Genomic DNA, 68,929 nt, shown 5'->3' with positions numbered 1-68,929 from the left:
TTCACTGACTGGCTTTCTCGCCTGCATTGCGGGCCAGGCCAGCCTCTGGCTTCTACTCCTTTTTTTCCCCACAATGAACATACGAACATAAAACACAGGATAAACCCTCACACACCACGAGTAACATAGATGCAACACAACATCTTTACTTCTTCCTGTCAGTTCCTTTATAACAAGGAAGTCTCAGTGACAGTCCTGTTTGGCTTAGATGTTGCTGGTGCCACTGGTGCTATCGCCCTTGAGCCAGCGACATTATTCTCACCTGCTGTCATTTACAGTGGGGGACTGGACTGAGGTGGAAGGGGAGGAGGAGGCCTCGCTGGGGCACACTGCCATGTTGTGCAGAGGCCCCAGTGCCAGGAAGGGTGCACCTGAACACACCCACCTGTTAGAAATATTATTAAAAATGCATTATCAATAGCAGATTTAGAAAAAAAAACACAGCTGCTACCCCTCCTTGTCTCCTTAATGGGAGAGGGAAGGGGGGGGTTGGAAATTGAAGGGAAAAACACCAAAGGCCCTTTGTACTAAGGTATCACTCCCTCTCTGTTCTGCAAATTTACTATCTCTTTGTTACACTAAATCACACTTTCTTTCATGACCCCCACATTCTTAGGCTAAGATAAGAGCAAATGCCATTTTTGCCTTCAGGTTGAACCTTGAGTAACCTTGGGTCCCATCTACGCACGCGTGATAACCTAATGCATATTAAGCCTACCCGCCCCGCATACTTAAGTAGTTAATTATAATGCACATGGGACGTATGAAGCGACATGTTTACATATATGTTTGTATGAACCGGAAATGAGTTGTAAAAATTCCTCCTTCTGCACACGTGGTCAGGAGAGAGGGGATAAAAGCCTGCTAATGATTGTGCCGGGGGGCAGAGTGATTGATCTTTTGTCTCTCTCTCTGACCCTATTTGCAAATATATACCTTTTGTGTTGCTAATAAAGTGTGTCTGTAGCTGAAGTTTTTTTCCTCCTCCCGAGAAACGAACCACGATTTTTAATTCAACAATTGGCACCCAACGTGGGGCTTCTCGAGGACTACCCCGGAATTCAGTGACGGAGCACCTCCGGTACCAGGGGTTTGTGCACACCGAGCGGACTTTGGACTCGCCCTGGTATTTGAGGTTTAAGTCCAAATATCCGGGAAGTTAAAGGAAGTATCCTATGTAAATTCTGAGTTTCTGGAGAGGCAGACACACTTTGGAATTTGGATCGAGATCTCTGGGGTATCTGAGTGAGTATACGAATTCCCTTTGCCCAATCTGGTGTACGGATCTAAAACAAAGGATGTGTAAGTTTGCTGAGAAATTCTAGGCTTAGCTCTCATTGTAAATCATCTGTTGTTGAGATCTTTTTGGTATTTGGTGTGCATTGGGCGCATTTTTGTGGGCAAATGGGTACGAGTAGCTCTCGTGTAGAAAACAATATTGATACCCCTCTAAAAGTCTTATTACGTCATTTTAATAAATTTGCAAGGCCGGCCGATTATGGAATAAAAATGAAAAAAGGTGATTTAACTAAGTTTTGTCAACTCGAGTGGCCAACATTTGGGGTCCACTGGACCCCGAAAGGATCCTTTGTGCTAAAAGAAGTGATAGCTATCCATGAAATTGTTATGCAAAATGGGTATTGGAATCAGTTTCCTTATATTGATTGCTGGTTGTGGGTGGTTCAAAATCAGCCACCTTGGATTAAGAATTACTTAGCAAAGTCTCATGTGATGCTTGTTAAGAAAAAGGCTCGGGGGGGGCCGCCTGTACTTCCTGAGTCTAATGAGGGGGGGGATTCTGAATTGGCTAAGTACCGGACCCGTGCTCCGGTTGCCCTGTCGGGTAGCGAAGATGAGTCAGATGCCTCCTCGGGGTCCAGTCCTTCTGCACCACCGCCCCCTCCCTTAGAGAGACCACCACCGATGTACCAATGCATACCTAATGAGTTAGAGCGTGAGCCTCAGCCAAGTGCCTCATCTGAATCAGGAAATAAGGGTTATTATTTGCGCAAGCCTGTAGAGTCACAGCCGGTGTTGAACTGTCTGATGCGAGAGGTTATTGGGGAAGGAGGCACTGCAACTTTTGTCTACACCCCATTTAGCACTTCAGATTTATTTAACTGGAAGAATCAGAGCCCCTCTTTTCGTGAAGACCCTGAAAAGATGAGGGACCTGTTCCGATCTATTGGGCAGACTCATCAACCCACTTGGGCTGATGTCCAGATGATGCTCCAGACCCTCCTAACCCCGGAGGAGAGGAGATTAGTGTTAGGTACAGCAGAGCGTATTGCGGCAGCCAGAGTTGAGTCAGAGGGTGCTGCTGGTCGTACTCTGCGTGATACCTGCCCTGTAGAAGAGCCGAGATGGGACAATCATACTGCAGAGGGCAGAGAGCTGAGTGCATGGTATTTGGGAATTATAGTGGAAGCAATGGGAAAGGCAGTGCCTCGGATTACCAATCTGTCTAAATTGTATGAGGTGAGACAGGGAAGAGAGGAGGATCCCTCAGCTTTCCTTGGGAGGCTGTATGAGGCGTTTCGCAGGTTTTCGGATCTGGATCCAGAAGCCCCAGATAACCAGCGCATGGTAAATCTTATGTTTATTGGTCAATCTGCTGCTGATATCCGTAAGAAGTTACAGAAAACTGAGGGAGGTGCTGGGAAACCGATTTCAGAGCTGGTGGAAATTGCATATAAGGTGTATGGGAATCGTGAGCAAGTGCAGGAGCGCAAGGAGGATAAAAAGGCTCAGCGACAGATGGCAGCACTAGCAGCTGCTATAACTGGAGGGAACCCTGGAAAGGCTGGGATACAGAAGAGGAAGGGAGAAAGAGTGGGAGCAGATGTTTGTGCTTATTGCAAGGAGAAAGGACACTGGAAGAGGGAATGCCCGAGGTTGAAGGAGAAGAGAGAGGGGGAACCGAGAGGTCACCTCATGCGGGCAGAAGACAAGGGTGAGGATTCAGAATGAAGGGGACAGGGATCTAAGACCACTACCCTTCGGGTTGGAGCCCGAGAAGATCCCATGGTAACCATTAGGGTTGGTGGCAAAAACTTTGAAGCCTTGGTGGATACTGGGGCTACATTTTCAATGATTCCAGAAAACCCCCCTGTGCAGGAACTAGTGAACAGCATGTACTTGTAGAAGGGATTGAGGGAATGCAAACTCGACTCCCTGTTTGTAAACCACTCCTCACCAAGGTGGGAGACCATTTGCTCGAGCACTCCTTTGTGTATTCTCCAAGTTGCCCGGTTGCACTCCTTGGGCAGGACTTACTCACAAAATTGCAAGCTGAGATCTTTTTCAGAGACGATCAGATGGTGGTCCAGCTACCTGTCAAGCAGAGCTCGAACTATCAGATGGCTGTCCTGGAGGACCGACGCCCTGCAGTAAGTTCGGAAGATCACATGACTGGAGTAGACCCCTCGGTATGGGCTGATGGAACCCCTGCGCGAGCTAAGTTCGTCTCCCCGGTAAGGATCGTACTCAAGGATGGGGAGGGGCCCGTTCGGGTAAAGCAGTACCCACTCAGCCGAGCGGCCAGAGCTGGACTCAAGCCGTTAATAGAGAAATACAAGAGGTACGGATGGCTAGTGGAAGGGTCTTCACCCTATAACACCCCCATTCTTGGAGTGCCAAAGGCAGATGGGGTCTCATACAGACTGGTCCAAGACTTACGGGCAGTAAATAAGAAGGTCCTTTCAGACCATCCTGTAGTCCCGAACCCTCACACGATTTTGACACAAGTACCGGGGGAAGCTGAAATATTTTCAGTGCTAGATTTGAAAGATGCTTTCTTCTCTATTCCTCTTCACTGAGAGAGTCAAAAATTGTTTGCTTTTGAATGGGAGGATCCAGATACTTTCCATAAAGCCCAACTCATGTGGACAGTTCTTCCACAAGGATTTATAGCAGCCCCCCATATTTTCGGACTTGCCCTTCAGAAGGACTTGGGGGAATGGAAGGGATCACACCCCGCAGTGACTCTCCTCCAGTATGTGGATGACCTGCTAGTTGCAAGCCCAAACTTGCAGCTCTGCGAGGAAGCCACCAGGTCACTCCTAAACACTCTGGGAAAAAAAGGATATAAAGTCTCTAGAGAAAAAGCCCAAATATGTCAGCCTGAAGTCACATTTTTGGGATATAAGCTCTCAAAAGGAGTCAGAGCCCTGAGTGCAGATCGCATACAGGTGATTCAAGGTCTAACCCCACCTATGTCACCCAAGGAGCTGCGGGCATTCCTAGGGCTAACTGGGTTCTGTCGACTATGGATACCAGATTACGGTGGGAAGGCTAGACCACTGTATGACTCACTGACTAAGGAGAGTCTCACTAAATGGAAATGGAATAAAGAAATGCAGCATGCCTTTGATCTGCTGAAGGCAGCATTAACCCAGCCCCCAGCCTTAGCCATCCCAAACAGTAAAAAGCCATATCGACTGTATGTTCATGAGAATCGAGGGGTTGCATCAGGGGTGCTGACACAGCCATCGGGCCCGACCTGGAGACCCGTGGGATATTATTCAAAGGTTCTAGATCCAGTTGCACTCGGGTGGCCAGCCTGTCTTCGGGCTGTGGCAGCCACAGCAGTGGTTGTTGAAGAAGCCCAGAAGATAGTCATGGGTGCGGATATGGAAATACTCACTCCTCATGGAGTTCCCCAGATCCTAGGGACTGAGGGAGGGAAATTTCTTAACCCCTCCAGACAATCACGGTATGAGATATTTTTGCTCTCTAATCCAGGACTTACTTTCAAACATACTACAGCCTTAAACCCTGCAACCTTGCTGCCGGAGCCAGGGAAACCGATGCATGACTGCCTTGAGGTCCTGAATCAGACCACGCAGGTGCGACCTGATCTTGCTGAGGACCCAATTGAAGACCCAGATGTTGAATACTTTGTGGACGGCTCCAGCTCTGTCATCGATGGAAAAAGACGAACAAGATGTGCAGTGGTAACCTTGGATAAGGTAGTATGGAGGGAGTCATTGCCGAGCTCATGGTCGGCACAGGCCGCAGAACTCACTGCGCTCACCCGAGCATTACAGCTGGGGACAGACCAGCGAGTTAATATATACACTGACTCTCGCTATGCTTTTTCTACAGTCCATGCGCACGGACTATTGTGGAAAGAAAGGGGTTTCATTACTGCCTCTGGGAATAAGATTGCTAATGGCCCCCAGATTATCAAACTACTAGAGGCACTCCACCAGCCTAAAGAGGTAGCAGTCATTCATGTGCGGGCCCATGGGAAGGCTGCTGAGAAAAAGCATAAGCTTGGAAATGCAAAGGCTGATTCAGCAGCAAAGGAAGCTGCATTTATTGGGGGAGAAGCGGAAGAGGTATCCAAGCAGGCCATGTCCCATGCCATATGGCCATACGTTCAGGATTTAGTCCCACAGTATTCCCCTGAAGAAGATAAATTTGCACAGAAAGCTTGTGCAGAAAAGAACTCCCAGGGGTGGTGGATAGTACCAGGAGGGAAAGTCATGATACCCAGGCCATGGCTTCGGGAGGTGCTGCAACAGCTCCATGCAAGAACCCATATGGAAGGTTTGGCCATGGGTGATCTAGTGATCCGCCAAGCAGTAGCCCCAGGGCTATATGTAGAAGCTCAGCGCATTGCTACCAGGTGCATTACATGCCAGAAAGTAAACCCTCGAAGGAAACCCCCTGTGCCAATGGGAGGTAGACCCTGGGCAGCGTACCCTGGACAGGCATGGCAGATTGATTTTGCCGAGCTCCCACAGTCCGGACATCACGGGTTTTTACTTGTCATGGTAGACCAGCTCTCTGGTTGGGTCGAGGCCTGGCCCACCAGGACTGCCACTGCAGCTACAGTAGTGAAGTATTTGTTACAGGAGATCATTCCCCGGTATTCCCTGCCTGAGTCCATCGAGTCGGATCAAGGACAACACTTTGTGGGAAAAGTGGTTCAAGAAGTCGCACAAGCTCTCAAGGTTACTTGGAAACTACACACACCATGGAGACCACAGAGTTCAGGACAAGTGGAACGCATGAATAGAACTTTAAAGACTTTGCTCACCAAAATCTGTATTGAAACACGCCTTAAGTGGCCTCAAGCATTGCTGCTAGCTCTTACTTGCATTCGAAACACTCCCCGACGGGGCCTCAAATTGACCCCATATGAAATTATGTTTGGCAAGCTGCCTCGAGTCTTACCTCCTGGGATGCGAGAGAATGTAACTTTTGAATTAGGTAATAGTGAACTTCATACATATGTTATTGCCTTGCAGTCTGTCTTGTTTTCTCTTCACAGGTATGCAGCCTCCTTTCAGCATCTGCCTTTAGATGTACCGGTACATGACTTCTCCCCGGGAGACTGGGTCTTGGTGCAGCGGTGGAAAAAGGAGCCTTTGACTGAGAGGTGGAGTGGCCCTTTCCAGGTACTTCTAACAACCCACACCGCTGTAAAGATTACTGGCCATGATCGTTGGATACACCATACCCGTGTGAAACGACATCCACAAGCGTCAGAGGACAACATCTCCCAAGACGAACTCACTCCGGAAGCTGAGTCGTCTTTGGAACAAGAAGCCAGCAAGTGGAGCTGTGAACCTACTGGTGATCTCCAAGTGCACCTGAGACGGCTTAATCAAAGCTCAGAAAATTAGACAAGAAAGTAAAAGGGAAAATATGGTGGGAATCTTAATGTGCCTTGTTGTTATCTGCATAATGAAAGAAGCAGAACTGAGCAGCCTTAACCGCTGGCTCACACCCTCGCTTTCCCAAATTGCTCCCCCAGGGACAAATTTGTATGTTGATATGATGGAAAGAATTGCAGGTACTTTTAATCTTACCAACTGCTGGGCCTGTGGGGGGCTTCGGGAGGCCAGAGGCCAGTGGCCTTGGAGGGCTTTTCCTTTGGCCCCGAAATGGCTAGTAAGTAGTAAGGCAGATGTTAAAAGTACTAGTCAAAAATGGGATGAGAACCAGAGTTGGGAACTTTCCCAAGTGGCGTTAGGAGAGTATTGCATCAGTAATAATGGTACAGGAAAAAGGTAGGGTTTGTGCTTTTGTGTGCTCTAACTGGTTTGATTTTTATCCCTTGCCTTATTCCTTGTCTCACTAGATTGATAACCACCACGGTAGAAGGAATGCAGGTCGCAGCAGTCCCTCTAAAAGCACAGACTGCTGCAAAGGTCATGGTCCTCAGAAAAATTCCTTGTAATTATCTTGATATGCCCGAATGAAGTAAAGATCAGAAAGCATCTCGAGGGGGGATATTGTTAGAAATATTATTAAAAATGCATTATCAATAGCAGATTTAGAAAAAAAAACACAGCTGCTACCCCTCCTTGTCTCCTTAATGGGAGAGGGAAGGGGGGGGTTGGAAATTGAAGGGAAAAACACCAAAGGCCCTTTGTACTAAAGTATCACTCCCTCTCTGTTCTGCAAATTTACTATCTCTTTGTTACACTAAATCACACTTTCTTTCATGACCCCCACATTCTTAGGCTAAGATAAGAGCAAATGCCATTTTTGCCTTCAGGTTGAACCTTGAGTAACCTTGGGTCCCATCTACGCACGCGTGATAACCTAATGCATATTAAGCCTACCCGCCCCGCATACTTAAGTAGTTAATTATAATGCACATGGGACGTATGAAGCGACATGTTTACATATATGTTTGTATGAACCGGAAATGAGTTGTAAAAATTCCTCCTTCTGCACACGTGGTCAGGAGAGAGGGGATAAAAGCCTGCTAATGATTGTGCCCGGGGGCAGAGTGATTGATCTTTTGTCTCTCTCTCTGACCCTATTTGCAAATATATACCTTTTGTGTTGCTAATAAAGTGTGTCTGTAGCTGAAGTTTTTTTCCTCCTCCCGAGAAACGAACCACGATTTTTAATTCAACACACCCATGTCATGAGTTTTGCCTGTCAACAGTCAGAGGTGCAGGACCCCAGAACGCAGAGTCCCTCTGCACCTATCTTGTTGAGCTGGCAGGCTTTGTGACCACAGCAGGGGTAGGAGGCCTGCAGCTTTGACCTTCACACATACAAGTGACAGGAGTTTTGCTCTCAAGAGTCTGGGGTGAAGTTTCTCCAAACCCCCTGCAGTTATCTCCTTGAAACTTGTCAGGCTTCATGCCCTTATACGGGGCTACCATTCCTGAAAGTTTCATTGAAATCAGGCCAGAAAGGACAAAGGTATAGCCTGGATCATCCTTTCCCATTATATCATATGGGTGAAATGTTGAAACAAGTTCGAAACGCAAATGTGTTTCTACAGAAAGATACAAGACAGCCGTTTCAACTCATAACAGAAGTAGAAAAAAATGCCGGTCCATTAAACCGTTGAGACTTTGGTCGAAACACAACGCTTCCATTTTGCACAGCCCTGGTATACACCTACAGTTAGGTCTCTCATGGCGCTCCCCCTCCCCTGGGCAACTGCACTTGACCCAGAGGGTTTCAAGCTGCCCATTTTTGGAGCCGATGTTGGCCTCCAAGGAGGTGTGCTGCTCTTTCACGTAGAGAGTAACTCCTTCACCTTTCTTCCCCACCCAGCCCCTTCTATGCAGGGTGCAGCCCTCTTTGGCTACACTCCGGCCATGTGAGGAGTGCCACCAGGTCTCCGTAATCCCTAGTAGATCATAATGCCCACTGGAGAGTAGGAGGGTTAGCTCCTCCTGCTTGTTCCCCGTACTCCTGGTATTAGCATATTGGCACTTGAGTCCTCCTACTGAGGCCCTTGTCTTCTTGTTCCACTGATGAAGAGCTATGCCCTCAGCTCCCACAAAAGTGACTCTCCCAGTATCCCTATCTACAGGGCTTACTTGTATGTTGGTCCCTGGACATGGTTATTTGTGTATCTCCATCCCCCGGCAGTCTTAGTTTAAAGTCCTGTCCAGAAAATCAGCCATCCTGACTACAAACATGGACTTATCTTTCCTAATGAGGTGGATGCTGTCCGTTCCTAGGAGTTCTCTCTCCCTGCAGTGTGCGCCGTAGTTAAGGAATCCAAACTCTTCTTGGTAGCATAAAAAAATTTGTGCAAAAAATGCTCCCCAAAAAACTCTGCCTCCCCCATTAGGCCAGGCTGCCCAGAGCCCCTGGGTGGCTGTGGAGGACCAAGCAACATGGCCTCATGTCCATGCTCTGGCAGAAGAGCCGGGGGCTGCTAACCCCTGGGCTAGGATCTCCACTCCTGGGCCCCAGCCCAAGCCCACCTCTCTTGGCTTGTGCCCAGGCCTTGGCCCTCATGGCCTGAGTCTGAGTTGCTTCCGCTGGGTCCTTGGCAGGGTTTGACACCCAGAGCACCCAGATGCCTCAGTGTGTAGCCTCCAATCCAACAGGCCTATTTGGTAAACTGGTTCATGGGCTTTAGCCCACGAATTCACTGTGGGCCACCACTGTTGGCCAGCGATGGGAAAACCAAGAGACCAACTGATTCCACAAGACAAAAAATGACAGAAGGGAACACGTGTGCAGGTCAGAGGGTCAAAAGAAGTGCCCCCTCGGGGGATACCAATCAGAGAACCCCAGCTAGCACCCGCTGGCTCTCAAATGCAGCCAGAGAGCTGGTGACTAGTGCCCAGTGGTACTTTGCTCAGAGATGAGACTGGATCATGCCCAGGAAGATGGCTCCACAGGTGCTAGGGACCCTCCCAGCCAAACTTCCTTCCTGGTGACCCAAATTGCCCGTTTGGCAAGGGCGAGGAGGTGGTTGACCAGGAGGACCCAGGCCTTGGACTATTTGGTGACTAAAGGCTGTGGGGTTAGCCCACTACAAATTTCTGGCTGCTGCCTATGGGCAGTGATGAGACCTGAGGCCATCAACTGAATGCTGGAGACAACAAATAAAAAAACAGGGCATGCTCGTGAGGTCATAGGAACAAAACAAGTGCACCCTGGGGGGACACCAAGCAGAACACCCTGGCCAGTGCCCACCAGCCCTCAAAAGCAGCTAGACAGCCAGAGGTTACTGCCCAGTGGTACTCTGCCTGGATGCAGGAATGAAGGAGACCCAGGAAAAAGGCCCCACACCCCCAGGGACCCTCCCAGCTAGAGCCTCCCTCCTGGTCAGCCAGGTGGCCAACTTGGCCAGGGCCAGGAGGAGGTTGACCAAGAGGTCCTGGGACTTGGTCCGGCCATGCCTGGGGAGTACAAAAAGAAACAGGTGTGGAGAAAAGTTCAGCCAGAACCTCAGCAGGACGAGGTGCAAGGGCTGTAACCTGGCAACTCCAATCCACCAGTAGCGTGTGCCCTCTTCACTGGCCTGACAGGGAGCTGCGCTCCCGAGCCACGCTTGGGCAGGCAGAGAGCGGGGGGGAGATCTAGCAGGGGCCTTTCCCCCAAGTGGGGGGGCAGCCCCGGCCAGGCCCTTGGGGTGGTATTGCCTGCCACCCCGGGATCCCAGCAGGAGGGTCAGTAGGGGGCGGGGCCATCTGCACACACTTCCAGCCTAGCCGGAAGGCCTGATTGGCTGAGGGTCAACTGCGGGAATTTCAAACTCTTGGCTTTAAAAGGCCCACGGTTCGAAATTCCCCCAGCAGTTGGGGAGCAGGAGCAGAGGGAGCAGGGTGGACATGTGCCACACACACATAGTTTCCATAGTTTCATAGTTTCTAGGGTCAGAGGGAACCTAAGCAGATCATCTAGTCTGACCCGCTGCCATGGCAGGAAAGAGACTGGGGTCAAGTGACCCAGCAAGGTGTTCATCTAACCTCCTCTTAAACACCCCCAGGGTAGGAGCTGGCACCACTTCTCTTGGAAGTTGGTTCCAGATCCTAGCAGCCCTGACCGTGAAGTCGCGCCTCCTGATATCCAGCTTAAATCTCCCCTCTGCCAGCTTGTGACCGTTATTCCTAGTCACTCCTGGAAGTGCTCGGGGGAACAGGGACACCCCAGTGCCTGCTGACCCCCCCGACTAGTTTGCAACAGGCCACAAGATCCCCCTCGGCCTTCTCTTGTGGAGGCTGAACAGGTTCAGGTCCCATAGCCTTTTCTCATAGGGCCTGCCCTGTTCTCCCCTGATCATATGAGTGGCCCTCCTCTGGACCCTCTCCATGCTGTCCACATCCCTCTTGAAGTGCGACGTCCAGAACTGGACTCGGTACTCCAGCTGCGGCCTGACCAGTGCTGCAGAGGGGGAGGATCACCTCTTTGGACCTGCTCGAGATGCATCTGTGGATGCACAACAAGGTGCGGTTGGCCTTCCTGACCGCGTCCCCACACTGCCGGCCCATGTTCATCTTGACATCAATGATGACTCCAAGATCCTTTTCTGCCTCTGCATTGATGAGAAGGGACTTGCCCAGCCTGTAGGTATGGTGCTGGTTCTTCCTCCCCAGATGCATCACTTTGCACTTATTGGTGTTGAATCCCATCCTGTTCTCATCCGCCCACCCCTGTAACCTGTCTAGGTCCTTCCAGCATGCCCACATCCCCAAACATCTTAGTGTCATCGGCAATTTTGAACAAGGTGCTATTTACCCCCTTGTCCAAGTCACTGATGAAGATGTTGAACAGCACAGGCCCGAGGACCGAGCCCTGGGGGGCCCCACTGCCCACACCCCTCCAGGTTGAAAATGACCCGTCGACCACCGCTCTCTGGGTGCAGTCCTCCAGCCAGTTGGCAACACATCTGACTGTGTGGGTGTCGACACCACAGTCCCCCAGTTCCTTAATGAGAACGGGGTGAGAGACAGTGTCGAAGGCCTTCTGAAAGTCCAGGAAGACTATGTCCACTGCTACCCCTGCATCTAAGGATTTGGTGAGCTGGTCGTAGAAGTTCACCAGGTTGGTCTGAACCCATGTCGGTTGCCCCTAAGCATGATCTCCCCTGCTGGCCCCTCATGGACATGCGCCAGAATAATTTTCTCAAAAATCTTACCCAGGATCAAGGTAAGACTAACTGGCCTATAGTTCCCGGATCCTCCTTCCTCCCCTTTTTGAAGATGGGAACCACGTTGGCCTCTTCCCATCCTCTGGGCCCACACCAGAGCCCCATGAGTGCTTGTACAGCCATGCCAGGGGTCCCGCAATGACCGCAGCCAGTTCCCTCAGTACTCTAGGGTGGAGATCATCCGGACCAGCTGATTTGAATACATCCAGTCCTTCCAGAAGTTCCCTAACTAGTTCCTCACTAACCCTTGGCCTGGGTACACCTCCCCTAAGGCCTGAGGGGGGCCCAGTGGAGGGGTGACTGTTCCGGTCCCTGCTCAGGAAAATGGAGGCCAAGAAATCGTTAAATATGTTGGCTTTGTCATCTGGTGTGACGACCAAATTTCCTAGTGTGTCCTGCAGGGCCCCCACATTACCTGGAACCTTCTTTTTGCCCCCTATGTATTTAAAAGAGGACTTCTTATTGTCCTTAATCTGGGAAGCTAGTCCCAGTTCCATCTCTGCCTTGGCCTTCCTGACTGCCCCCCTGCATCCCCGAGCAACCACAGTATAGTCATCCCTGGTGATGGCCCCTGCCTGCCATTGGGTGTGCGCCTCCCTTTTAGCAAGGAGACATTCCCGGATGCTTTTGGTGAGCCATGGGGGCTTCTGTGCCCTCCTGCTCCACTTGATCCATGTTGGGATTATCTCCCTTTGGGCTTGGAGGATCATCTCCTTAAGGAGCGACCACTCTCCTTGGACACCTGGCTCCCCTCCCCCCGGGACCTCAGGGCTTCCCCAACTAGTCTCCTTAACTCATTGAAGTCCGCCCTCCTGAAATCTAGGGCTGCTGCCTTGCTGCAGGCCTTTGCCACCTTGCACTGGATGGTGAATCCCAGCAGGCGATGATCGCTGTCGCCTAGGTGGTCGGGCACCCGCAGCCCCCTCACTAGGTCGTCGCCCATAGCCAGCACCAGGTCCAACAAGGCGTCTCCCCGGTGCGGCTGTGCACCCCCTGGGTTCGATGGAGGTCCTGCACTCTGGCTAAGAACTTACGTGAGTGGTCAGACCTGGCTGACTGCTCTTCCCAGCAGATGTCTGGAAAGTTCAGGTCCCCCATGACGACCATGTCCTTTGACTTCACTACGTCTGTGAGCTGACCCAAGAATTCCTGGTTGAGCTCTTGTCCTTGGTTGGGAGGTCTGTAGTTGACCCCCACCGTTAAGTCTCATTCCCCACGACTGCCTTGTACTCTAACCCAAAGCACCTCAGAGTGCCCCTCCCCTGGCTCCTTGCTAATTGACGAGGATGTGTATTCCTCCTTAATGTAGAGCACCACGCTCCCACCTTTCCTTCCTATCCTGTCCCTCCTGCACAGCTTATAGCCCTTGACATTCACTGCCCAGTCATGCGTTGGGTCCTACCACGTTTTAGTGAGCCCCACTATGTCCGGGTTGGTGTCAGCTAGCAGGAGGGTAAGTTCCTCCTGCTTGTTTCCCATACTACGAGGGTTTGTGTAGAGGCATTTGAGGCCTCCTGTGGATGTGTGCACTGGCCTCCTACTTTCAGCATTACCTTAGACCCTGTTGCCTACCTGTGTATATGTGCTGCTCTTCAGTCTAAGCTGGGCTGTACTTGTGGGTGTTGCTTGGTCTGGCAGTCCTATGTTTCCTCTGCCCTCATCTTCCCCATCCCCCAATGAGCCTAGTTTAAAGCCCACCAGAGGAGATTTGCCAACCTAGAAGAAAACACACACTTACCTTTAGTGGAAAGGTGGAGCCCATCCCATCCGAGCATGTCTGTTGTTGTGATGTGCTGGTCATTGTCAAAGAAGCCAAAGCCTGCCTCGAGACACCATTCCCGAAGCTGCCAGATGGTCTCCACGATGCACGTTGCATGCTGTCTTCCACGTCCGCTCACTGGTAGGACATGAACCCCCTTACCTCGGCGGTGAAGGCAGCAGCTGCGGAGGAGGCAGTGGCGGAGGCAGCAGCAGCTGATTTCCCCCTAAGGTAAGTGGGGCAGAGGGTACAGCATAGCTGAGGTGGATTCAGAGAGGAAGCCCTTCGGAGCCCTCTTAGCTTGCCCGACAGGCAGACGAGCTCCTGAGCTGTGCTCCCAAGCCGCGCGCGGGCAGCGCACGCAAACAGGCGCACTCTGTAAGGGCGCGCCGGCATTTGCATTGGCTTTTGCATAAGGTGGGTGCAAGGTAGCTGCCCAAAGCGGCACCTCCAGTGAGCAAAAGTAGCAGGCACAGCTCTGCAGACATGGTGCAGATGCGGAACATGGCTGCCAGGGGCCCTGCCCTAGAGCTGCCACCTGCCATGGGCTCTTTTGAGGCCTCCACCAAGACAGAGCTCATGGTGGGGTCAGTGGCCCCTTGCCCCCTGTCTGTGAGGGGGTCTCAGTGGGGTCCTGGGGAGGGGGAGCCTGGTGGTCCCCTTGCCTGTCCCTCCTGTGCACAACTTAGGGCCCTGGAGGAACAGGTGAGGGAGCTCCAGGCTGAGGTGAGCAGGCTGAGGGGGATCAGGGATGCAGAGGAGGAAACCGATGCCTATTTCTGTTCTCTGCAGGCCCGGTCCCCCACTGTACAGCCCCCACAGGAGACACATCCACCGCAGGAGTGGCAGAAGGTGTCCAAATCCAGAGCTGCTAGGCCTAGAGTGGTGGAAGCTCCCTGGGTTCACCTGGGGAACAGGTTCGATGCCCTGGCAGCTGTGACAGAGAAAGACAGGGAAATTGCCTCCGGCGAGGACGATGCCACTCCCCACGTGGTAAAGAATGGGCAGAGAGTGAAAACCAGCAGGAAGAAATATCGGGTCCTTGTCATTGGAGACTCCATCCTACGAGGACTGGAAGGTCCCATCTGCCGGCCTGACCCCATGACACAAGAAGTATGCTTCATGCCTGGGGCTCGGGTTAGAGACATCACGGAGAGGATCCTGGCCTACATCCGACCTGCAGACCAGTACCCCATGGTTGTCGTCCACATGGGAATTAATGACATGGCCAGGGGCAACCCTGACTGCATTATGAAGGAATTCAAGGCCTTGGGAGTCAAGATGAAGGAAGCGGGGGTGCAGGTGGTATTCTCCTCTCTTCTTCTGGTAAGTAGGCGGGGACGGTGACACAAGGCCTGCATTGGCGAGGTCAACCAGTGCTTATGTAGTTGGTGCCGGCAGGCAGGCCTTGGGTTCCTAAATAATGACCCATGCTTTTGGGCAGGGGACTTGCTGGGGTGGGGTGGGCTTCACCTCTCTCCTAAAGGCAAGCGTGTCTTCTCTTCCAGGTTGGCAGATCTCGTACAGCGAGCTTTAAACTAGCCTCACTGGGGGAGGGGGCCGCAGGAAGACGAGGAGACACCACCCGAGCAAGACAGGTGACAAAGGCAAGGAGTGCCCAGGTAACAAGCAGGGGTCCAGACAGTTTCCCAAATCGGGGGGTGGCACACAGAGCTAGGCAGGGCCTTAAATGCCAATACACCAATGCTCGTAGTATGGGGAACAAACAGGAGGAACTCGCCCTCACAATAGCCAGTTCAGACCCAGACATAACAGGGCTTACAGAAACGTGGTGGGATTCATCCCAGGCCTGGGCAGTCAGCATTAGGGTCTGTAGGCTTTACAGGCGGGACAGAGAAGGAAGGAAAGGTGGGAGTGGGTGCTCCGTGTCAAGGAGCAATACACATCCTCTGCCAGCAGAAGGGGGTCAGAGGGGCAAGCTGAAGTGCTCTGGGTCAAGATACAAGGGGGCCGTAGGGTGAGGGATCTAACGATGGGGGTCTACTACAGACCCCCCAACCAAGGGGAGGAGCTGGACCGGGAATTTTCGGGCCAGCTTGCAGAGGCACTTAGGGCGAGGGATGTAGTTGTCATGGGTGATTTCAATTACCCAGACATCTGCTGGGGGGAACAGTCAGCCAAGTCAGACCGTTCCAGGAGGTTCCTGGCCGAGATACAGGACCTCCACTTAATTCAGGAGGTGCACAGGCCCACCAGAGGAAATGCCCTGTTGGACCTGGTCCTGGCCATAGGCAGTGACCTGATCAGGGGCCTCTGGGTCCTCGACCACCTGGGCGACAGCGACCATCGCTTGCTGAATTCACCATCCAGCGCGGGGTGTCGAGGGCCGGCAGCAAGGCGGTAGCCCTAGACTTCAAGAGGGCCGACTTCAACGAGTTGAGGAGATTAGTGGGAGAGGTGCTGGGGTTCGAGAGCAGGGGAGCTGAGTGCCCAAGATGAGTGGTCATTTCTTAATGAGATGATACTCAGGGCCCAAGGGGTGACCGTCCCAACAAGAAGCAAGCGGGGCAGGAGTGCCCAAAAGCCCCCCGGCTCACCAAGGGTGTATGGGAATGTCTGATTGCCAAAAAGGCGGCATACAAGGTGTGTGGGGGGGTCCCTCTGTGACTGATTGTGTTGAACTGGAAGCACTTCTCCTGGTACCCCCACTCCCCAGCTGACACTCTCAGGAAATTGGTCTGAGCTCTCGGGAGAGCACCAGCGCTCTCACCTGCCCTCACGCTCATCACCTAAGTGGGGAATGCTGACTGTCAGGCACTGCACCAGTGCTCTCAGAGAGTGCTCGTGCACTCAAGTGCACCCCTACATGTTGCTAGTGCTCTGTACATCTTTGTGCATGTGCACGAGTGAGTAAAATCAGGGAGTGGAGGTGTGAGGTCAGGCACTCTGCATGTGAGTGTGTGCATGTGTACATGCACATGAGCGATATCAGGCACCTTGTGTGCATATCTGTGTGATGAAGAAGCATTCATCTGTGTGTGTTTGATGGGGAGCAGTTGGGAGTGGGGCAAACCGCCCCCCTTACCACAGCTGTGGAGACATTATCAGGACCAGAGCCAGAGAGGACCCTCAACCATTTACCATACCCATGCAGACACACACACGTGTGCAAACGTACAAAAACTTGCATGTATACACACCCACCCACCTCCTTGCCCTCCCTACTCCACCGCAACAACAGATGACCCCAGTATCAGTGGGAGCAGGTGGGCACTGGGACAGCATGATATGGGGGCAGGGGCAGGGGCAGGGGCAGGAGCAGGAGCAGGGCCAGGGCCAGGGGTAGGGCCAGGGCAGGGCAAAACAGAGCCATAGGTGCCAGGGAACTGCTGCTGTTTTCCCTGCAGCACCCCCAATCCATGCCTGTGCAGGCCCCTCGGCTGCCCCGCCATGCACCAACCCCAGGAAATGAACCCCACAACCAGGACTTCAGAGGCCTCCATGCCTTCTGCAGCAGGGGGTCCCGGGACACAGAGCCCTGGGCAGTGCTGAGGGACCTGACCCCTAGCTGCACACAGCTGCACTATGCTTTCCCCCACTCGGCCATCAGAGCAGAGAGGGCCCCACACACTGGGCAGAGCTCGGGGCTTACCCCCCCACTCCCCACTCTTCCCAGGGCCCTGGCTCCTACAAGAGAGGCCCTGGCTCCCACCGCCCTGCCGGGGTGGGGCAGGAGCAGCTCCGGCTTTGCTCTGCACTTTGGCCCCTTCTCCCAGCCCCTCCCTGCCACACGGGGAAGGGGAAAGCACAAAGGTACAGCCCAGGGATCCATGCTGGCTTTGCAGGAGAAGAGATGGCAACTGTGGCAGGGTGGACAGACACCTGGGTCCTACACCTCAGGGTCCTGCTTCTGCCTCTGCTCTTCCTGGGGACAGCAGGTAAGTGCCAACCCCCTGCTGGAGACCAGCCACAGCAGGGGACACCCCCTCCATGGTGGGGTAATGTGGGCAGGGGCACAGGGATGTGAGCACATGGCTGAGGTCACCAGGAAGGAGCAGAAGGGTAAAGTCACTTCTAGGATGTACCCGATTAGTCCAGGCCTGGGGCTGCTCATGGCTGCACGCCAACCCCTGTCCCGCCCCAGTCAGTGCCTGGTGCAGGGCTCTGCACAGCTCATCTCTCTAGGATGGGAGAAACTCTTGTGAGGGAGACACCACGACCTGACAGTGCAGGGACAGGTGGGGAAGCAGGAAAGTCCTGGACGTGGCCTAGGGGAGATCCCCTTCCCCTCTGGCCAAGGGTCCTGGGACACTGAGAACTGGAGGAGGTTACAGACCGGACCCCAAAGCACACACCGCCCCTCCTGCTGCGCACCTTTCCGCTGCCTGGGGGCTGCAGGTCTGGGTTGCTGGGGAGCGCGGGGGACCTGCGAGCAGACCCCAGACAGGGACCATGAGGGACTGGGATCCCCAGGGCTCCCCAGCCCTGAGCCTGCCCCCTGGGCAGGGGAAACCCTGGGATGACTCTCCCCTCTGCTCCTCGGAGCCTCGGGGCTGTAGAAAAGGGCAAGAGCTGGGCCTGGCCCCGGTCTCAGACCCATTTCAGCTCCTGGCACAGGATGGACCCCCTTCGTGTTGTTTCCAGCCTGAGGCGTGGCTCCTTCTCAAGTGAAAGCGAAAGCCAGAGAGGATATCCTGAGAATCCATTTTAGCCTCAGGGACAAGGACTCTGTGAGGACAGAGGGAAAGATGCAGCCCGGGGTGCAGCACCTGGGCAGCCTGCTCCTTCCCCTGGCCCTGCTCCTGTCTCCCCTCTTCCCTGCCCCACATGGTAAGTCCTGGTCCCACTGCTCCCCTGGCTCAGGTGTGGGGGCAGCCGGGGGCTGGGGTGGGTGTGCAGCCCTGGGGCAGCCTGGCCAAACCCCATGGGAGGAAGGTGCGGGTGAGGGAGAGCGGGCAGTTCAACGTGTAGGGGTGAAGTCCCGTCACCCCGAGTGCAGCAGGCCCCTGCCCCCCAAACCTGAATCTCCCTGGCACCAGGTCCTCGCAGCAGGCCATGCAGTCCTGGGCAGTGTCCCTCCTGCTCTGGCCCAGCCTGAGGGGTCTTATGGCTGCTTCCTCTCCCCTGGGCAGGTTCCCAGCTGCAGGTGACCACGGCGCCCTCCTCCACGGCCCATGTGGGCTCGGGGGTCCTTCTGAAGAGCCGGTTTGACGTTGGTGGGCTGGTGGCCCTGGACTCCCTGCGGGTGACATGGTATTTCTGGGACAAGAAGGTGGCCTGGTATGAGCAGGGCAGGAGCCAGGCCCATCCCAGAGCCAGCCTGCCATCAGAGAAGGAGCTGCAGAGTGGAAATGCCTCCCTGTCGCTGACCGCAGTGACCCTGTCAGACGAAGGCATATACCGATGTGTTGTGTGGTACGGGGTGCAGCAGCACCAGGGTGAGACCACCCTGCGCCTACTCGGTGAGGACCGGAGAGGGGTGCAGAGGGGTGATCAGGGCCTGATCTACATGGGTAGGGTAGAGAACACAGACACAGACCTGTGCCACATGCAAACGAAGTGGTGAATAAGCAATCTATTCACAGGCTGGGGGACTCTTTGGTCCCATCGTGTCAAACCCCATCCACAGGCAGGACCGTCAGCCTGTGGGGACTAGACACATGTCCCAAGTCCCAAGACATACAATGACATTGTCTTCCAGCTGTCCCAATGATCTCCATCCCGAGACAAAAAGCCGTGGCTGATGCTGAGACCTCTCTCCTGTGTCACGTGGGGGGGTTCTTCCCCGTGGATGTGGACGTGGCGTGGCTGAGAGATGGGCAGGTCCTGAAGGGCTCCACCCGCTCCAGCCCCAAGAGGAACCCAGACGGGACCTTCAACCTCACCCTGACCTACACCTTCACCCCCGCCCTCAACGATGCTGGCAGCATCTTCTCCTGCCAGGTCCGCCATGAGGCATTGGAGCAGGCACAGCAGGAGGACATCCCCCTGGACATCTTAGGTGAGAGTCTGAGCTGGGACCGGCCTCCTGCCCTGACTCTAGACGCGGAGGCAGCTCCCTTTCCCCTACCTGAGGTAGCACAGAGCTGTTCCAGGCCAGCATTCGGGAGGCGCTGAGCTGAAGACCAGCATGGTGTGGGGCCGCATTACCCAGCGGCTGTGCTCCTTCCCTCCTGGAGGAGCTGGAGCACCAAGTAGCAGAGGGATACAGGCCTGAAGGGGCCTTCTGGGCTGCTGCATCCAGGCCTCTGTGTTCCCAGTGCATGGCCAGCTGCAGGGATCCCCAGCATCCCAAAACAAACCCTGGCCCATGACTGAGGGCAGCAGCTGGGGCACAAATGATGCCAGGCCATGCACCAGAGGTAGCCGCAGGAGAGATGAGGCCCTGCACATACACTGCCCCTGCAGCCAGAGGGAGGAGGGGATTCAGGGTGGGGGCTGGCTCAAGGGTCTCCAGCAAGACCCTGCTCCCTCCAGAATAATCCCACAGGATGAGCTCTGCCTTGTTCTCTCCTCCCTTTACCATGCACAGAAGCAGATAAGACTGGCACCATGGTCGGTGCCATCCTGGGGACCCTGATTGGAGCGGCAGCTGCAGCTGCTGCAGCCTTTTACTTCTGGAGGAAGAGAAAAAGAGGTAGAGAGGGAAGATGCTGTTGGGCTGCAGGGTCACAGAGGGAGGGGATGGGCCAGAGTGGGCAGCGGGTGGCACTGACAGAGTAGGGGCATGTGGGGGTGGAGAGGATACCTCTGTGATTCCCTACCAGACTGGAACCCACACTTGACAGGTCTCCCAGGTGATCAGAGCTGGAGCAGGGGCCACCACAACATGTTACTTCTTGAAAAAAATGGGAAAAGATAGAGTGGGAAGACATGGTTTGGCTGCAGAGTCAGAGAGCCAGGGTGGGCAGAGAGGGTGGAGGGCAAACACAATGGAGCAGGGACACGCTGTCATGGAAAGGCCTTTCCCACAAGAGGAACTGCCCCTCCCCGGGCAGGTTTCATCCCGTGGTTTCTTGCCCAGGGCTCGGAGTAGACAAATCCCCAGGATGATCCCAGGATGACTCACATCCTGTGTGTTGGTTGTTTGGCCCCCAGGCTGGGTGGTCTCCTATAACGTCTCAGAGGTGCAGGTGCCACCGCGGTGCCTGCTGGGCCAGGAGCTGACCCTGCACTGCTCCATGGAGGGGACGTTCCCCGAGGACGTGGCCGTGACGTGGGAGAGGATCCAGAGCGAGGACAGGACGGTGCCGGAGAGCGCTGGGGACCCAGAGAGCCCCGAGCACCAGCCGCTGATCCCCGCCCTCCCCCCGGGCTGGGGAGTGACGGAGGAGAGAACTGGGACCCGCCTCACGTCCTCCCTGACCTTCACCCCCACGGTGCAGGATGATGGGTCGTGGGTCCGGTGCGTCTTCCTCCACGAGGCCGAACGGATCAGAGAGCAGCGACTGTCCCCAGAGATCTGGGTGTGGGGTGAGTGCCCAGTGCCCCGATGCCACCTCCGGGTGTGGTCAGAGACTGCTGCTGTCATGGAGGGATGGGACTGAGAATGAGACAGCTCCTGGGGGTGGGCAGGTCTCACCCACCCCAGCTCCACATAGCTCCCAGGGGGCCAACTATCCATGACCCCCAGGTAGGATCCCAGCAGTCCCTTGTACTGACACCCCCACTGTGCCCCCCAGCCCAGCCACAGGTGTCAGAGATCCAGGTGTTGCCCGAGTGGGACCCCCGCGACAAGGTGCCGTTCGCTGTCCAGCTCCACAACTTCTACCCCCGGGAGGTGCCCCCGATCCAGTGGGGCTGGGACGGGGCCGGGAGCTGGGGGGCAGACCCCGCGCAGATAGACAAGAACGCGGACGGCACGTTCACCGCGACGAGCGTCTGGAGAGTGCCCAGCCGGAGCCTGACCCGGCCGGAGCTGCGCGTGCGAGTGTGCGTCCAGCACGGCCCCGGAGAGCCCCCGAGCGAGAGAGAGCTCAGCCTGAGGGCCGCGGGTGAGGAGGGGCCGTGTCCGGGGGTCCCAGCCCCGCCGCAGGGGTGTTGGGTCTGGGTGGGGTGTGAGGGGCCGCGGCTCCCCTGACGGGGCCTGTCCCTGCCTCTGCCTCTTCCCTTCCCCAGGGCTCCTGCGGCCCCCGGAGGTGTCCGAAATCTCCCAGACTGAGTCCGTGGCCAAGGGGAAGGGAGTCACCCTGAGCTGCCGCATCGCGGGACATTTCCCGGGGGAGCTGAGCGTGACCTGGCTGCGGAGGGGCAAGGGGGAGCCCACTGCTGTGACCCTGCGGGACTCGGCTGAGTGGAGGGTGGATGCTGGCACGGCCGTCCTGGCACAGGACGGGAAGAGCTTCCGGCAGGAGACCACACTCACCCTCTTGACTGCCAAGGAGATGGGGGCAGAGTACATCTGCCGCGTGGGACACCTTGCCCTGGAGACCCCCACTGAGAGGAGCAGCGGTAAGCGGTGGGGGATGGGACTGGCCCAGCACCTGTTCTGGGATAAGGGGCCTTGGCAAGGCCCCCACTCCTGTTCTGGTCATGGTGGATCCATAGGGGAGCTGACCTACCTGTCACCCAACCCAGTCCAGAGGGGCTGCCTGGCCCAGCCTAGAGGGGATGCGACCCCTTGACCCTGCCTGACCCCTCTCGCCAGGCCCTCAAGGAAGCTGTCTCGGGCAGGAGGTGCCAGGTGCTGCACTGGCTGGGTGAGGGAACCCCCAGCAGAGGCAGCCAGGAGCTGGGCTCAGGCCAGTTGGGTGGGGAGTGCCTGGGGACAGGGGCTGCCCACTGACCTGCCACTCCCACATACTGCAGTCTCAAGAGAGGCCTTTGGGCCTTATTTTCTGCCTCTGCATCTCAGTTGTAGGAGGCAATTTCTGTGCCATTTGGGATCTTCCCCTCCCGGTCAGCCTGTGCAGGCAGGGGAAGGCACCGAGTGTTCTCAGTGCCAAGGGCTGTGGGGTATGTGCGCTCCTCTCATGGCTGAGAGATCCTTGCAGTGACCTGTCCGTCAACCCCAGCTCCCAACCCCAGCCTGACTTCCCCAGCTCCATTATCTCTCCCAGCCCGACTCCACTTCCCGAGGAGCAGGCTTCATCCTGGCACTGGCACTGGTGCTCCCCGCATGTCCCAGCAGCAGATGCAGCCCCTGGTCCTGCCTGACCCTGAGGAAGTCCAGAGGCTCCAACTCTGCTGGGTAAATGGACCCACAGGCCCCAGACAGCAAGTCACAGGCATGTTCTGCTTGTTTTCTAGGCCACTAAGCATCTGCCAGAGCCTCAAACTGCTGTGGAGAGAGAAGGCAGCCAAGGATAGAGGCAGCATCACTGGCACCGCATCTCATGGTGGAATGGGATGGATCCCGTGCAATGGGATCGCGCCCATGGCTGGGCTGGGCTGGGGGATCAGGCTGGGGCTGGGACACAAAGCCAAGGCTTAAGTCATATCCAGGGCTCTGCTGGGGGAGGATGCTCCTGCTGTCCTCCTTCCCACGTGTGGTCTGTGCATTGGGGCTGAGCAGGGAGCCCAGGGATGGGAGGTGTCTCTCGCTCTGCCCATAGGGGCCCAGACCCATGTGGCCCAAGGGCTCCCAAAATAAAGATAACAGTGCTAATGCTCACTCGCACACATCTCCTTCCTCCCGGGCCTGGCTGCTGACACATCAGCTGGAGCTCAGGCCCTGCTGCCCCTGCACCATGTGCTGCAATTGCAGGGAAAGGGGAGCAGGGCTCTAGGTTCCTCCCTCCTCCTTCCCTGGCTGCCGCCCCCTTGGCAGTCATCCCCAACAGCTCCCAGAGCATGATGGCACTTGGCGCTGTGGCGGCAGCTCTGTGTTGGACCTTGCCAGGCAGATACCAGCCCCCAGCATACAGATAGTGTCCAGCTGGGGCAGGACAGAGGCAGATGGCTGTGAGCACAAGAGGCAAAGTCTGGGTCAAACACGGATTGACCCCAAGAGGGCACAGAGGCCCTTGTGACTGGATGTGTCAGTCAGTCCAGTCCAGGCCCAAAGCTGCTGCCCACACACACAGCCCTCCTCCCTGCCATGCACCAGCCCCAGGGGATGCCCATGACTGAAGTTGGGGCAGGCGGGTGCTTCCAGGTGCTGCTAGGCCCAGCGGGAGGGCTGAGACATTGGCATGCAGCCACCAGCCAGGAGCCCCCAGCTATTAGGAATGCACCGGGGTATGCCCAGGGGCTGGACATGGGAACAGGAAGCATGTGGCCCTGCCAGGACCTGCCTCAGCCCCTGGGACAAAGTAGGCTGCATGGGCTGGATCTGAATGCCCCTTTTGGAGGGAAGGAGAAGCCTCAGTGGAGAGCAGTTTCGTGGCTCAGTGTGCACAGGCTTTGCTCTAAGCAGTGCCGCACATGGCCCCTTGGCATCCAGCCACTCACCGTGTCCCGGCACAGCAAAACCAGCCAAAATAAACCCCACTTTCAACAGGGAACATCCACACAAACAACCTGCACAATCTTCCCACTCAAAGCCAGAGGTGCCCTTGGGAAGCAGCCCCAGGAGGGCAAGAATTCCAGTGCTGGTGTTTTGGGGAAATCTCCCATCTGGGACCGGGCTCTGACCCAGGGTTTGTGGCGCTGTCCTGGCACGGCCCTTGCCAGCAGACACCGCTGAGGTGTGGCACAGGACAGTCTTGAAGGGGTGAATGTGTAGCCCTTGGCATGCTGCACTACCCACAGGTGTGTCCAGATGTTCAGGACCTGGAAGCTACAGCTAAACCTTTGGGCCCTTGCAGATGGAGGTTTCCCCTCAGACCAAGCCTCCCTGGGTCTCAGCCCACACAGGCATCCTCCCTTGCTGCATCTCTTTCCCCCAAGTGACAGTTGCACCACAGTCCTTTCCCTGGCCACTTCTAAGAGGTTTATCCCACTGTTTTACCAACCCAAGTTTTCCAAACCCAGCAGGAATCAGCATCCCACTCTTGGGGCTCCTTGGGGTGACATCTCCACCCAAAGAGGTTTTTGAAGCTGGGTCACAAACTCCGAGGGCTCGTTCCAGGGGCTGCTCTCTCCTTCTCAACCCTCCGACTCTGCACAGGCACCTGGCCACTCACCAAGACTTCAGACAGCCCCCGCAGGTGGGACCGCACTGCCAGCTCCCCCCACCCTCCTCACTCAGTGGCACTTCTACCACCTTGGGGGTGGGGGGGCACCCAAGTTAAGGGGAGCATCCAACCCAGATCTTCCTGGGCTCCCAAAATGATTTTTGAATCTTGAATCACACCAGACTACAAGTATATAAAACTGTAACCTAAAAACAGGTCTTGTGACCCCTGTGGTTCACTTGACAGACCAAAACCCATCACACTTTTAGTTACACCATTGTTAGTCCTGTTACTAAGATTGCACTGCGCACCCAGTCTCCCAGCACCCAGCCGGGCTGGGCTGAGCAGGGGGATCAGGGGCTGCGTTGTGACTCCCCCAGCTCTGATGCTGTCTCCCCACTGGAGACCTCACATCCCAAGGAGCAGGATTCAGCCTAGTCTTGCTTGCCCCCCATGTCCCCGTCAGCAGGTGCAGACTGTAGCCCTGCCTGGCTGTGATGGGTGCTTATAGTGCACCTGTCACTTTAAGAGATGGGGCTGCTCTAAAAGCATGCTGCACATGTGGAAGGGCCCAATTAGCGAATCACATGACCAGAAGGGGTGGGGCTTAAGGCATATAAGCCCAGGCCCTGAGCTGGTCAGGCCGTCTAACCCTGAGAGCTGCAGGGAGAAGAGGTCCTGAGCAGCAGGTCCACAGCCAGGCTCCTACCACAGCATCTGGCCTGGGGCAAGCACTGGTGGTTTGTGCAGGGACTAATGGAAGGCCAGAAGGTCCCAGCTGGCCCAGAGAGAGAAAGAGGGGTCAGAGGAACAGAGGGTCTGGGGCTTGGAGGGGGAAAGCCTGAGCCCAGGAGGGGCTGAGCAGAGAGGACCTGGGCTTGAAGCCCATCATGGGCAGAGATGGAAGTGCCTAGAGGAAAGTGAGTGTAACCAAGGCCTGGGAGTGAGGACAAGCCTGAGCAAAGAGCAGGAAGTGAGGCCAGAGGGCCCATAGCCCATAGAGGGGCAGAGATTGGTGCCAGAGGGCTCAGAGCCTACAGAGAGGTGTGTGTTAGAGGGATTAGAGAGCCCAGAGGTCAGGAGCCCAGAAGGAGTGAGTATGAACCGGGGCAGTGACTATAAAGATCTCATAGGCCCATGATCCTGAAGGAAGGGCCAAAGGCTGAGGAGGGCTACAGCCAGAGACTGGTGGGGCCAGAGGAGCCTAGGAGTCTCAAATGCCCCAGAAACAGGGGCAGGGCCCAAAGAAAGGTCACAGCTGGGGACCAATGGGACCAAGGAGCCCATAGTGCACGAGAGTCAAGGACTGGGGCTGGGAGCCCATAGCCCAGGGTGGGAGTGGGACAACAAGAAGAAGTACAATCTGTGAGGCATTGGCATGGTCAGAGTCACATAATTGGCTTGTAAGGCCACAGACCTCTGTGCTCACAAGTGCAAGGTCAGGCTGGGAAGCCCTGAGGCAGCCTCCCCTTATCTAGAAGCTGAAGACATCAGGTTGCAGTGGGCGAGGGATGGGAGACTTCCCAAAGATGAGCTGGATAAAGCTTAAGGAGCTCCAAGGAGTAACAGTCACCCCTCTGGAGTAGACCCCATTACACTGGCTCATGAGGAAGCCCAGCAGCTCAAATCCTGTCTGGCGACTCAACCCGCACGCCCCTGATGGCAAATCACAGACTTGTTTCCCTTGTTTTCTATGTCAGTCAAAACCCTCCAAAGCCTCCAGGAGCTGAGGAGGGAGGAGGCAGCTGAAGTCACAGGCCATGTTGCCAGCACTGCATCTCTGCCCTCGCCCATGGAATGCCATGGATGGTGCCCACAGCTGGGCTGGGCTGGGCTGAGAGATCAGGCTGGGGCTGGGATGCAGGGCACAGCATCTGGCTCATGGCTGGGTCCTTGCTGGGCCACCACCGGGCTTCCACTGGTGTAGGCTCCTCCTGCCATCCTGCCTCCCACATGTGGTCTGTGTGGTGGGGCAGGGCAGGAAGCTCAGGTGTGGGGGCCGTCTCTTGCTCTCTGTCCATGGGGGCCCAGTCCCATGTGGTCACCGGGCTGCCAGAAGAAAGGTGATAGTGCTGACAATCACCCACTTCCCTGAGTGGATTTAGAAGCCAGCTGGACATGTCTAAAACCTGCAGGGCCTCTGTATGAAAATACCCCTTGTACCCTACAATATCTCCTCTCTGGACCTCTCTTCAGGCTTCTTCTCCCTGGCCGTCCCTTCCTTTGCTTCTTGGTCTCTTGTGGGCTAAGATCAAGTGTAGGGAGTCCCTTTAGTCTGGGATGGAGGATGCCTGCCTGTAGTAACTGGGGGCATCCAAACCACAAGACCTCCGGGCTTGGACCTGCACATAGGATGCCTGCCAATGGATTTGGGAGTCTCTGAAGTCCCTGGGCGATAGGTGTGGGATGGAGGATACTTGCTGGTTGTAGTGCCATACATGGTGTTTGGAACAATGGAGTTTTGCCTGCTCAATCAATGTTTTTTGGCATGATTGAGTTCTGCTCAGCTGATATGATTTGGAACTGATTTGGCTAATTTGACCTGGAACATGAAATATATTATTCAAAAGAAATAAAATCTCCACCCTGGCCCCTGTTGACAGGTCTCAGGCCAGCTTCTTCCCACCTCTTCACACTACCCCGGGTGCAGCATTGGCTTTTTCACCTACCCAGCAGCAGAGTGGAGAACCAAGGAGTCCGGGCACGGAATGAGACCCAGGCATCTTCGGCTCTGGGCTCTGTGCATACCTTGGCACTCTGGAGATGCGGAGAAGCAGCTGCTGGTGCCCCAGAGCCCAGGGTAAGGGCACCTGGGTCCAAGCTCTGCCTCTTCATGACGGTGGGTGCCTCCCATTCTTGCGGAGCAGTGGGGGAGACCCAGGGGTCATGAAAGCCATTGCTTGGGCTTTCCACTGCTCCCCCCAGCTCCCCAAGAGGGCCCAAAGCCTGAGGGTCTTGGGCAATGGTGCAACCAGGCTCTGTCTGTCTCTCTGCTGGGCCCAGTGCTCACTGCCAGCTCAGTCTCCCTTGCTCCCTTGCTGCAATGGGATGGGGCCACTGGGGCACCATGGGGTGGGGCTTGGGGGATCTCTCCTCCCTACCCTTCTGCTTGAGGCACAACAACCCTACCCACCCTCTGTGCCACCAAATGGTTTCTCCACTCCCCCATTACCCCTTGTAGCACTGGGCAGAGGTCTCCCCACCTGGCCTGGCCCCCAAGCTTGGGGCTTTGCCACCAGTTGGAGCAACTGCTTCAGGGAACCCAGTGAAGGGGAAGCAGCTCTGCCCCTCTGAGCTGCTCTGTGGGGAGAGAGACAGGGACAGGGAGGGAACAGGGGACTGACAGACAGACACACAGACAGTGCATGTGACTTCCAGGGCAGTGGCTGCTGGGCTGAGGGGCCTCCAGGATGAAGCTGCAGGGGCTCATGTGCAGGCCGAATAGTGCATCCTGTTTTGGAAGAGGAATATGCAGCGGGCTTGTCTAGAACATGAACCTGGGACCTCTGTGCCCTAAGTCGGATCATACCCCTAGACCAATCATGGGAATTAGCTAGTTAATTAATTAGTTTAAAAAGTTAAAGAAAAGACTAAATTTAAACTTTAACTAGTTAATTTTTTCAGCTGTCAAGTTTTAACTTTAACTAGTTTGAAAAAAATATTAACTTTAACTTTTTAAAAGTGTAAGTTGTAAGTTAAAAAAAATGAAATCCGACTTTTCCAGTTTTTCCTGACAGAGCCACACTCCAGGACTTACATGGAACAATATTTCTGTATTGAAACTCTAAGAGTTCTTGTCTGAGAGACAGAGAGCAGTGCACCTTCCCATGAGAGCTGGTCTCTTAAGAAGTACAAGTCCCAGAGCTCCTTAGCTCATGCTGGCATTTTCTGTGTATTTGCAGAAGTCAGCAGGGAGCTAGCTGGCTGCAGGAGAGAGAAAAAGGAGTCTCACATGTGTCCATCTAGATGAGTGAACTTTCTTTTTCTCATTTAAACTAATTTTCTCATTTCAGTCTAATTTTGATTTCAGACACTTTCATTGTTTCTAATTCAGATGTATTTCATGCCCTTTTGTTACCTTTTGAGCAATAAAAATTGTAGCAACAGGTTTTCTGTGGAAACAGTTTTCATTTGTCACCCGGCTATGAATATCTCCTTTCTGTTTTTCTGGTATACCTATATGATGCATTGAGTGTTACAAAGTATGTCTCAGGAGACAAAGTAATAGGAAATACTTAGCGGCAGCTCGAGATGCAGCACGCAAGGGGCAGAATGAAGAGCCCACGTGGCTCGTCAACTGGCTTTTTATCCAATTTCGGCCAGCCTATGACGTCAGTGTCAAACGCCGGCTGGTGGAGATAAAAATGGTGCCCGATGCCGCAGAGGGGGAGGACAGCATGGGCGAGGAGCTGCAGCCGCCGTCGGCAGCGAGAGGGACTTGCCCCGTGGGATCCACGGAGCCTGGCAAGTCGGGGCAGACACCGATGGCATGAGATAGAGCACCCCGACCGGAGCCCGCACAGGACAACGAGGGAGCAGCAGGCACGCCGGTCGGAGACGTAGCTGGAGCAGCACCCGGAAGCAGCACTGACCACAGGTGGGACTGCCGGGATGACGAGGCACGGAGGAAGCCACACCAGGGGAAGAAGACCTCGGGAGAGCCCTGAGGGGGTTTATAGTCAGGGCGGGCCTCACCACCAGTCCCAGATGGAGTGATGGGCAGACAAGAATAATGCTGGAGGTGATGGGTCCGGAGTGGACCAAAAACCCCCAGGGAGAGTCCTGGGAAGGATAGTAAGAGGGCAGGGAGTGGTCTCTTATTCAATATTTTCTTGTTACATTTATTTAGTTACCCCAGACGGAGGGACATAGGGGAAGGGGGCATGTACCCTGGGGAGCGAGGCTGAAGAAAAGCCTTGGAAGGTTTACCTTTTTTTGTGCTTTTTTCCCCTGAAGGAAGGGGTGTAGGTGAAGAGGGCCGATGGGCAGGCCCCTACGGGTGAACATGGCTACAGGCCGCAGGCACCTAGAGGCATAGTTGAAAGGTGTTACCTCCCACAGAGGGGATGAGGCCAATGGACGGGTGATGCACCAAAGGAGGCGTGAGGCTAGGATGTAGGGGTGGCAGAGCCCTGTGAATGACAGGCAGGTGTACCATGGGCCACCGAGTACACTCGACGACCAACCCTGCCTACCGAAGGAACAAGTCATGGCAGGAGAGAACGGGGTTGGTGACCGGGGGGCAAGACGTCGACTTCGGGGATGACACGAGTCCGTAAGGCTCGATGTCTTACAACAGAGCAAAAGCCGCCCGAGAGTGGCTATTCGAAGCCCGGTGGTCACGGAGTGAGAGAGGGTGAGAAGGATCTAACATTATACAGGTATTGGTAAATCGTTTTTCTGAAAACTGTAGGACAAGTCTAACACTGTTTTCAGGTAAAGCAGGATGAGTGCCGAGAAAATTAGTTTGCTTCTATGGGTTTATAGAAAAGAAAGCCAACTCGTTGCATTTGAAAATGAAAAACGATGCTAAGAGGCAATTCACCTTGTTCCATGCATGTCTCATGAATCAACTTAACTTTTAACTACTGTCTTTTTAACTTACCTTTTAACTAGTTGAAAGTGGAAATACTTAACTTGTAACTTAACTCAAGTTAATTTTAAAGGTTGCTAACTTTTAATTTTAACTAGTTACATTTTTCATAAAATTTTCCCATGACTGCCCTAGACCAACCACCTGCCCACCGCCCCTCCCACCTGTCTGGGACTCGGTGAACAGCATGTCCCCACTCGCTGGCTGATCGCTGCTCTGCTCCTGACCCTCCAGGCTGTGTCCTTAGGGTGTGAAATGGCACAGGTCCACTTCCTGCACGAGCATCTTATCTCACAGCAAACCCCAGACCTCCCAGATGGATGAGCCCACTGCCCTCATTAAGACCCTGAGAAGTATCTAAATTAAGACTTTGGGAACATTTGGGGAAGATTGTTCTTAATTACCATTGAAGCCTGGTGTGTCAGGGGCTCAGCTGTGCCTGTTTGGAGGTGAATCATATATTGGCACACTCAGGGGGCTGCAGGAAATGTGCTGTTTTTAGTCAAGTGACTGTAAACCAGGAGGCCAGACTTTCTGGGCTGATCTCTTTTATTGAACCAAAAGTCACGGGCAGTGCAATAACGGGTCACCCTAACACATTCTGGTTTCTCGTATGATGCCAGAGCCATCCCAGATGCAATGACACTCCTCACAACTGAAAACCAGGAGGAATTTTAGCTCCAGTCCCCGATGAGAGAGACTCTGGGCACAAGGGGTGCCAACAGCCCAGGCAGGTTGATGCTGTGGGGCAGATCCAGTGCAGACCACTGCCCTGGCCTGGGAAGGGAAAAAGCTGCACAGTCTGGGATCTGAACACAGGACCTCTTACGCTCACGGTGAAAGCCATGCCCCTGGACTAAGGAGCCATATGCAGGTGGTCACTCATTGCTTCCACTAGCTGCAGGTTTCCCCTGCCAGGGCTGCCTGTGCCTCCATGGAGCCACACTCCCAGCACCCAGTGGAAGGCAGCCTCATCTGGGGGTGCAGTGGGGAGTTTCCAGCCTGGCCCCATTTGCAAACTGCTGCCAGCTTCATTTCCACCAACAGTGCAGGAGATCCTGAGCTCTATTCCCCAGTGGACCTGCTCTTTCATGTACTGGCTTGGTGGAAATGGCCCCAGGGCTGTGTCCATCCCCACTGTCCAGCCCTAACTGCTTGCCCATGGCCCCCCATCCCAGAGCCCCTGTTACCTGCTCCTGGGGGCAGGGAAGAAGACGGCCACATGGAGCCCTGTCCTGCAGGGTTCAGGGCAGAGGGAGACGCGGGGCCCTGTGGGGAGCGAGAGCTGCGATCACCCTCGTGGCCACCACTGCACCCAGCCCACAAGGAGCCCATGGCCCAAACCCCTGGCCTAGACCCATGAGCCAGGCAGAGAAGCAGCTGTCCCCAGTGCTTCTCCCTGGCCTGAGCCCCCTATGCTTGGGGCTGAGACACTGCAGCAGGGTCTGGGGAAAGAGGAGGGATTTTCTGCCTCTCTTGAGGAAAGGCCTCATCTCTGCCCCCAGCACCACTGGCCCCAACTGTGGCAGCATCAGGGCTGGGCAAGGGAGACAAGGAGGCTTCCACAACAGCAAAGCACTAGTCCCGGGCAAGGGCACAGGGCCCAGCCAGCCTTCACCCCAGCAGGTTTCCCCTTCACAGCCCCTTCCGCCCCACCTGGATCACAACCTGGGGTCATTCCGCCAGGCCTGGTGCTGCGGAGCCAGGCTTCAGTGCTGGTGAAGACTAGCCAAAAGGCACAACCTTGGTCAGGGTGTAAGAGGCTCAATAGGGCTTGAACCCAGAACCACTTGATCCCAAAGCAAGACTCAGCCCCCAAGATCAGGGAGCTACCTACACACAGCTCTTGAGGGCTGTGCTCTCCATGGAGACCAGGGGCAGTGGCAGACCCCTTCAGCCTGGTGGCCTCCTCTGAACCCTTTCCAGGTTATTTACATCCCTCCTGAAGTGCGGCGCCCAGAACTGGACGCAGTAGTCCAGCTGCAGCCTGACCAATGGTGCATAGAGGGCGAGCATCCCCTCCTTAGACCTGTCTGAGATGCACCTACTTATGCAAGAAAGAGTGTGGTTAGCTTTACTTATTACTTCATCGGACTGGGGACTCGTTCATTTTGGAGTTGACTACCACTCTGAGATCTCTCTTCACTGTTGCACTACTTGCTATGGTCCCTCCCAGGCTATAGGCATGTTGATGAGTCTTCCTCCCCAGGTGCAACACATGGCACTTATCTTTGTTAACTACATCCTATTCTGTTCTTCCCACTTCCCCAGCCTGTCCAGATCCACCTGGATTCACTCCCTGCGCTCTAGTCTCTTTATCTCCCGCACTAGTCCAAGCCACTGATGAAGATATTGAACAGTACGAGTCCCGGGACAGCGCCTCGGGGGAATCCGCTGCCCACATTTCTCCATGACCCATTGACTACCACTCTTTGGGTGCATCCCATAAGGCAATTTTCCACCCACCAGACTGTGTAACAGTCTACATTGCAACTGTTTAGTTTATTTGTAAGAACTGAGTGCAATGGGCAACTGAGGGGCACCCCTGTCACCTGTCTAGGTCCAATTGCAGCCTATTCCTCCCCTCTAGCATGCCCACATCCCCACACTTCTTAGTGTCATCAGCAAATTTGAACAAGGTGCTTTTTATCCCCTTGTCCTTAAGCCTTGCTAAGTCACTGATGAAGATGTTGACTTCCCCTGGTGGGACAGTGCGGGCCCGAGGACCTGGCTGCCTATTCCTCACAGCAGGTTCTGGGAAGTTTAGGTTGCCCATGATAACCAGGTCCTTTGACCACACTGCCTTTGAGAGCTGCTTGCAAATTCTAGTTCTAACTCAGACTCCTTGGTGTGGGGGTCTGTAATAGACTCCTACTATCAAGTCCTTTTCTCCCTGACCCCCCTGTAATCTGATAGTTTCATAGTTTCATAGTTGGGGCAGAAGGGACCTGAGCAGATTATCAAGTCCAACCCACTGCTATGGCAGGAAAGAGTACGGGGGTCAAATGACCCCAGCAAAGTGTTTGTCTAGTCTTGTCTTAAACCCCCCAGGGTAGGAGCCAGCACCACTTCTCTTGGAAGTTGGTTCCAGACCCTAGCCGCCCTGACCGTGAAGTCGCCTCCTGATGTCTAACCTAAACCTACCCTCTGCCAGCTTGTGACCGTTATTACTGGCCACTCCTGGCGGTGCTCGGGGGAACAGGGACTCCCCCAGTGCCTGCTGGTCCCCCCTGACTAGTTTGTAACAGGCCACTAGATCCCCCTCAGCCTTGTCTTGTGGAGGCTGAACAGGTTCAGATCCCATCGCCTCTCCTTGTAGGGCCTGCTCTGCTGCCCCCGATCATGCGAGTGGCCTCCTCTGGACCCTCTCCATGCTGTCCACATCCCTCCTGCAGTGCGGCGCCCAGAACTGGACGCAGTCCTCCAGCTGCGGCCTGACCAGTGCCACATAGAGGGGGAGGATCACCTCCCTGGACCTGCTCGAGATGCATCTGTGGATGCAGGACAAGGTGCGGTCGGCCTTCCTGACCGCGTCCCCACACTGCCGGCCCATGTTCATCTTGGAGTCAATGATGACCCCCAGATCCTTTTCTGCCTCTGCACTGCCGAGAAGGGAGTTCCCCAGCCTGTAGGTATGCTGCTGGTTCTTCCTCCCCAGGTGCAGCACCTTGCACTTGTCAGTGTTGAATCCCATCCTGTTCTCATCCGCCCACCCCTGTCACCTGTCTAGGTCCAATTGCAGGCTATTCCTCCCCTCTAGCATGCCCACATCCCCACACTTCTTAGTGTCATCAGCAAATTTGAACAAGGTGCTTTTTATCCCCTCGTCCAAGTCACTGATGAAGATGTTGAACAGTGCGGGCCCGAGGACCGAGCCCTGGGGGACCGCACTGCCCACGTCCCTCCGGGTCAAAAATGACCCATCCACCACCACTCTCAGTGCGATCTTCCAGCCAGTTGATGACCCATTTAATTGTCTGGGTGTCGACACCAGAGTCTCCCAGGTTTTTAATGAGAACGGGGTGACAGACAGTGTCAAAGGCCTTTCTAAAGTCCAGAAAGACTATGTCCACTGCTACCCCTGCATCTAGGGATTTGGTGACCTGGTCCTAGAAGGCCACCAGGTTGGTCTGACAGGACCTGCCACTAATGAACCCGTGTTGGTTGCCCCTAAGCATAACCTCCCCTGCTGGCCCCTTGTGGAAATGTGCCAGGATAATTCTCTCAAAAAGCTTGCCCAGGATCGAGGTAAGACTAACTGACCTATAGCTCCCCAGGTCCTCCTTCCTCCTTTTTTTGAAGATGGGAACTACATTGGCCCTCTTCCAGTCCTCTGGCACCACACCAAATCACCACAAATCTAATCCATAGTACCTGAATTTCATAGATTTCATAGACATCAGGGCTGGAAGGGACCTTGGGAGATCACCAAGTCCAGCCCCCTGCCCCAGGGGCAGGAAGTCAGCTGAGGTCAAAGGATTTCAGCAAGATAAACATCCAAATGTGTCTTAAAGGAGTCCAAACTAGGTGCTTGCACCACCTCTGGCAGCAGGCCTTGGGGGCTCGGATAGTAAAGAAGTTCTTCCTTATGTCCAGCCTGAAACAGTCCAGGAGGATTTTGTGATGGTTTGGTCTTCTCATTCCTTGGGGCGCTCTGGTGAACAGGCATTCCCCCAAATCCTGATGTATGCACAATATACATCAGCCACTGGTTTCCCCCTCAGCCTGCGCTTTTCCTGGCTGAAGAGTCCCATAGCTCTCAGCCTTTCATCATAAGGCCTGTTTTCCTGCCCTCTGATCATGCACAGCTCTCCTCTGGACTCTCTCAAGCTTCTCCACATCCTTTTTGAATTGTGGAGCCCAGAAATGGACACAGCACTCCATCTGTCCCACCAAGGCCAAGTACAGCAGGAGGACAATATCCTGGGATTTTTTGAGAAGCATCTATGGATTTAAGTCAGAGTTTTTCTCACTTTACCAGCTGCAACATCACCTTTGTGGCTCATGTTCATCTTGTGGTCAGTCATGACCCCCAGGTCCCTTTCGGCCATGCTGCTAGCAAGCGTAGCACTGCTGAAGCCTGTAAGCATGCTCTGGGTTTTTCTTCCCAAGGTGGAGTACCTTGCATTTATGAGTTAGTCTTACGTTTTCATCTGTCCATTTTCTGAGCCTGTCAAGGTCACCCTGGATCACCATCCTGTCCTCAGGTATGGACGCTTTACCCCAAAGTCAGACGTTATCGGAGAACTTGACCAGTCTACTTCTGATACAAATGTCCACATAATTAACAAAATGTTAAAGTGTATAGGCCCAATGACTGAGCCTTGGAGGACCCCACTGGTCACGGCACACCACAATGATTGACTTCCATCAACTACCACTCTCTGGGTCTGACCTCAGAGCCAATTCCCCACCCAGTGGACTGTGATGTAGCTGAGGCCACAGTTGGCCAGTTTTTCTATGAGATGATCATGAGATACCAGATCAAAGACTTTTTTAAAATCAAGATATATGATGTCAATCTCTTCTCACTTATCCAGTCGACATGTAACCTTGTCATAGAAGGAGATGAGCTTGGTCAGGCAAGAGCTACCCACAACCAACCCATGCTGGCTATCCCTCAGGATGTTGCCATCAGCGAGTTTGTCAAGAATGGCCTCTTTGATAATTTTTTTCAAGATCTTCCCCAGGATAGATGTCAGGCTGGTAGGCCTGTAGTTTCCCAGATCCACTTTCCTCCCTTTCTTGAAAATAGGCACCACATTGGCCTTCTCTTAATCTTTGGGCACTTTGCCTGAGCTTCAAGAGTTCTCAAAGATCCATGCCAGGGGCTGTGCTATGATGCTTGTGAGCTCCTTAACTACCCTGGGGTGTAAACTATCTGAGCTAGCTGACTTCAAGGTGTCCACCCTCTCAAGGTGTTCCTTTACATGGTCTACATTGATGAAGGGTAACAATACTCCCTCATCCTGGTAGTCCTTGTGGCAGGAAGCCACCTTTGTTTCTCCCCAAAATCTCTGCTCTGTGACAATGTGATTAGGATGGGCCCAGCAGAGGAGACACATCTTTACCCTCTCTCTTCAGGGAACCTGAGCTGTCTGTAGTCTTGAGGGAGGAGGGAAACCTGCTCCTTCTGCCTATGGGACTGGTATCAGCTACCTGGGTGAGGGGCATCTACTGGGGGGCTAGAATCTGCCTGGCAACTAGTGATGAATTTCAAATTGGTTGGCTGAAAGCCAACAGGAGCTGGCCTCCCCTGGACCAGGTGAATGAGGTCACAGGGGATATATAAGTTAGCACTGCCCAGGAGGAAGAGGACAGCAGCCATGTGGGGGACTCAGAGGAGCTTTACCATCTGAAACTGGCTCTCTCCCCCAAAACTCATGAGCTAGGAATGGCCTGCCTCCATAGGGAATCTCCACCAGCCTCTGGAAGATGCTTGTGAGTAAGCTACTCGAGATCTGATTAGATATCTAGCTAGTAGTAACTCAGATGTGTGATCAAAAGGCTACCTCAGCCAGACTGTTTGCTCTTTAGGATTTCTAGGATATTGCTCAATCTTGTACCCTACTTTCACCCTACCCCTGTAATCAGTAAAGTTCTCCTTTGTGACTTGTGGGAGTGTGGGAGATGTATTGGGGGGTGGGTCTAAATTATGCCTAAGAGGCCCCTTAGGTCTGCAGACTAGAGGAGACTTTCATTTTTGACCCCCGACTTAGGGAAGTGCCCCAAGTGCCTGTCCATAGGACTATTAGGCCTGTGTTTCCCCGAGGACACTGGGCCAAGACAGTCCCTTCTCAGGGTGGTGGCAGCTACGTTAACCCCAGGCTAGCAAGTGTGCTCCAGGGAGGGGGTCAGCCAGATGTGAGGCACCCCTTGGGAGGCATTCAGAGCCTGGAAGTTGGTCAGGCACGGGGAGGTGGGCGGCTCAATGCAGGAGTGCTCCCTACTGGCCCGCTACAGTCCTGTGCCATGTTGAGCAGGGCTGTCTCTTGGGGCTGGTGAAAAACCGATGCAAAATACCCATTAAGCAGGCTGGCTTTTTTTGGGCGTCAGTTGTCCTATATGGTTTAGCAGGGATGCAATGTTACTTTTGCTTTTCCTCCAGCTCCCCAAATATCTAAAAAAGGACTGTGATGGGCTGGCTGGTAGTGACCTAGCCCAGGGGTTTTGAAAGGGCAAAAGATGATTGGAGGATTTGAGATTCCAAAGGAAAGGTGTTGGGGTTGCCCCCGAGGGGATCCCACAGGCCTGGGTTTAGTACACCAGGCTGACTCCCTCTTCATTGCCCCAGGTCACGGCCACAGAATGGCGGACAGTGCAAGAACAGGACCCAGATGTGCAAGAGGTGCTGCGTGCCCAGAGATCAGGGAATACCCATCCCATGACCCTTAATAATGCTACCCCAGCAGTCCACCTCCTGTTGAGGAAATGGGAAAGGCTTCGTTTGTTTGATGCAGTGCTACATCAGGAGGTGCAGGACCCAGAAGGACGGAAATATTGGCAGCTGGTCCTCCCTCGGAAGTATAAGGCCCTCACGTTACGGGTCTTGCACGATGACTTTGGGCACATGATGGTGGAGCACACTCTGGCGCTACTCCATGAGCAATTTTGGCCCCAAATGGCTGAAGACGTAAGGACTAAATGCTCAAACTGGGATTAGTGTGTGTGGAGGAAGATCCTGCCCACTCGAACTGCCTATCTACACACCATCCAGAGCTCAAACCCATGGCGCTTGTGTGCATGGATTTCCTAGCCACAGAAGGGGAGGGGCATCGAAAGGGGAATGTGCTGGTCGTGACAGACCACTTCACCCAATATGCCCAGGCCTTCCCTACATGAGATCAAACAGCAAGAACAGTTGCCAAAGTCCTGTAGGAAAAGTACTTCTCCGTGTTTGGGCTGCCCGCACGAATCCACTCCAATCGGGGCGAGATTTTGAGAGCAAGTTGTTGCATGAAGTACTGACAGTGGCTGGCATACAGAAATCAAGGACTACACCCTACCACCCCCAAGGGGATCCCCAACCTGAGCGCTTCAGTTGCACTCTCTTGAACATGCTGGGTACCCTCCAGCAGGAACAGAAGGCCGCATGGAGCCAGCATATCGCATACCTGGTGCATGCCTACAACTCCACTAGGAATGATGCAACAGGGGTCAGTCTGTATTTACTCATGTTTGCGAGAGAGCCATGGTTGCCCATAGATTTTGCTTTGGGGTAGAGCGAGTCTACCAACAACATTGGGCTCATGGTCAATATGCACAACAGCTTTGGGACTGTCTCTATCATGTGTACCAGCTGGCAGCCGAAACTGCTGGAAGAAACCAGCAACACCATAAGCGGCTTTATGACACTCGCGTGTGTGAGCAAGGGTTACAAGAAGGAGACCAGGTGCTGCTGCAAAACCTGGGGCTCACTGGGAGACACAAAATCACTGATCGGTGGCAGGCTGAACCCTATATAGTGGAGCGACAACTGGGAGACCTCCCAGTATAAGAAATCTCCCCTGAGTCTGGACCGGGTCAAAGTTGTGTGGTCCACCGGATCCTCCTGCTGCTTATTGGCAAATTGGTGGGGCCCCCTCTGCCCGAGAGAGAGCCACGAGAAGAGAGGCCTAGGTCTCCCCGTAGAAGGAGCCACCCAGCCGGCAGCTGTACCTGCAGCTCCTCCAGAGCACTCGGACTCTGATTCTGATGGGTGGTACCCTGCTGACTTTCACTCTAGCTTAGGACCTGCCACTTCTTCAGGGCAAAGGGGAGATGGGGACTGCTGCTCGTGGGGCCCCGCCTGGCGAGACCAAAGGAGAAAACATCCCCACACCTTTACCTGCCAGTGAGGCAGACTCCTCCAGTGAGAGGGAACCTGAGCCACCAGGGCCCTCGTGGAGTCCTGCTCCAGACCACACCCCACGATGAAGGCAGAAGCTTTGGCCAGTCTGTCACTTCACCTACTATGCCCCAGGGGTCCTGGGGAAGATCCCCATCACTGCCCCTTGGGTCCAATAGTCCTTCAGGCTGAGGCCTGCACTTCACTGGGGACAGTGAAGGGTTCTGCAGGGAAGGATCTGACGGGCTAGCTGGCAGTGACCTGGCCTAGGGGTTTTGAAAGGGCAAAAGATGATTGGAGGACTTGGGATTCCCTTTCTGCACCAATCAGGCCCCAGAGACTCACCCCCCTGTGTCCCGATTGGCCCCTTGGGTCACCTGGAAGGGGTAAAAGGGGCAATGTGGGCTGCCAGTGAGAGACAAGGAAGGGGCTTCACAGAGCTGAGCCAGTGGGGCAGGAGCAGTGCCCCAGAAGAGCCTGACAGAGCAGGACCTGCAGGTAGCAGTGGGACCCTCGGCAGTGCGGCGTGCGGCCGGCAGGAGAGGCCCCCACTGGGCTCCAGGATCCCCGAGGAGAGGCTGCAGCCAGCAGGAGAGGCTCCCCCTCTCCAGGAAGGGCCTGAGCAGCGACCTGAGGGGTTCCCTGCTCTGCGTCCCGCTCCTCCAATCAGAAGCCAGGCAGCTCGACGTAAGGCTCGGGCTCCGGGAAGGTTAAGACCCCCTTGCAGGCTGGAGTAGTACCACCAGTGGTGGCTGTATGACAGTGTTCCTGCCTACCATATAGGGCTTCTGGGTTCAAGCTCAAGCTGTGGTGACTTGGGGTGAGTGAGCTAACAAGAAGCAAGTCTTCTTGCAGTGGAAAGGGGCCATTGTGTTTTCTCCCCCTCCAGGTATGTAGGCCCTATATTTCCTTGTTATTTTGCATTTTGTGCCTTTTTTATATTTCACCAACCCATATTGTTTGTTCTGCTGTTTGTGTTTTATATTTTGTTAACCCTGTTTTTTGTCAACGATTGGAAGTGTCTAACCTTTGTTGAATCCTGCCCCTTGGGGCCTTGTAGTGTCCACTAGACCCTCTGATTTATACCTGTTATGTTCCCAGTATTAAATGGTATATGGTTAAGTCCCCATTGGTGGTCTGGCTCTGCTCTATAGAGAAGGAGAGTCCTTACACCTCCCACAGTGCAGGTTTCTATTAGCCCAACCATGTCGAATTCTTTGTTTGCAGGCAGGAGTGCAAGTTCCTCCTGCTTGTTCCTCATCCTCCTAGTATTAGTATAGAGACATCTAAGCCCCCCAATAGGTGCCTTTAGTACTTCCCCATACTGATGCTTAGTGGGGCCCTTGGTACATACCTGGGCTGTTCCAGCACCTGGCTCTTGGTTCATCATTCCTGGCCTCACTCTGTCATCAACATCCCCATTCTCCAATGAACGTAATTTAAGTCCCTGCACTGGAGATCAGCCAACCTATAAGAGAACAGACTCTTACCTCTTGGAGAGAGATGTCACCCATCTCGTCCAAATAGGGCTCTATCCTGGAGGTATACATTGCGGTTAAGGAATCCAAACTTGGCACGATGGCACCAGCTTCACAGCTGTGAATTGACCTCTCTAATGCAGTTGTTGTGGTGCTCTCCATGACTGCTGACTGGGAGGATGGGTGGGAAGACCAACTGTGCCTCTGAACCACTGAGCCTGTGTGACAGCCAGAATCAAAGAAATTAATAAGCAATAAATACGTGCTTCTTAGAAGCATTTGAAACTTTTGTCTAATATAAAGCTTGTATTTTTGTAACCCTCAAATGTAACTTGTACCTCTTTGTGGAACTCACTAGGCCTCAAAGACAAAGCTATAGCTGTGAAATTAGCTGACCTAATGGTTCTTTCCTGCTCAGAATTTAGCCTTAATGATGATAAAAACTGGATTCAACTGCCTGGCCTACCCAGCACATTCCAGAAAAGCACATTTCAAAAAACATAGTCAAAGAGTTCTAAAGCGGTTGGATTTCGGCGGAGTAATGTTAATTTCAAACCTGAAGATACTGCATTGTAATTTGCTTACTGGATAAACCCAAGTCTGGGTAGTAACCTTTTCTAGTAATTTTTAACACCTTTTAGCATAAGGCTGGGTATAAAAAGTGCGTGCATCAGGTGACCAATAGGAAGGAGGGAACAGGACAGTAATTACTGTTCCAAGCCAACACTCCGGACTCCCAGTGTGAGTGAGGATCAGATCCTGATCAAGGGACCTTCCCCGGTAATCCCTCAGACAGCATCAATCGGGGATTCCTAACATATAGTTTCATAGTTTCTAGGGTCAGAAGGGACCTGAGCAGATCATCTAGTCCAACCCCCTGCCATGGCAGGAAAGAGTACTGGGGTCAAACGACCCCAGCAAGATGTTCACCTAACCTCCTTTTAAACACCCCCAGGGTAGGAGCCGGCACCACTTCTCTGGGAAGTTGGTTCCTGATCCTAGCCGCCCTGACTGTGAAGTGGCGCCTCCTGATATCTAACCTGAATCTACCCTCTGCCAGCTTGTGACCGTTATTCCTGGTCACTCCTGGCAGCGCTCAGGGGAACAGGGACTCCCCCAGTGCCTGCTGATCCCCCCTGACTAGTTCGTAACAGGCCACAAGATCCCCCCTCAGCCTTCTCTTTTGGAGGCTGAACAGGTTCAGGTCCCGCCGCCTCTCCTCATAGGGCCTGCCCTGTTGTCCCCTGATCATACAATGCCTGTTGCATCCTTCCAGTGTGCCCACGTCCCCCCACATCTTAGTGTCATCAGCAAATTTGAACAGGTGCTTTTTACCCCCTCATCCAAATTGCTGATGAAGATGTTGAACAGTGCGGGCCCGAGGACTGAGAAGGACCCGTACAGCACCACTCTCTGGGTGCGGCCCTCCAGACAGTTGGCGGCACATTTGACTGTGTGGGTGTCGACACCACAGCCCCCCAGTTTCTTAATGAGAACAGGCTGAGAGACAGTGTCAAAAGCCTTCCGGAAGTCCAGGAAGATTATATCCACTGCTACCCCTGCATCTAATGATCTGGTGATCTGATCGTAAAAGGCCACCAGGTTGGTCTGACAGGACCTGCCACTGATGAACCCCTGTTGGTTGCCCCTAAGCATGCAGTCTCCTGCTGGCCCCTCCTGGATGTGTGCCACCATAATTTTCTTGAACAACTTGCCTAGGATCGAGGTGAGACTAACCGGCCTATAGTTTCCCAGGTCCTCCTTCCTGCCTTTTTTGAAGATGGGGACCATGTTGGCCCTCTTCCAGTCCTCCGGAACCTCACCAGAGCACCACGAGTGCTCATAAAGCCGTGCCAGGGGACTTGCAATGATCTCGGCCAGTTCCTTTAGAACTCTAGGGTGGAGATCACCTGGGCCAGCTGACTTGAATTCGTCCAGTCCCTCCAGAAGCTCCCTAACTAGTTCCTCGCTAACCCATGGCCCAGGTGTGCCTCCCCCGGGGCCCGAGGGGGACCCAGCAGGGAGATGGCTGCTCTGGTTCCTACTTAGGAAGACGGAGGCAAAGAAATCATTAAACATGTTAGCTTTGCCATCTGGTGTGACGACCAAGTTGCCCATCGCATCCCGCAAGGGCCCCACATTACCCGGGACCTTCTTTTTACCCCCTATGTATTTAAAAAAGGACTTCTTATTGTCCTTAATCTGGGAAGCTAGTCCCAGTTCCATCTCTGCCTTGGCCTTCCTAACTGCCCCCCTACATCCCCGAGCAACTACAGAATACCCCTCCCTGGTGATGACCCTTCTTTCCAATGGGTATACGCCTCCTTTTTAGCAAGGAGACATTCCCGGATGCTTTTGGTGAGCCACAGAGGCTTGTGTGTGCTCCCCTCCCCCCCGGGACCTCAGCGCTTCTCCAACTATCCTCCTTAGCTCGTTGAAGTCTGCCCTTCTAAAATCTAGGGCCACTGCCTTACTGCAGGCCTTTGGCACCTTGCGCTGGATGGTGAATCCCAGCAGGCGATGATCACTGTCACCCAGGTGGTCGAGCCCCCGCAGCCCCCGCACCAGGTCGTCACCCGTGGCCAGCACCAGGTCCAACAAGGTGTCCCCCCTGGGGGGCTGTGCACCTCCTGGGTTAGATAGAGGCCCTGCACTCTGGCCAAGAACCTGCGTGAGCGTTCAGACCTGGCTGACTGCTCTTCCCAGCAGATGTCCGGGAAGTTCAGGTCCCCCATGACTGCCACATCCTTAGCCTTCACGACCTCCGTGAGCTGACCCAAGAAATCCTGGTCAAGCTCTTCTCCCTGGTTGGGAGGTCTGTAGTAGACTCCCACCGTTAAGTCCTTTTCCCCTTGACTGCCTACCCTAACCCAAAGCACTTCAGAGTATGTGTGGTAAGGTGCATGTGTGTGTTTGGTAGGGTGGCGGGTGTAAGTGGGCGTGTGTATATGGTGAAGTGTGTGTGGTAGGGTGAGTGCAGTGATGTGTGTTGTGGAGGGGTGTTTAGGTATATGCATGGTAGGGTGGATGGGGAGGTGTGTGTGTATGGTGGGGGTGCATGTGTGGGGAGGTGGTAGGGTGTGTGGGGGTGTAAGTGGGTGCATGTGTAGGGTGAAGTGTGTGTACATGGTAGGTGTGTGGTAGGGTGGGTGCAGTAATGCATGTGTGGTAGGGTGGGTGTGTGTGTTTACGTGTGTACGTGGTAGGGTGGGTGGGATGTGTGTAGGGGTGTGGGTGTATGGTGGGGAGTGCGTGTGGGAGGTGGTAGGGTGGGGGTGGCAGGCCGTGAGGGGTGTACAGCAGGGTGGGGGTGGCGGTGTGAGGGCGCAGGCTGTGTTGGGGGTGTAGGTCGGTGGGGCTGGGGGCAGGGGGCCCGGGGCTGGCCGCTGGCCGCCAGCCGCAGGGGAGCAGGGCAGTGCCGGTGGGGGCGGGATGCCCCTGCCCCTGCAGGAGTGCTGCGGGGGTGTCCGGGTGGTTTCTTCTAACTCAACCCGGGGTGTCGCTCAGCTGAGCCGTGCGGGCCCTAGCACCCGCCGGTCCTCTGCCTCCTGCAGCAGCACCTGTCCCCCGGGCTGCGGGGTGCAGCCTGGGCAGGGGGCAAGCTTGTCGGCCGCAGCACTGCGGGGATAGGTTGCAGGGGCGGGCAGGCAGGACACGCAGGGAGCAGGGGTGTGGGTCTGGCAGGTGGGTCAGGGAGTTGTGAGTCAGCGGTGAGGGGCAGGGAGGCTGCGGGTTGGGAGCGAGGGGCAGCAGCATGGCCCAGGGGCTGGGAGTGAGGGGCTCTGGCAGGGCCAGGGATCCCCAGGTTGGGAGTGAGGGGCAGCGGCAGGGCTGGGGGGGCGGCTTGGAAGTGAGGGGCAACAGAACGGGCAGGGCCAGAGCACCACCATACCATTGCCCCCCACCCCACTTATGTACGTTTGGCAGGTGTCCTCTTTCTGAAAGCTGGAAATATGGTACATGTGGGGGCCTCATTCCTACTCTGGCGGGTGGAAGGGCTGGCCGGGCTGCAATTCACTGCCAGGTACCGGCGGCCAGATGGAAGTGCCTGGTGGGCTGGAAGCAGCCTGCCAACCATCTTTTGCCCACTCTTGCCCTGAGCTCTCCAAGCACTTGGGGGGTCAGCCGTCCTGGCATGGCCCATTTTCCTCTGGCCGAGCCCCCAGCTGTGCTCTCTGCCTACGACCTCAGCTCCTGGCCCCTTCCCGAGCCAGCCTCTCTTGGCTTGTGCCCAGGCCTTGGCCCTCATGGCGTCAGCCTACATCACTCACTGGTGTCCTTGGCAGGACTTGACACTGTCAGGGACTCGAACCCCAACTTCCCAGGCCCGTTGTCTGAGCGCAGGAGACAGGCAGCACCCGCAAGGTCTTGTCTCAAAGCTCTTTACTGAAGCGTGCACACAACAGCACAGAGCAACCCGTCTCCTCCGAGAACCAGCCCCCCTTGATAAGGAGTCAGCAAGTTCATATAGACAGTTTTGCATCACAAATTCTACATTTAATTGGCTCAACATCTATGGTTAGTTAAAAACTTCTAGTGCGCATGACATGATACAGTAGGTGGGAATTTCCCACTGTGAGAGAAAGCAAGATATCAGGTTAGTGTGAGAAAACTAATAGTTCAAACTGGCTTTTGGCTGCATACTGGTTTTGATATGTTCACTCAGGGAGGAGGATTGCATCCCTGCTTGTTTCCGCTGTGTCTTGTAGAGTCATCTGTGGGCTTGTTCATTCCTACAGCTACACAATAATAGGCTTCGAGCAGTTCTTCCCCATAAGCATCTTCCTTATCATCAAACATGCAACTTTCTTTTCAGCACCGTTACTTATGCTAGTGGGTTCAAGGTAGGTTCAGTTTGTACCATCCCTATTCATCAACTCACAGTCCAGATGTCATCCTGCACACAGAGAGTTCGTGATTATCCTGTTTGTGGCCTCTCAGCAGTATTTTTCTTTGTTGGCCTTTGGGCCTGCTCTCAAACATCATATATCAACACCAAAGTGCCCCGATGCTCCAACCCACCCCTCCAGCCCTCCCTCCAGTCCAGTCCAGCCCAACACCAAACACCCCCTCACCAGCCCTAACACCAAGGGAAACCCCTGGGTTGGGGTCACCACACCCCTCTCCTGGGCTGGCCTGACTCCACCTTGCAGCCAGCTCCAGGCACTCCTTGCCTAGCCCCTGGCAGTGCCCTCCCTCCTTTCTGCCCAGGGGGCCAGAGCTTCTGCAGCACCAGCCCGGCCAGCTCCCACCTGCGCCCGGTGCCTCCAGCTCCCGGCAGCCTGCCTCCAGCTGCACGGCCACCTTGCGCCGGAGCAGGGGGCCCTGGGACCAGGACAGAGGCATACCCACAGCATCCAGCATGTCCCGGCACAACAAAATCATCCACAGTAAACCCTGCTTTCCCCAGGGAACAGCCAAGCAAACAACCCCCCACATGACATCCAGTTTCACACTGGACCTTGCCCCTGCTCCCAGCCCCTCCCTGGGACACGGGGAAGGTGAAAGTACAGAGGGACAGCCCAGGGATCCATGCTGGCTTCGCAGGAGAGGACATGGCAGCTGTCAGGGGACAGAGCAACACCTGGGCCCTGCGCCTCGGGGGCCTGCTCCTGCCTCTGCTCATCCTGGGGACAGCAGGTGAGTGTGACCCCTGCTCTGCTGGGGCGAGCGGGGGCAGGGCTGGGCTGTGGTGGCCAGGTTCAGCCCCGGTGCAGGGGCAGCCGGGTCCTGCCTCATGAAAATGCCTGGAACAGACAAATCACAGCAGCCCCATGTTTGCAGAGAACAGCCTGGCTCTGGGGGAGACCTGGGGGGGCCATAAGGGGCGGTGAGTTTGGGGGTGCTAGTAACTACCACAGCCCAAGGTGGTCACAGCATGGCAGAGACCTGCCCCATGCACACAGCATCTCCGCCCATGACGCCCCTCGCCTCTGCCCAGCCCAGCCCCAAAGGGTCTCAGAGCTGCTTCCTCTCCCTCTTGAGCCTGTTCCCAGCTCCAGGTGATCACTTCCCTCCTCCCAGACCTGGGCTCCTGGGCCCTGCTGCAGTGCTGGGCAATGCTGGGGGGCAGTCACCCTGCACAGCCCATGCAGGACATGGTATTATTGGGAGAAAAGGACAGCACAGGTCAGGCCAGGGTAAAGGCCAGGGCCAGCCTGGGGGGGAGTCTGTCAGAGACATCCCATTCACCTCTCTGTCACTGCCCAGGGTAGCTGTGCCAGGTGCATCAAGGTGTGCGGAGACAAGCAGCAGCGAGGGACACTCCATCCATGGTGACCACAACACTGGGGTGACATGGGCAGGGGTGCAGGGCTTAGAGCACATACCCAAATCCACTGGGAAGGAGCGGAAGGGTAACGTCTCCTCTGAGATGTACCAGATTGCTCCAGGCCCCAGGCTGCTGATGCCTGTATGCCAACCCCTATCCCTCCCCAGACAGAGATAGGAGGGGGAGCAAGAAAGTCCTGGACATGGCCTAGGGGACACCTCCCTTCCCCTGCAGTCAAGGGTCCCGGGACACTGAGGCCTGGAGGAGGTGATGGACCAGACCCCAAAGCGCGCACGGCCCCTCCTGCTGTGCATCTTCCCCTGCCCGGGGCTGCAGGTCTGGGCTGTCGGGAGCCCTGGGGCCCTGGGAGCAGACCCCGGGCAGGGAGCAGGGGGGCCAGGATCCCGAGGGCCCCCCCAGCCCAGAGCATGCCCCAGGTTCCTGTTACCAGGGTAGGGGAGGCTGTGTGTGTGTGTGGGTGTGTGTAAGTGGGTGTGTATGGTGAAGTGTGTGTGTATGTGTAGGGTGTGTGGTGTCATAGTTTCATAGTTTCATAGTAGCTAGAGTCGGAAGGGACCTAGGTAGATCATCTAGTCCGACCCCCTGCCTTGGCAGGAAAGAGCACCGGGGTCAGATGACCCCGGCAAGGTGCTCATCTAATTTCCTTTTAAAAATCCCCAGGCTAGGAGCCTGCACCACTTCCCCTGGAAGCCGGTTCCAGGCCCTAGCCGCCCTGACTGTGAAGTAGCGCCTCCTAATATCTAATCTAAACCTACCCTCCGCCAGCTTGTGACCGTTATTCCTGGTCACTCCTGGCAGCCCACGGGGGAACAGGGACTCCCCCAATACCTGCTGATCCCCCCTGACCAGTTTGTAGCAGGCCACAAGGTCCCCCCTTAACCTTCTCTTGTGGAGGCTAAACAGGTTCAGGGCCCGTAGCCTCTCCTCATAAGGCCTGCCCTGCTGACCCCTGATCATACGAGTGGCCCTCCTCTGGACTCTTTCCATATCGTCCACGTCCCTCTTGAAGTGTGGCGCCCAGAACTGGACGCAGTACTCCAGCTGCGGCCTGACCAGTGCCGCATAGAGGGGGAGGATCACCTCCCTGGACCTGCTCGAGATGCATCTGTGGATGCATGACAGGGTACAGTTGGCCTTCTTGACTGCCTCCCCACACTGCCGGCCCACGTTCATCGTGGAGTCAATGACGACTCCAAGATCCTTTTCCGTCTCCGTGCTGGCAAGAGGGGAGTTCCCCAACCTGTAAGTGTGGTGCCGGTTCTTCCTCCCCATGTGCAACACCTTGCACTTATCAGTGTTAAACCCCATCCTATTCTCATCCGCCCACCGTTGCAACCTGTCAAGGTCAGCTTGTAGCCTATTGCACCCTTCTAGTGCACCCACATCCCCCCACATCTTAGTGTCATCAGCAAACTTGAACAGGGTGCTTTCTACCCCCTCATCCAAGTCACTGATGAAGATGTTGAACAGTGCGGGCCCGAGGACCGAGCCCTGGGGGACCCCACTGCCCACGTCCTTCCAGGTCGAGAAGAACCCATCCACTACCACCCTCTGGGTGCGGCCCTCCAACCAGTTAGCGACCCATTTGACTGTGTGGGCATCGACACCACAGTCTCCCAGCTTTTTGATGAGGACAGGGTGAGAGACAGTGTCGAAAGCCTTCCGGAAGTCCAGAAAGACTACATCCACAGCAACCCCTGCGTCTAATGATTTGGTGACCTGATCGTAAAAGGCCACCAGGTTGGTCTGACAAGACCTGCCACTGATGAACCCATGTTGGTTGCCCCTGAGCATGCATTCCCCCGCAAGGCCCTCCTGGATGTGTGCCAGGAGAATTTTTTCAAAGAGCTTACCCGGGATTGAGGTAAGACTAACTGGCCTGTAATTTCCCGGGTCCTCTTTTTTTCCCTTTTTGAAGATAGGGACCACATTGGCCCTCTTCCAGTCCTCCGGCACCTCACCAGAGCCCCACGAGTGCTCATAGAGCCGCGCCAGGGGTCCCGCAATGACCTCGGCCAGTTCCTGTAGAACCCTAGGGTGAAGATCGTCCGGACCAGCGGACTTGAACACGTCCAGCCTCTCCAGAAGTACCCTAACTAACTCCTCACTAACCCCTGGCCCAGGCGTGTCTCTCCCAGGGCCCGAGGGGGGCCCAGCAGGGAGGTGGCTGAACTGGTCCCTACTTAGGAAGACAGAGGCAAAGAAATTGTTAAATATGTTAGCTTTGTCATCTGGTATGACGACTAAGTTGCCCATCGTGTCCTGCAGGGGCCCCACATTACCCGGGACCCTCTTTTTACCCCCTATGTATTTGAAGAAGGACTTCTTATTGTCCTTAATCCGGGAAGCTAGTCCTATCTCCATCTCTGCCTTGGCCTTCCTGACTGCCCCCCTACATCCTCGGGCGACTGTAACATAGTCCTTCTTGGTGGTGACCCCATCCCTCCATTGGGTGTATGCCTCCCTTTTAGCAAGGAGACATTCCCAGATGCTCCTAGTGAGCCATGGGGGTTTATGTGCCCTCCTGCTCCCTTTGACCCTTGTTGGGATTACCTCCCTTTGGGCATGGAGGATCGTCTCCTTAAGGAGCAACCACTCACCTTGGACATCTGGCTCCCTTCCCCTCTGGGTCCTCAGCGCTTCCCCAACGATCCTCCTTAGCTTGTTGAAGTCAGAGCTCCTAAAGTCTAGGGCTGTTGCCTTGCTGCAGCCCTTTGCCACCTTACGCTGGATGGTGAATTCCAGCAAGTGATGATCACTGTCTCCCAGGTGGCCCATCACCCGCAGCCCCCTCACCAGGTCATCACCCGTGGCCAGCACCAGGTCCAACAAGGCGTCTCCCCTGGTGGGGTTGTGCACCTCCTGGGTTAGATGGAGGTCCTGCACTCTGGCTAAGAACCGACGTGAGCGAGTCAGACTTGGCTGACTGCTCTTCCCAGCAGATGTCTGGGAAGTTCAGGTCCCCCATGATGACCACATCCTTAGCCCTCACTGCCTCTGTGAGCTGACCTAAGAATTTCTGGTCAAGCTCTTCTCCCTGGTTGGGAGGTCTATAGTAGACTCCCACCGTTAAGTCTCTCTCCCCTGGACTGCCTTTTACTCTAACCCAGAGCACCTCAGAGTGCCCCCCTCTACCCCCTTGCTAATTGACGAGGAAGTATATTCCTCCTTGATGTAGAGTGCTACTCCTCCACCTTTCCTTCCTATCCTGTCCCTCCTGTATAGCCTATAGCCCTTGACACTCACCGCCCAGTCATGCGATGAGTCCCACCACGTTTCTGTGATCCCCACTATGTCAGGGCTGGTGACAGCTAGGAGGAGGGCAAGTTCCTCCTGCTTCTTCCCCATACTTTGAGCATTCATGTAGAGGCATTTGAGGCCTCCAACAGTTGTGCCCACTGACCCCCTAGTCTCAGCAATGCCCCGTCCCCCATCACTTACCTGTTTCTCCCTTTTGACCATTGGTCTGGGCTCGCTGGCTGTTGCTGGGCCTGGTAGTTCATCGTCTCCTCCGCCCTCATCTTCCCCCTCCCCCGTGTCTGGAGGTATGTCTGAGTCTCCCCTGTGCTCCTCAGAGTGATGGGGCTGTGGAGAAGGGCAAGAGCTGGGCCTGGCTCGGCTCCCAGGGTTTTAAACCTCCTGGCACAGGATGGTGCCTCTTCCTGTTGATTCAGGGCTGAGGCCTGGCTCTTTCCCAAGTGAAAGTGAAAGCCAGAGAGAAGCTGCTCAGTATCCATTTTCGCCTCAGAGGACAACAACCATGAGCACAGACAGACAGCTGCGGCCCTGGTGGCAGCCCCTGGGCCATCTGCCCCTTCCTGGGGTCATCCTCCTTTCTTCCCTCTTTGTGCCATACAGTAAGTCCAACCCCGCTGCTCTCCTGGGCTGGGGGTGGGGGCAGATGGGGCTGGGCCGAGGCGTGCAGCCCAGGACGGGTTAGCCTGGCCAAACCAGGCAGACAGACCTGGACCAGAGGCAGGGCATTGGTAGAAATGCCCTGAGCGCTTTCCTGGCTGAGGGGAGAAAATGGGGTCCCCGTGCGGGAGTGTCAGGGGTCTGGAGCGGCTGCACGACAGAACAACGTTGCTCAGGGGCCCTGCTGCAGTGCCGGTTCACTGTCAGGGCACTGGTGGCCCTGGACTCCCTGCAGGTGCAGTGGTATTTAGGGAAGTGGAAGGTGGCCTGGTACAACTGGGACAGGAGCCAGGCCCAGTCCGGAGCCAGCTTGCTGTTGCAGAAGGAGCTTCCCAATTCCCTCCCTGGTGATAGCAAAGTGTAGCCAGAGCTGAGCTGCAGACCAGGATGGTCTGGGGCTGCATTAGCCAGCAGGAACACCCCTTCCCTCCCAAAGGAGATTGAGCACCAAGGAGCAGAGGGACACAGGCCTGGAGGGGCCTCCCTCGCTGCTGCATCCAGGCCCCTGCATTCCTGGTGCATGGCCGGGCACAGGGATCCCTAGCATCCCAAAGCAAACCCTGGCCCATAACTTCCAGGGCAGCAGCTGGGGCACAAAGGTTGCCAGGCCACGTGCCAGAGGTAGCTGCAGTGGAGATGAGGTCCTGCCCGTGCCCTGCCCCTGCAGCCAGAGGGAGGAGGGGATTCAGGGTGAGGGCTGGCTCAGGGGTATTGGACAAGAGGCCTGCTCCCCTCAGACCAGTGCTGTGAGCTGAGCTCTGCCTTGTTCTCTCCTCCCATGACCGAGCACAGCAGTGGATCAGACTGGTGCCATGGTTGGAGTCATCCTGGGGGTCCTGATGGGAGCTGGAGCCGCAGCTGCTGTAGCTATTTACTTTTCAAAGCAGAGGAAAAAAGGTAAAACAGGGAGTCTTTGTGTTGAAGGGTCACAGAGGGAGGGGACAGGCCAGAGGGTGGGAAGGGTGACCGTGATGCAGCAGAGACACATGGGGCTGCCTGTCCCAGGTAGGTTTCACCCCAGGGGCTCCCGTCCCTGAGCTCAGACTCGACGCATCTGCCACGTCATCCAAGGCAAACTCCTATTTTGTCTCAGAGGTGCAGGAGTCAAAGCGGTGCCTGTTGGGCCAGGAGGTGACCCTGCACTGCTCCATGGAGGGAATGTTCCCTGAGGATGTAGCTGTGACGTGGGAAAGGATCTGCAGTAAGGACAGAATGGTGCCTGACAGTGCTGGGGATCAAAAGAGCCATGAGCACAAGCAGCTGTTACCCGACCTCCCCAAGGGCTGGAGAGTGACAGAAGTGAGAGCTGAGACCTGCCTTACATCCTACCTGACCTTCACCCCCACGGTGCAGGATGATGGGGCACAGGTCCGATGTGTCTTCCTCCATGAAGCCAAAGGGATCAGGGAAGAGCGGGTGTCCCCAGAGATCCGGGTGTGGGGTGAGTGCCCAGCACCCTGATACCAGCTCCAGGTGTAACCAGTGCCTGCTGCCATAAGGGTGGGATGGGGTTTGGGACTGGCCAGCTCTTGGGGGTGTGCAGGTCTTGCTCAGCCCAACCATCCACCGCACCCAAGCAGAATCCTGGGAGTCCCTTGCACTAACACTCCCACTGTCTCCCCCAGCCCGGCCACAGGTGTCTGACATCCAGGTGTTACAAGACTGGGACCCCCGGGACAAGGTGCCATTTGCTGTCCAGGTCCAGAGCTTCTACCCCAGGGAGGTGCCTCCAATCCAGTGGGGCTGGGACGGGGCCGGGAGCTGGAGGGAAGACCCTGCCTGGATAGACAAGAAGGCAGATGGCACATTCACTGCGACGAGCGTCTGGAGAGTGCCCAGTCAGAGCCTGACCCGGCCGGATCTGCAAGTGCGAGTGTGTGTTCAGCGTGGCCCTGGAGAGCCCCCGAGTGAGAGAGAGCTCAGCCTGAGGGACACGGGTGAGGAGGGGCCGTGTCCGGGGGTCCCAGCCCCGCTGCAGGGGGTGTGGGGTCTGGGTGGTGTGTGAGGGGCTGCGGCTCCCCTGACGGGGCCTGTCCCTGCCTCTGCCTCTTCCCTTCCCCAGGGCTCCTGCGGCCCCCAGAGGTGTCCGAAATCTCCCGAACTGAGTCCATGGCCAAGGGGAAGGGAGTCACCCTGAGCTGCCACATCGCGGGACATTTCCCAGGGGAGCTGAGCGTGACCTGGCTGCGGAGGGGCAAGGGGGAGCCCACTGCTGTGACCCTGGGGGACTCGGCTGAGTGGAGGGTGGAGCCCGGCACGGCCTTCCTGGCACGGGACGGGAAGAGCTTCCGGCAGGAGACCAGACTCACCCTCTTGACTGCCAAGGAGAAGGGGGCAGAGTACATCTGCCGTGTGGGACACCTCACCCTAGAGACCCCCATAGAGAGGAGTAATGGTAAGTGGTGGTGGACAGGACTAGCCCAGCAGCCATACCAGTATAAGGGACTTTGTTCTGGTCATGATGGGTCCATAGGGGAGCATATCTGCCTGTTGCCTGGCCCAGCGGGGCTGTGAGCCCATGGCACTTCCTGACCCCTCACACCAGGCCCTCCCAGAGGTTGTCTGGAGGAGGAGGTCCCCAAGGCCTTGCTGGCTGGATGAGGGGAGCTCACAGCAAAGGCTGCCATGAGGTGGGCTCTGAGCAGCCAGGACAGCGGTTGGCCATATGTCTGATACCTTGAGACAGGGGCATCTTAATGATATGCTGCCCTCACCCTTTGCAGCCTACCATCCATGCCTTCCAGATCTGGGGGAAGTCTCCCACCTGCAGGCCCTCATCCCTGGGCAGCCAGTGAATGCGCAGCACTTGCTATCAAGATCCTACCCCAGGCAGGTGGCAATGACCTGGCTGCGAAAGAGAGCAAAAAGGAAGGAGGCAAAGCCCTTGGAGAGCTCAGACCTCCACAGGATCTACACTCCTGCCCCCAGCTGGGCACCAGATGGGAAGTCCTGCAGCATGGAGTCCGAGCTGCGTGTCCCACCCACAAGGTCTGAGGATGACAGTGTCAGATACCAGTGCCATGTGGAGCGTGAAGCCCTGAAGAAACCCAGGTCCAGGTCCAGTGGGCAGCTGCAGCTCCAAGGTAGGAGCGTGCGGGTTGGGCTGCACAGGGCAAGGCTGGGGTGGTGATACGTGGGGGCTGCTGTGCTTTGCACCAGGTGCATTGTCTGGTCCAAGCAGATGCCCCCTTGAGCTGATCTTCCTGCCACTGGTTCTCAGGCACAGCAGGAAAATTTTGGTTGGTTTGGCAGTGCCCCCTCCAGTCACACTGGGCAGGCAGGGGAAGGCCCCATGTGCTCCCAGCCCAATGGGAAACATGGGGTCATGGCCCAGTGTTGCTAGTGGCAAAGCAAGTGTCAGAAGATGCTCCTGTCAGAAGATGCTCCATCCACCAGCTCCAACCCTGTCTCTCTGCTGGAGACCCCACATCCTGAGGACCAGGCTTCAGGCTGTCCCCACACTCCCCCATGCCCCAGCATGCAGGTGCAGCCTGTGGCCCTACCTGGCTGTGATGGACGCTTAGCACACCTGTCACTTTAAGAGAAGGGGCTGCTCCAAAAGCAGCCTTCACATCTGGAAGGGACCAATCAGAGAGTACTGTGACCAGAAGCAGGCAGGGTTTGAGACATATAAGCCCAGGCCCTGAGCTGGTCAGTCAGTCTAGTCCTGAGAGCTGCAGGAAGTGGAGGTCCTGAGCAGCAAGGCCACAGCCAGGATTCTGCCGTAGCATCTGGGCTGGGGCAAGCACTGGTGGTTTGTTCAGGGGGGTCAGGAGGTCCCAGCTGGGCCAGAGAAAGGAAGTGGGGCCAGAGAAACAGAGAGCCTGGGGCACAGAAGGAGAGAACCTGAACCCGAGAGGGTCTGGGCTTGAAGCCTGGCACTGGTGGAGGTGGAAGTGCCCAGAGAAGGGCGAGTGTGAGCAAGGCCTGGGAGTGAGGCCAAGCCCGAGCAAAGGGCAGAGAGTGGGGCCAGGGGGCCCAGAGCCCACAGAGGGACATTTGTCAGCAGGATTAGAGAGCCCAGAGGTCTGGAGCCCATGAGGGGTGGGTATGAACAGGGCCAGGGAGCTCAATGGTTTCACTGGCACAGAAGCAGAAATAGGGGCCAAAGGCTGGGGTGGGCCACAGCCAGACTGACATGGCCAGAGGAGCCCAGGATTCTCACCTGGCTTAGGAGTAGGGGCACAGCCCAGAGAGAGGGGCAAAAGATCAGGGGTCACAGCCAGAGACCAGGGGGGCCAAGGAGCTCAGAGCCCAAGAAGGGCAAGGACTGGAGCTGGCAGCCCATAGCCCAGGAGGAGCATGTAACAACAGGAAGGAGTATTATCTGTGAGGCACGGGTGTGGTGTAAACAGAAGGTAGGAGCTCCATAATTGGCCTGTAAGTCAATGACCATGGACCCCTCTGTGCATAAGAGCTAGGTCAAGCTTGGGAAGCCCTGGGGCAGCTTCTCTTTACCTAGAAACTCAAGGCTTCAAGATGCAGTGGGTGAGGGAAGAAGGGACTACCCAAAGGGAGACAGATGAGACTGAAGGGGCTCCAGAGCATTATGGCCACCCTGGAACAGGCCCTGTTACACCAGCTCACAGGGAAACCCAGTGGCTCAGATCCTAGATTCATAGATTCATAAATATTATGTCTGCAAGGGACCTCAGAAGATCATCGAGTCCAGCCCCGTTCCCCAGGGGCAGGAAGTCAGCTGGGGTCACAGGATCCCAGCAAAATAAACATCCAAATGTTTCTTGAAGGTGTTCAGTGTAGGTGCTTGAACCACCTCCGATGGCAGGCTGTTCCAGACCTTGGGGGCTCGGACAGTAAAGAAATTCTTCCTTCTGTCCAGCCTGAAACGGTCATGGAGGAGTTTGTGACCGTTCGACCTCGTCATCCCTTGGGGCGCTCTGGTGAACAGACGTTCCCCCACATCCTGGTGGTCACCCCCGATAAACTTACAGGTGGCCATCAGATCACCCCTGAGCCTACGCTTTTCTAGGCTGAAGAGTCCCATGGCTCTCAGCCTCTCGTTGTAAGGTCTGTCTTCTTGACCTCTGATCATGCGTGTGGCTCTTCTCTGGACTCTCTCAAGCTTCTCCACATCCCTTTTGAATTGTGGAGCCCAGAACTGGATGCAGTACTCCAGCTGCGGCCTTGCCAAGGGCGAGTACAGCAGGAGAATGATGTCCTGGGAGTTGCCAAGGTCAGCCTGGTTCCCCTCCTATCCTCAGGTGTGGACGCTTGACCCCAAAGTTTGGTGTCATCGGCAAACTTGGCCAGTATGCTTCTGGTACCAATGTCCACACTGTTAATGAAGATGTTGAATAATATAGGCCCAAGAACAGAGCCTTGAGGGACACCACGAGTCACAGCGCACCACGACAATTGTCTTCCATCAACCACCACCCTGTGAGTCTGACCACGGAGCCAATTGCCCAGCCAGTGGACTGTGGTGAAGCTGAGGCTGCAGTTGGCATGTTTTGCTGTAAGGTGATCATGGGATACCAGATTGAAGTCTTTTTCAAAGTCAAGATATAAGATATCAATCACTTCTCCCTTGTCCAGGTGATAGGTCACCTGGTCATAAAAGGAAATGAGATTGGTCAAGCAAGATCTACCAGCAACAAACCCGTGCTGGATTTCTCTCAGGATGTTGCCATCGGCTAGTCTGTTAAGAATGGCCACCTTGATAATCTTTTCTAAGACCTTTCCCAAGACAGAAGTCAGGCTGATGGGCCTGTAGTTTGCTGGATCCAATCTCCTCCCTTTCTTGAGGATAGGCACCACATGGCCCTTCTTCCAGTCTTTGGGCACTTCACCAGATCACCAAGAGTTCTCAAAGATCCATGTTGGGGCTGAGCTATGATGCTTCCCATCTCCTTGAGTACCCTGGGGTGCAAACTGTCAAGGCTGACTGACTTGAAGGTGTCCAGCCTCTCAAAGTGTTCCTTCACAAGGTCAGCATTGATAAAGGGTAAGGAATCTTCCACACCCAGGCCTTCCTATCCCATAATGGGCAGGGACATCCCATGGGACTAGTGAAATACCAACCAAAAATACCCATTTAGCAAGTTGGCTTTTTCCTGGGCATCGGTTGTCAACTGTCCCATCTGGTTCAGCAGGGGTTCACTGTTGCCCTTGCTTTTCCTCCAGCTTTTTATTCTCCTTGATACTTGTAGCTAAGTTGGAGTCAAGTCCTAGCCTTGGCTTTCCTGGTTTGCTCTCTGAAGGTCTGGACCAGTGCAGAATATTCCTCCTTGAAGGTGGATCCAGTCCTCCATCCTTTGTAGGCCTTTCTTTTCAGATGCAAGAGATCTGCTGGTTCCCTGCAGAGCCATGGGGGCTGCTGTGCCCTTTTTCTGCCTTTCCTCCTAGGTGGAATAGACTTTGCTTGTGCATCCAGGATTGCTCCCTTGAAGAGCAGACACATGTCCTGAACTCCCCTCCCCCTGGGGTTGTTGTCCCTTAGGGCCTCACTGACAAGCTTCCTGAGCTTGTCAAAATCAGCTTTCCAGAAGTTGAAGACTTCTGTATTGCTGACTGACTTGCCTGCTTTATGGTGGATGGTGAAGGTGATCAGCTCGTGGTCACTGTCACCCAGCTTCCATTCGATCGTTAGGTTGCTGATAAGGTCGTCCCCCATTGCCAGTACCAGGTTGAGCAGTGCTTTACCTCTTATCGGCCCCTAGACTTCTTGCATCAGATAGAGGTCATCCACGCATGAGAGAAAGCTGTTCAAGCTCTTGATCCTGAGTCAGAAGTCTGTAGTAGACTCCCACCATTGTGGCCCCTGTGCTGTGTTCCCCATGGATTTTATCCCAGAGGGTCTGCCAGTCGTCCACCCTGGGCATCAGTGTCGACTTAGAGGGTCTCATAGCTTTCCTTGACATAGAGAGCTCCACCCACGCCCCTTTTGTCCAATCGATCCCTCCTGTACAGGGTATAGCCATCTGTACCTGTGACCCAGTGATGGGTGGGGTCCCACCAGCTCTCCATTATCCCTATCATGTCATAATTGTTTGTACTGGGCAGGAGGACAGGTTCTTCCTGTTTATCCCCCAAGCTCCTGGCATTTGTGTACAGGCAGGCAAGTGTCCCTTTGGGGGCCCTTGCCTTGCCCACAACTTGTGCCAGGGCTGGGCTCCTTAGAGTGCCATGGCCCACTGGCTTTGCAAAGGTTGCTCAGTGGGCCAGCAGTGACAGCACTCCCCCATTCCCCAGCGGGCTCAGTTTAAGCCTCCTCCCCTGCAGACGGGGGAGAGGCCGTCTCTTCCCAGCAACTCAGTGTCAGGGCCTCTGTCTGCATGGAGGCCTCTGAGGAGCCAGAGGGGGAGGCCACAGGCACCAAGAGGACCCTCAGGTTGTGGCACTGCCTTCCCTGGGGTGCACAGGCAGGGCCTCAGGTAAGGTTCCTGTAACATGGCTCCCTGGGGAGCTGGGGCAGGTGAGACCCTCCTCCACTCCAGATCAGCCATCTATCCTCTCCCACCACAGACCCCTCTTACCTCCAGCTATGCTGGGGGTCAGCAAAGGCACTCCACCCCACTCTTGGGGGGCTTTTTCCCCCTTTTAAACTATATAACATATGCAGTGGTCCTGCCACAGGCACCTGTGCTACTCCCAGGTGGGGGGTGGGTGTCCCTGCCTCCGTAGAGAGGGGTCAATGAGTACCTCCTCTGGCCCGAAGGGGCTGGGCCAAGTAGGAGCTGGAGCAGGATGAGACCCTCCTTGGCTCAGAATCAGCCCCCTCCTCACAGCTGAGCCCCTCCCACCATGGGCCCCACTTACATCCGCATGCTCCAGGGGCTCTCTGCAGTTGCTTGGGGGCTTCAGGGGTGAAACAAGCTTTCACCCATGTATCTCACACTGCTCCCTAAGCCCACCTCCAATTTCTCCCTATCACTTTTCTTGCCCCTACTTGACCCCGCTGGGACTGGCACTCAGATCACCCATGTGGTAGGCAGAAACTCTATCACACCGCTGCTGCTGCTGGGATCTTGTCTGATGACTGAACCCACGTGCCCACATGGCAAGTCACAGGCTTCTTCCCTTTGTCCTCTAGGTCATTCGGAGTCCCCCAGAGCCTCCGAGAGCTAAGGAGGGAGGGAGCAGCCGAAGACAGAGGCACCATCACCAGTGCTGCGTCTCTGCCCCACCCAGGAGATGCCAGGATGCTTCCCAGAGCTGAGCTCTGGATAGGATGCAGGGCCCAGGGGCTGGCTCATGACTAGATCCTGGCTGGGTTGTCCCCAGGCCTCCAATGGTGAAGGCTGCTCTTGCCGTCCTGCCTCCCACATGTGGTCTGTGCGGTGGGGCTGGACAGGGAGCCCAGGGCTGGGGGCTGTCTCTCATCTGTCCATGCATGGCCCAGGCCTGTGCGGCCCCCAGGCTGCCAGAATAAAGATGACAGTGCTGACAAACACCCGCTTCCCTGAGTGGATTTAAGAGCAGGTTGGGCAGATCTGAAGCCTCCAGAGCCTCTGTACAGAGCCGCCCCCAGGGCCGCATCTTCCGCCTCCCTCACTTCTTGGCCTCCTGCGGGCTAAGATCAAGTGTAGGGAGTATTTGAAGTTCTGAACTAAAGAGACTGGGGTGGAAGATGCTTGCCTGTAATATCTAGGGGCATCCAAACCCCAAGACCTCCAGGCTTGGGCCTGTACACAGGATGCCTGCTAATGGATTTGGGAATATCTGAAGTCTCAGGGTGATGTGTCTGAGATGGAGGATACTTGCCAGCTGTAGCACCATACAGGGTGTTTGGAATGGTTGAGGTGCACCTCCTCAATCGATATGGTTTTTGGAACAATTGAATACTGGTCAATCAATATGATTTGGAACTGATTAGGCTAATTTCACCTGGAATATGAAGTATATTTAAGATATATATATAAACTCTCCTCCCTGACCTCTAATGATGAGTCTCAGGCTGGCTCCTTCCCATTTCCTTCTGCTACCCCAGGCACAGCATCAGCCTTTTCACCTCCCTCACAGCAGAGCAGAGGGGCAGGGAGTCAGGGCTGGGGCTGGAACCCAGCCGTCCTGGGCTCTGTGCACATGTCTGCACTGAGGAGATGTGGAAAAGCAGTTGCTGGTGCCCCAGAGCCCAGGGCCAGGACACCTGAGCCCAGCCCTTCCTCAGCAGTGATTGCATCCCATCCTCACTGTGCAGTGGCTGCGAAGTGTTTACATGGCCAGCCCCAAAGGGTGGCCCTGCCCCTGCCCATTCTCCTGCCCCTCACTGCCTAGCCACAGCCCCCCCAGCCCTGCTGCTGCCCCTCACTCCCAACCCACTGACCCAAGCCCTGCCAGTGCCCCTCACTCACCAAACTGCAATACCCTGCCCCCCTGGATGCTGATGGTGTCCTTCACTCCCAAGCCACAGACCCCCACCTCCCCGTCCCTGCTGGTGCCCCTCATTCCTGACCCATAGCCTCCTGGTGCTGCCAGTGCCCCCTGAGCTCCCAGCACACAGTCCCCAGCTCCCCCCACAATGCTCCTCTATCCCGACCCACAGCCCCCCACCCACGGTCCCTGTTGGTGCCCCTTCTGACCCACAGCCTCCGGGTGCTGCCAGTGCCCCTCACACTTCCAATGCACAGTACCCCATCCCCAATGCCACTCACTCCTGACCCATGCAGGTGGTGGTGGAGTGTCTGGGCCCAGAGCAGGCTAAGGGAAGAGGAGGAGGGGAGGAAAGCTTGTGGCAGTCCTTGCCCTGGGATGAGGCTGCCACCACACCAGGCAGCCTGGCCATGGCCTCCTCTCCTTTCTTCCCCCCTGCCTGGCTACTCAGCCCCTCCGAGCATGGGCATGGTGCCTGTGCTGCCCCAGGCCATGAAGCTACTGTCCTCAAGGCCTCCCTGCCCCTTTCCCCCACTAAAGAACAGACAACCCTCCTGCCTCTCCTCTGGACTGTTGCAGCTGCAGTCCCTCCTGCCCTGCCCAAATGTCCAGGACTTTGCTGGCCACTATTTGTGCTTCAGACTGAGGGAAGCAACCCAAGTTCTTGCAGTGGGTCAAGTTCCCTTAAGGACTACTAGGTCTGTGTTTTGCAGAGGACACAGGGCTAGGATCATTCCAAACCCTAGGTGGTGGCAGTGGTACCCCCAGACTAGTGGGTGTGCTTCAGGAAGGGGGACGGACAAATCTGTGGTGCCCCCAGGGAGGTACTGGGAGCCTGGAAGGTGGTTGGGCACAGTGAGGTGGGTGGCTCAATGCAGGAGCCCACCATAGGCTCAACAGGTAGTGATCAATACCTCAAGGTCTAGTTGGCAGCCAGTATCAAGTGGAGTGCCCCATGGGTTGGTCCTGGGGCCAGTTTTGTTCAATATTGTTACTGATGATCTGGAAGATGGCATAGAGTGCACCCTCAACAATTTCACAGCTGACACCAAGCTGGCAGGAGTAGTAGATACCCTGGAGGATAGAACTCAGATTCAGAGTGACTTAGACAAATGGGAGGATAGGGCCAAAAGAAATCTCATGAGGTTCAACAAGGACAAGTGCAAAGTCCTGCACTTAGGATGGAGCAGTTCCACACACCAGTACAGGCTGGGGGCTGACTGGGTGGGCAGCTGCTCTGCAGAAAAAGACCTGGGGGTGGTGGAACAAGAAGCTGAATATTAGCCAGTAGTGTGCCCGTGTTGCAAAGAAGGCTAACACCATCCTGGGCTGCATTAGTAGGAGCATTCCCAGTAGATCAGAGTAATTATTCCACTGTATTCTGCAGTGGTGAGGTCACATCTGGAGTCCTGCATCCAGTTCCCCCCCTCCCCCACTACAGAAAGGATGTGGACAAATTGGAGAGACTCTGGCAGAGGGAAATGACAGTGGTTTGAGGGCTGAGACACAAGACTTGTGAGGAGAGGCTGAGGGAACTGGATTCATTTAGTTTGCAGAAGGGAAGATTGTGGGGGGATTAAATAGCAGCCTTAAACTCCCTGAAGGGTGGCTCCAAAGAGAATGGAGCTAGACTGTTCTCCATGGTGGCAGATGACAGAACAAGGAGCAATGGGCTCAAGTTGCAGCAAGGTAAGTTGAGGTTGGATAGTAGGAAAACCATTCTTGCTAAGAGAATGGTGAAGTACTGAAATGGGCTACCTAGAGAGATGGTGGAAACTCCATTCTTGGAGGTTTTTAAGATTAAACTTTGGCTTGAATGATCTAATTGAGGACAGTCCTGCTTTGAGCAGGGGGTTGGACTAGATGTGACCCCAAGGTCACTTCCAATCCTCATTTTCCATGATTCTATGACTTAATGTCAACAGGCTTGTCCCCTCTGGAGGTTCGGGGCTTGCTGAAAAATAAGACACTCACCTGGGATGTGGACCTGGGGCCTCTTGCACTTTAAGGATGAAGCCTGGAGGCTCAGGAGCAAAGCAGCAGTCAGGTCAGCTGTGCCCGGCTGGACCTAGGACTCTGTGGGTGAGAGTGGAGCAGGTGCCTTGGCAAAGGGAAGTCTGGGAGACCCATGGGATACAGTGAGTGGGAAAACTGCCATTCACCAAGCCCCAGAAAGCTGGGAGGGGCTGTGGATAGCTGGGTGGTCTAGGGCAGGGGTGGGCAAAATAAAACCAATGGGCAGGATCTGGCTTGCAGAGGAGCTTTGTCCAGTCTGCAGTGGGTTCCTTGGTCCCACCTGGCCCAGGCACTGCCCAGCTGTGGCATGTCCTGCTGCCCCTGGGCACACAGTGAGGCTGAGGTGGCTCCATGGCTGGATTACCTTTCTTGGCAGCCCAGAGGCATCGGTGACAGTGGAGGAGACCCAGGGCAGCCCACTACTGCTCTGGGTGGCAGCACTAAGAACTCCACAGCCCCCACAAACATCACACACATCCATACATCCCCACAACCCCCGCTTACACACCCACCCATATCCACACATACCCCTACACCTCACATACACACAACCCCCCACAAACCCCACACCCACCCATACCCCCACACTCCTTCATAGCCGCCCAATAAATATACAAGAGTGACACTTCATTTTGAGCTATGATGCAATTGCCTCTATATACATGATGCAAACAGACACAAATCAGGACAAAAATGTATTTTTAAATAAAATTAATATACGTTATTGTGGATGTTTGATTTTTAGTATATAATTTGGGGGGGGGTTTCCCAGTTCCAAGATGGCAAACCCCCTTCCCAAAATGAGTATTTCAAGGGGCAAGGGGAGGGACTTCTGGAGGCAAAGGTCAGGGGTTATGGGGCAGAACTTCTTGTCCCAAGATGGCAACCAGGGGACGGGGCACCTGTGAAGGGGCAGGGCCACCCTTGCAGCCATGAACAGCTCATGAAAACTCATTTAGCCACCCCCAGCCAAAATAATTTCCTGCCCCAATCTGGCGGTATGATCCCCACTGAGGGTGCAGAGGCCCAGGTTCAAATTTTAGATGAGCCCAGTGCATATTTCCCTCCCAGCACAGGATGCACCACCAGGCCCACACACATTGCCGCTTCGCTGTTGTGTGCAACAGCTTCCAGGTTGCAGAGACAGTAAGCTGGGCAGGGAAGTAATGCTAGAGCCTTTTCAGAAAGGGCAGGAAGGGGCTTGTATGCAGGAGCTCTGAAAAAGTGCAAGCCTTAAAAATATACATGCAGCTGATTGGACTGTCAGCACAATGGAGGTTTCTGGTTGGCTGTGTCTGGGTTATAAACACAGCAGACAGTGGGAAACCGCAGAGGGGAGGAGCCATTTCCCAGCCAGAGGGAAAGGACTGGGACAGTCTCTCCACCCAGGGAGGGGGCTGACAGCCTGCTCCAGGAGCCAAGACCCCAGGAAAGATGGACAGCCTGTGGTGCTCATTGAGGAGCTGAATCCCCTATCTTGGGGAGGAGTTGTGCAAACTCAGGACTTGTGTCCCCTGGGAAAGAGGAGGGGCAAAGGAAAGACTGGCACAGCGGGGAATCTGTGCTTGCACCTGGGTCGGAGCCGTGGGGAGTTTAGGCTGCAGGAACGGGGACCTGCCAGTAAAGGGAGGCAGTCTGTATTAAGCACCCCTAGTTTCACAAAGAAAGGCAATGTGGGGAGTAATTTAACCTCATAGGGCATGTCTAGATGACATGGGACTGATGTAGACTGCCCAAAACTGTTAATGCAGCTTTTTTTTGGGTGCGGTGCATTTTTGTTTGCGTGACACAGCATTTGTGTTTGCACGAATGGTGCTTTTGAGCAAGTTAAGCCCCTGTGTGTCATTCTCCGCAGACATCAGCAGAGGGAGTCAAATACCAATTTACCCCCTGGAATGTCTTTCCTAATGGATTAAAGCAGGAGGCGCATGCGAGCCGCCCAGGCTCCATAGTCCCCTGACTCTCACTGGGCAGTCCCAGCTGTCTGGGAGTCTCCCCTAATCATGGTCACGGTCACCCCAAAATCCTTGTCACGCGCACCTTCCTGTGCTCGTTCAGTCTGGGCTGGTCTCTCTCTCCATCAGTACATGATTCCAAGGACCCCATACCAATCCCAAGAGACAAGCCACACAGGTGAATCCTTCCCTCCCATTCATTCCTTTCCCTTTCCAGTCCACCATGGAATTTTTTATTAATATAGTGTCTTACTAACTACCTATATCATAAGAGTATTAGGTGGGTGGGTGTTCGTTACTGCCCAGTTGATAGGCAATTCCTGCATATATCTATATTGGTGGTCTTCTGCCTATATGTTGGTGCTCATCTGACTTTTGGGGGGCGGGGGGTTGGACTACATTTCCCAGCATTCCCAAGCTCATTGATCTTCTTACAGTTTCCAATGGGAAACCCTCCAGGTCCCTGGCCAGGTGCACCATCACTCTGTTTGTGTAGTGCCACATACCGCTTTTGGCATTGTGCTGTGAATTGATGTCAATTGTTTTATAAAGGTTTTTGGAATCTTTTTTTCAAAATGTGACTTGCTATTTGGCTTGGTTTCCCCCCAACCACCCTTCCAACCCCCAACCATCCTCTCTTCCACCCCTCATCTGCAACACCACATGCCCCTGTAGACAGACACAGATTTTAAAGTGTAAAATTATTATTTTTTATATATATATAGGAACAAAGCACTCCCTAGGCGTTGTTCTCAGCAATGTATCCTGCAAGACAATCTTGCACAAGGGCCATCCGACCAGCCCCTCCTTGAGGATATCTCCCCAGTCCCTGTGCTGCTACCCCACATCTCTGTTGTCTTTCCACTACCTATCATTCTTCTCATTCCCATGAATCCTTGAAAATCTCTCCTTGGCTCTTACAGATATTGTGCATCACACAGGCTGTCACAATGAAGGGCGTTAGATTTTCTTCATCCATGTTGAGCCGGCACATAAGCGCCCTCCATCATCCTTTCAGTCAGCCAAACACACATTCCACCGCCATCCTGCAACCACTGAGGCGGTAGTTAAAAACCAGCTTCTGCAGGTCGGTGATCTTCCCTCCGTTAGGCTTCATGAGCCTGAGCTTTAGGGGTAGGCAGTATCCACTAATATGGTGGGGGGGAACGGTGACACCACGGATCACTCTCTCCTCCATGCCGAGTCTGGTCAGCCAGAGGGGAGTTTCAGAACACACTCATAAGTGCTGCTGGCCCACCCTGTAAAAATGTTTGTGAACCAGCCCCGGTGATCCACCAAGGCTTGCAGGATCATGGAGGCATATCCTTTCCTGTTTGTGTAAAGCCTCCCACTCCCTGCAGGGCACAGCACTGGGAGGTGAGTGCTGTCTAAAGCCCCCATGCAGCTCGGGAACCCCTTCTCATTAAAGCCATCTATGACTTGCTGTGGATTCACCAGGTGGATAAATTTGTTAGAATCCATGTTCCTAAGCAGCTGGCATACCTCACAGGTCACCTGCCCCACCGTGCAGGCAACTATGCCAAACTGATTGGCAATGTAGAAGAGGACAGCTGGGCTGACCAGTTCCATGATGGCCATTGCGATCCTCTTGTCTGGAGGGATGTCCCTGTTAGAAATGGAATATTGTTAGAAATGGAGTATTGTTAGAAATGCACAGCTTGCATCTTGCACCCGATAAGAAAGAAACACTGCCAAGGACTTTTCTCCTTGCCCAGCCTTGCCACAGCTTTTCTTATACTAAATCGCAGACTCTCCCCCAGCTTCCCCCTAGCCTTTCTCATGCAGATTACAGAAGCTGGAATTCAACTGACTGTGTCCTTGAAAGGGGGCAGGTTTAAACTCTTGGTGACCTATAGTACTCTCTGAGCATGCTTAATTAGCTGATGCATATTTACCTCTCTGCCCTGCATACTTAAGTAGTTAATTATAATATACATGTGATGGATGTAGTGATGTAACCACATGTATGCTTGTATGAAACGGAAGTGAGCTGTAAGAGTTCCTGTTTCTGCACACGTGCCCAGGAGGAAAAAGATAAATACAGCCTGCAAAATTCCTTGGTGGGTTCAGAGTAATCTGAGTTTTTGACTCTGCTCTGACCCTATTTGCAAATACACCTTTTGTGCCACCTAATGTACGTGTGTCTGTGATACTTTGCAAGCCTCCAAGAAACGGACCGCAATTTTTGCATTATCCCAACACATGCTTGTGTCCAGCCTCGTGATATGTGGCCCAAGCATGGAGACAATATAGTAGAACATCTCCCTTTTCATTCAGAACATCTCCGGCCACTGCTGGTCATTCCAAGTGGCCAGGAAGATTCAGGACAATTCACTCCTGCCAGTCCTCGCTGCTCTCATGGGCCCACACTGTGCAGATTCTGCTGGTCCTCCTTAGGTGTCTCAACAGAGCCTGGTCAGGTCCCACTTGTTCGCTCTACTCCCCAGAGTACCTGTTGGATCTTCTTACCATTGTTAAAGCAGAAACACAACAACTTGCCACTGAACACTGCAGTGTCCTACTCCTACTGAAGACTTCCTGCAGTAATCTCCAGTAAAATAGCATTTCCAGTACTGTGACCACTTCCTTGTGATCCATGTCCTCCATCATGTCACGTACTTCATCCTCGTTCTCTGTTTTGCCCATCTCCCAGCAGTGGCCTCTCACCTGTCTGCACCAAGCAGAGTGGTGTGTGTGGTTGGTCTGTGGCTTGGTGTAGCTGCTTTTTCAACCCCTCACCCCAGTGCCCTGGGGCATTGTGCCTTTTGCATAAGTTTTGCAGTCACTGGTGTTGTGATGTAATCAAGCTGGAAAGTAGGAGAAATAAGCCTGTTTATTTAGGGATGCAGAGGATGAAATCGATGCCTCTCTCTGTTCTCTGCAGGCCCAGTCACCCACTGTACAGCCTCCACAGGAGACGCATCCACTGCAGGAGTGGCAGAAAGTGTCCAAATCCAGAGCTGCTAGGCCTAGAGTGGTGGAAGCTCCCTAGGTTCACCTGGGAACAGGTTTGATGCCCTGGCAGCTGTGATGCAGAAAGACAGTGAAATTGCCTCCGGCGGGGACGATGTCACTCCCCACATGACAAGGAATGGGCAGACAGTGAACACCAGCAGGAAGAAACGCCAGGTCCTTGTCATTGGAGACTCCATCCTACGAGCACTGGAAGGTCCCATCTGCCAGCCTGACCCCATGATGCAAGAGGTATGGTTCGGGTTAGGGACATCACGGAGATGATCCCGACCTACATCTGACCTGCAGACCAGTACCTCATGGTTGTTGTCCACGTGGGGATGAATGACGTGGCATGGGGCAACCCTGACTGCATTATGAAGGAATTCAAGACTCTGGAGGACTTCTTTCGGAGAGTAGGCGGGGACAGAGACACGAGGCCTGCATTGACAAGGTCAACCAGCACTTATGTAGTTGGTGCCGCCAGGCAGGCCTTGGGTTCCTAGATAATGACCCATGCTTTCGGGCAGGGGACTTGCTGGGGTGGGGTGGGTTTCACCTCTCTCCTAAAGGCAAGCGTGTCTTCTTTTCCAGGTTGGCTGATCTCATATGGTGAGCTTTAAACTAGCCTCGCTGGGGGAGGAGGCCACAGGAAGACAAGGAGACGTCACCCAAGCAAGACAAGTGACAAATGCAAGGAGTGCCCAGGTAAGCAACAGGGGTCCAGACAGTATCCCAAATTGGGGGGTGGCACACGCAGCTAGGCAGGGCCTTAAATGCCTATATACCAATGCTCGTAGTAGGGGAACAAACAGGAGGAACTCGCCTCTCACAATAGCTAGTTCAGATCCAGACATAATAGGGCTAACAGAAACTTGGTGGGATTCATCCCAGGCCTGGGCAGTTAGCATTAGGGTCTGTAGGCTTTACAGGCGGGACAGAGAAGGAAGGAAAGGTGGGAGTGGGTGCTCCGTGTCAAGGAGCAATACACATCCTCTGCCGGCAGAATGGGGTCAGAGGAGGGGCAAGCTGAAGTGCTCTGGGTCAAGATACAAGGGGGCTGTGGGGAGAGGGATTTAATGATGGGGGTCTACTGCAGATCCCCCAACCAAGGGGAGGAGCTGGACCGGGAATTTTCAGGCCAGCTTGCAGAGGCACTTAAGGCAAGGCATGTAGTTGTCATGGGTGATTTCAATTACCCAGACATCTGCTGGGAGGAACAGTCAGCCAAGTCAGACTGTTCCAGGAGGTTCCTGGCCGAGATACAGGACCTCCACTTAATGCAGGAGGTGCACGGTCTCACCAGAGGAAATGCCCTGTTAGACCTGGTCCTGGCCACAGGTGATGACCTGGTCAGGGGCCTCCGGGTCCTCGACCACCTAGGTGATAGCGACTATCACTTGCTGGAATTCACCATCCAGCACAGGGTGTCAAGGGCCTGCAGCAAGGCGGTAGCCCTAGACTTTAAAAGGACCGACTTCAACGAGTTGAGGAGATTAGTGGGAGAGGTGCTGGAGTCCATGAGGGCAGGGGAACTCAGTGTCCAGGGCGAGTGGTCGTTCCTTAAGGAGACAATACTCAGGGCCCAAGGGGTGACCATCCCAACAAGAAGCAAGGGGGGCAAGAGTGCCCGAAAGCTCCCCTGGCTCACCAAGGGCATCCAGGAATACCTGATCACCTGTACACCTGGTGGAAGGGGCGTGCCATCTCCAAAGTGGAGTATACTTCCTCTGCTTGGACCTGTAGGGGGGCTGTTAGGAAAGCTAAGGCGGACATAGAGCTAGGACCAGCGTCCAAGATCAAAGATAATAAGAAGTCCTTTTTCAAATATATAGAGAGGATGAAGAAAGCACCAGGAAACATGGGGCCCCTGCAAGATCCTCTGGGCAGACATC

The 68,929-nt window shown here is 54.8% G+C and overlaps 2 protein-coding genes and 1 long non-coding RNA gene across 7 annotated transcripts; 2 read left to right on the top strand and 1 right to left on the bottom strand.

The window, feature by feature from the left end:
* Nucleotides 1–17,400: 17,400 nt before the first annotated feature.
* LOC149865296 (uncharacterized) lies at nt 17,401–23,200 on the top strand. 3 transcript variants are annotated; one of them, XM_090041304.1, is made up of 9 exons: nt 17,417–17,533; nt 18,240–18,425; nt 18,728–19,057; nt 19,297–19,596; nt 20,128–20,232; nt 20,694–21,068; nt 21,278–21,589; nt 21,714–22,046; nt 22,845–23,200. In XM_090041304.1, exons 2-9 carry the CDS (start codon nt 18,344–18,346, stop codon nt 22,850–22,852), a joined length of 1,845 nt encoding a protein of 614 aa, XP_089897430.1. In that variant the 5' UTR covers nt 17,417–17,533; nt 18,240–18,343; the 3' UTR covers nt 22,853–23,200. The 3 variants fall into 3 exon arrangements, with proteins under 3 accessions (XP_089897429.1, XP_089897431.1, XP_089897430.1); XM_090041303.1 differs by lacking the exon at nt 18,240–18,425 and having other exon boundaries at nt 17,401–17,533; XM_090041305.1 differs by lacking the exons at nt 18,240–18,425; nt 20,128–20,232 and having other exon boundaries at nt 17,401–17,533.
* Nucleotides 23,201–30,895: 7,695 nt separating this feature from the next.
* LOC149865295 (uncharacterized) lies at nt 30,896–45,983 on the bottom strand. Of its 2 annotated transcripts, none has more exons than XR_016441659.1 (4): nt 45,899–45,983; nt 40,563–40,768; nt 31,436–31,514; nt 30,896–31,022 (listed from the first exon to the last, which is right to left on the bottom strand). It is a non-coding gene; the product is annotated as an uncharacterized LOC149865295 (long non-coding RNA). The 2 variants fall into 2 exon arrangements; XR_016441658.1 differs by having other exon boundaries at nt 45,803–45,912.
* A 76-nt stretch (nt 45,984–46,059) lies between these two features.
* LOC149865294 (uncharacterized) lies at nt 46,060–59,621 on the top strand. Of its 2 annotated transcripts, none has more exons than XM_090041308.1 (7): nt 46,060–46,190; nt 51,550–51,654; nt 51,851–52,198; nt 52,383–52,694; nt 52,820–53,152; nt 53,481–53,840; nt 58,811–59,621. In XM_090041308.1, the coding sequence occupies exons 1-7, from the start codon at nt 46,106–46,108 to the stop codon at nt 58,843–58,845; spliced, it is 1,578 nt and encodes a 525-aa protein (XP_089897434.1). In that variant the 5' UTR covers nt 46,060–46,105; the 3' UTR covers nt 58,846–59,621. The 2 variants fall into 2 exon arrangements, with proteins under 2 accessions (XP_089897434.1, XP_089897433.1); XM_090041307.1 differs by lacking the exon at nt 46,060–46,190 and adding an exon at nt 50,410–50,699.
* Nucleotides 59,622–68,929: the final 9,308 nt, after the last annotated feature.

This window comes from Crocodylus siamensis, chromosome 4 (genome assembly GCF_052110815.1).
Source record: "Crocodylus siamensis isolate JL-2025a chromosome 4, ASM5211081v1, whole genome shotgun sequence".
NCBI classification, from domain to species: domain Eukaryota; kingdom Metazoa; phylum Chordata; order Crocodylia; family Crocodylidae; genus Crocodylus; species Crocodylus siamensis.
The sequence above is the reverse complement of the archived record's forward strand: the minus strand, read 5'-3'. Positions and strand labels throughout refer to the sequence as shown.

What these genes read in the sequence shown, in the direction of transcription:
- LOC149865296 (XM_090041303.1), top strand. Translation starts at nt 17,449, where the DNA reads ATGGCAACTGTGGCAGGGTGGACAGACACCTGGGTCCTACACCTCAGG. An exon ending in GACCACCCTGCGCCTACTCG is followed by an intron (nt 19,058 to 19,296) that starts GTGAGGACCGGA and finishes ATTGTCTTCCAG; the next exon opens with CTGTCCCAATGATCTCCATC. An exon ending in GCTCAGCCTGAGGGCCGCGG is followed by an intron (nt 21,590 to 21,713) that starts GTGAGGAGGGGC and finishes TCCCTTCCCCAG; the next exon opens with GGCTCCTGCGGCCCCCGGAG.
- LOC149865294 (XM_090041307.1), top strand. Translation starts at nt 50,492, where the DNA reads ATGGTGCCTCTTCCTGTTGATTCAGGGCTGAGGCCTGGCTCTTTCCCA. An exon ending in TTCCCTCTTTGTGCCATACA is followed by an intron (nt 50,700 to 51,549) that starts GTAAGTCCAACC and finishes GACCGAGCACAG; the next exon opens with CAGTGGATCAGACTGGTGCC. An exon ending in GCTCAGCCTGAGGGACACGG is followed by an intron (nt 52,695 to 52,819) that starts GTGAGGAGGGGC and finishes TCCCTTCCCCAG; the next exon opens with GGCTCCTGCGGCCCCCAGAG.